We start from the raw sequence: 72,089 nt of genomic DNA on the forward strand, positions 1-72,089 counted from the left end.
TTATTTTAATTAAAGCATTATATCAGATATGTAATTAATGTCATCTAAAGATATAAAGTAGTTGAAATAAACTGAGGACTGCATGGACTCCAGTCAGGAGGATGAAGGTTAACAGTGACATAATTATAATCTGTAGAGCTGCTTAAAGACTTTCCAACCATGATGAATGGATTTGGATGGATTTGTTCTGATCTGTTTAAAATACTGGAACTCAGCTGATGTCCTTCCTGTTTTCTTATATCTATGCAGTATTTTCACACATTTCTTTCTTTGTTGTCTTACGTTTGGTTCCTGAGGTCATACCTGATAATCTCTGCACCAGATCAGTTCTGCTCATCTTCATTAAAGCCTTTCTGGTCTCCTCCACACACCCTCGCCCGTACGTCTTCTCCATCAGCTCCACTACATCCTGTGTGTTTCCTGCTTTCAGTTCCCTCTTTGAGAAGAATGTGAACTTTTTATCCACTTCAATGATTGACTTGAACTCAGCAAAGTCCTCTGGACTCAACTGGTTCAGTGTTTCAATGAGCAGCTTCTTAGTCGTCATTGTTACCACCTGGAAAATGAATAAATCTCATCACACATGCAGGACAGGATGTTACTGTTTGTTATCTGATGGATGCAAACTGACTGCTTTGCATTTCACTCATGACAACATTACTGACATGAACTTTGTTGCATTTCTATCACTCAAATGACAAACAACCACCTTAAACCTAGTCTAAAGATGAGAGGATTAGTTTTTGTCCCAGAAGGAAATCAAATTCCCCGAGTGTGACTGTAGATCAGAGAACATCCAATTATCAGATCTGATGTTATCCTTTGTTAAAAAACTAACAGACTTACAATAATTGAATTAATTTTAAAATACATTCAGTTAGTTTTGTTGCAGTGAGCACTTTGTCTCTGCAGTCACCACTCTGAGGTCAGTGGCAATGCCCCACCTGCAGAACTATGTGATTGTTGACATGTCACGAGTGAAAGCCAATCAGCAGTGAGCACAGAGTAGCTCAGTGGGTTTCTCCTTCTCATGATGTCTTTAGTGACAAACTTAAAACCAGAACATCAACAGTGCAGTAGCTCATCTGACTCAAATTGTAAGGTATGAGTTATAATAATCATGCTTTCATGTCATGTCTTTTCTCTCCCCTCAGCCCAACCGGTCGCAGCAGATGACTGCCCCTCCCTGAGCCTGGTTCTGCTGGAGGTTTCTTCCTGTTAAAAGGGAGTTTTTCTTTCCCACTGTCGCCAAGTGCTGCTCATAGGGGGTTGTTTTGACTGTTGGGTTTTCTCTGTATTATTTTAGGGTCTTTACCCACAATACAAAGCGCCTTGAGGCGACAGTTTGTTGTGATTTGGCGCTATATAAATAAAATTGAATTGAATTGAATTGTTTATCTGAATTACAGGTATGAATTGCATTATTTATGAACAGGGACACTCCTACGTGAGGATGAAGGAGACTTTGTGTGATCTCTCTAAACCTTATGTGTGAAGACAAAAGTTAACCACAGACCTAATGTCACTCTCTGACCTTTATCTGAGTTTCATATTTGTGTACCTTGTTAATGAGAACTGACAAAAGATGTTAAGAGTATGTCTGATTTTCATCTTCTTCCCATGTCTGGTTTCATTATTTTTCTGCATGCACCAAGGCAGAACCTTGCAGACATCAAAGTTTTTCAGTTGCTTCCTCTTTCTCTTACACTCTTCCTGAATCATCTGTTTTCTGTGTGTATAAATATGGAACTTAGTCATTCGGGAGAGCGCTTATGATTGCCCAGGCAAACTGTAACCGTCTATCTTCTTGCTAGAATGAACCCTTTTTATCAGACTGATTGTGTGGTCTTGGTTTTTGAATTTATCCAACATTTTGGTCCTTCGATGCCGGGATCCACACCAGTCCAACTGCTTCTCCAGAGAAATCACCACTGCAAAACCTCTGTGCACATCACTAAAGACTTCCGCCCGAGCTTCTTAAGAATCTCGTTGGGAGATTTGTGAGGCCAGTGGCTATCTGGAGAGACAAGAGGAGGGTGATGGATCAAACTAGCCAGAAATGAACCAGGCCATGGACTAGCTCCAGGTAAGAGAAGTAGTGGGCACTCCAGACCGTTATGTGCAGTGCTGTTTTGAGAACCCAAAAAAGAGATTCCGAGGGTGCTCCGGGCTTTAATTAGTACTGTTTCAGACGTAGGTTCTCTGTGCAAGCGCGATAAAGAATGGTCGGCCTGAAATTGTAGATGTACTGAAGGGGCTCTGGGCATGACGAAGTTGGGGCGCCATTTTTGAGACCCAGAAAGGGGTTCTGGGTCGGACTGTGTCACCACACCATTTTTGAGACCCAGGATTGGAGGGATAAGCAGACACTTTAACAAAGTGACTGAGTATCGCTTCGCGTGTCTAAATATAGCAGGGGCTTTTAATTAAGCTGCACTGAAGTTATTTAGATGACTCTAAGGAAAGTGCTGTGTGTCTTCTTTGTAGTTGCAACTAAAAAGAGTGACTGTGTAAATGCTGAAGTTTTCAGTGTGTGAGAGTGATGAACTGTTCTTGTAGCAAAGCAAAGGCCAAAACTGGCCACAAAATACCGGTGATATGAAATATGTTAAAAAAAAATGTGACAGAAATGCAAAAAGGAAAGGGAGAAGTCCCTCGCAGACCAATTAGGTAAAGTGATGTTTAGATCAATATCCTTGTTTGATTAATACATCTGAGAACAGAAAGTCAGAAGTCCGGCAAATAATTCCAAACTGCATTGCATGAGGAAAAATAAATATATGTGTATACCAGTGGTGGATGCTGGTCTTTCAAGGAGGGGAAGCTCAATTTTGGCCTACATTATAAAATGTGTCGGTTTATTTACACAGCAGCACCCGCTGGACAGAAACTGCGATAGAAGTCAGTCTCCAAACACAAGCAGCTACAAAAAACCCACCAGAAATAGAAGCTCGATTTGTCGCTAGTCGTTTTTAACAAAGAAAATGCCGCTAAGAGGATTAGGAAAGTCACCGGTTCAACTCAGAACAGCATGAAAATTTAAAAATGCTCCCACGGATGTTTACACCAAAAGATCGCTGATTCGCTCATTTCGCTCATTTCGCTGTCAATCAAAAAGGGATTCAGCCTCAGACAGATCATCCAATCATCATGCAGAAGCTGAGCGTCCGGGCCGGCCGAGGCCCGCCCACTGCCCCATAGACCCCCAGAGACGCTGAGCGTCCGATGGGTGGGACAAAGCCCAGCATTTATCCAATGACTCGTCTCGTTTCGCTGCTTTCTTTGCTTCGCTGTTGAACTCTGTAGACGCTCAGCGTCCACACTGTTTAAAGCGATGTGAAGCTGCGGGAGTGAGTGAGAGGAAAGCCGCGTCGTTACCAGTGATAAGAAGCTGATTCTGAACAAAAGTTGAGCGCGTTGTAACGCATATTTAGTCAATGACATGTACACACAACAGTATATATTTGATCACTTATTTTTTGACATTTTAGGGGAAGCTGAGCTTCCCTTGCAGTCTTAGAGCAATCGCCTCTGGTGTATACATAAAAAATAATAATGATATATATTAAATGAAAGTAACATACATTAAATCTGTATGTGTGTATGTCTCAGTGTAAAGAGAGAAAAGAAAAAGAGGAAATGAAATGATGACTATGAAGGCAAGGCAAATGTTTCCTGCTAGAGTATTTTTGTAATATGAATGGTAACATTTTGTTATTTATCTGGAAGTAAGCAATAGCTCTATGGTGCATGTTTTTTGGGGGTTTTTTTGCCTACTCACAGTGTAGCGCAGAGCCTGCGCTACACTGTGTGTGTGTGTGTGTGGGGGGGCTTTCTTCTTCCTGGGGGGGGGCATAACATAAAATAACTGAGAAGCACTAACTTAATATACTGCATCTGCAGGCTGAGTGGGTGGCACGGTTTATATCTTTGACAAACAACTGGATAGATGTACAAATACATTAATTTGCTGTTTTTTGTTCTTTTGGTTAAACATTTTTACAGTGTTTTTATAGGCAATTTTCGAAGAGAAAACAGCTTGAGAAAAAAAAAGGGGGCGGGGGGGGGGGGGGGGGGGGGGGGGGGGGGGGAGAACCTAAAAGAAAACTACTAGGAATCAAATGTGATACTTATGATATGCTGTAAAATGCAGAATATTATAAGCATATAAAGCAAAGTTTTGGGGTCAAAAATATAGTTCTAGGTTGCTAAACATGTATAAAATTGGGAAAATATAGTTTTAACCCAAAGACAAGGCAAAAGTGGAAAAGTGTTACAATATAGGTGCTGTAAAAGAGTTTTATAGAGTGTAGTTTCACATCTACATTTTTTCAACTGTTACATTAAATTGTGATTACTTATAATGGTTATACAGTAGTTGATGTCAAAACTGCTCTTTTAATTAATTTTCTTAAAAATGAAGCCTGTATAACAGACTGATGTCTTGATCATCTCAAAGTGAGGTAGAGCAGGCCACCTACTGATTGGAAGGTTGGTGGTTTGATTCCAGGCTGCATGCCAAAGTATCCTTGGGCAATATACTGAACCCCAAATGACTCTCCAATGCAAGCGTTGGAGTGTGAATGTGTGTGAATGTTAGATAATAAAAGCTTATCTACTCATGGAAGTGCTTGCATGAATAGGGGTAAATGTGTTGTATAAGCGCTTCGAGAGCTCAGACAGAGTAGAAAAGCGCTATATAAGAACTAGTCCATTTACCATTTTACAGGGATGATCTTTAATATATTTACTAATGGTCATTTTTCTTTTGACTGTTGTCATTTCACAAAAAAAGAAGTGTCTGAGAAAGTACATTTACTGTAGCCTTAAGAAAGGTTAGAAGAAGAAAAACAGTAGTGAACAGCTAATCTGTGCACATATTGATGTTTAGAAGACAAACTGTCAGACTTTGATCTGTGTTGTCAAGCAAAAATGTAAAGAATTAAAATAAAAAAAAAAACATATACACACACATATATATATATATATATATATATATATATATATATATATATATATATATATATATATATATATATATATATATATATATATATATATATATATATATATATATATATATATATATATATGTAGCCAGGTGAAATTGGAAGCGATTAAATAGAGGGTTAAACAGCCCCACCTGGTGGAGCATTGTTGTCATTCTCACTGAAGCTGGTTAGTCTCGCGAGAATGCGGAAATCCCGCGAGATTTCAGATCGAGGCTAGAGGCCAGACTTATGTCCCGTACGCCATCAGATCGCCGCAAAGCTGCTTGAGAAACCGATTGTTTGCCGCACGGTGTGGAAAAGCCAGAGCAGTGGAGCAGCGTAAGTGACCAAAGGCACAACATATACGTGTGATCCAGCGTGCATGGTGTGTGCGCTATTTTCAGAGACTGAGCTTATGTTTGCTCTTGCTGGTTTCAGAGGGGAGAAATCCAGTGATAGGCTGAGGTGGTGTGTTATAGCACAGGCTGACCACTGGAGTCAGAGTAAGTCACCGACTATTCCCTGGTGTTATGATGTGAAGTGTTATGTACTGTTTTGCTGTAAAACACTGTTCAGATTAACTTTATTGAGGGTATAGAGTTTAGTCGTGTTGTAATATTGTGAATGTGTTTGATTGTTTTATTCCTTTTCTTCTTGTCTTTGTTTTCTTTATCAGAAAAGTGAGGCCACTGCTGTTGTCTGTATAGGGAATCTGATTTGTACACAGTAGGAAAGCTTAGGCCTCCATTTTGTTTTCAATCTACAGCCGTTGATCAGTTCTGTGTCCATGAGCGGTGTTGAGACTGGAGGAGGCAGGGGCAGGGCCGTATTACCGACCGGGCGAGTGGGGCTGGCGCCCCGGGGCCCATGGATCCAGGGGGCCCAACAACAATCCAGATACCGATGTCGATGCTGATTGCGATAGAGCCCTCTATTCTAGGATCTTCTTTAGTTGTACTTCTTTAGTCTATAAGGGTTAACTGAAATGGGCTGGGGGGAGTGACAGCAGTCAGAGGGCCCTCGGCCACAGGACATAGGAACCAGAGGGCCCCTGGGCCATGTCGTACAGCAACCAGAGGGCCCCTAGGCCACGGAGGACGGCAATCAGAGGGCCCCTGGGCCACGGGGGATGGCAAAGGGCCCCTGAACCACGGGATATGGCAACCAGAGGGCCCCTGGGCCACGGGGGACGGCAATCAGAGGGCCCCTGGGCCACGGGGGACGGCTATCAAAGGGCCCCTGAGCCACGGGATATGGCAACCATAGGGCCCCTGTGCCACAGGAAACGGCAATCAAAGGGCCCCTGGGCTATGCGGTACGGTGACTAGAGCGCCTAGGGGGACAGCAATCAAAGGGCCCCTGGGCTACAGGATATGGCAACTTCGACTGTTCTTGACTCTGCCAATTACGAACTGTGAAGGGGAACGGTCATTCTCCAGAATGGCTCGAATAAAAAATGAGCTCAGGATGAAAATGACCCAAAATCGTCTGAACTCCCTCTCACTTCTTGCAATTGAATCACAGTTTGTGCAACAGCTGAACTTTGATGAGTTGGTAGATGATTTTGCACGAAGGAAGAGCAGAAAGAGACTTTTATAGGGGAGTGTGTGTCGGGGGGGGTGGGGGGGTGGGGGGTGGGTTGGTATGGGCTCGGAGCGGGAGGTGGGGGGGGGGGGCTTGCAATCTCCTTGCCCCGGGGCCCAGACCCACCTTAATCCGGGCCTGGGCAGGGGCACAGTGTATTGTTAAAGTTGAGACATTTGTTAATTAACCTCAAAACAAAGAATTAACGCTGTTCTTATTCTTTATTATGAGTTCAGTCGGGGAATAAAGACCCATTTTAAATTTTATTTTGGTGTCAGTCCTGTCCTTTGCTGACCGGGCCACACTAATTGGTACTGGCATTGGTACTGCTGTAAACACCTGCAGGATCACATGGAAGAAACACGAGGGTGATGTGTGTGTTTATGGATCGGGCAGAACTTAAAAATTATGTCAAATTTGAAAGATAAATCATTTTAATTTCATTTGTTAAAATCTTGTTATGGGATCACAGTTGCAGAGGTGAACTGTTTCTCACACCTTAAATAATTCTGGGATAAAAGATGTCTCATATCAGAGGTGCAAAAGTAGATTTTGTTACATTTAAATACCTTCAGTTATTGTCGCTTCAGTTTGTCCCTGTGAAGTTAAATCTGAAAACTTAATTCAAGATAAAAGAAAACTTGCTAAGGTTACACGTTTATTATCTATTAAGGAAAATAAAAGCTGGGTTAAACAATCAGACCGTCCTCAGTGACACTCATTCATATTCCTCGGCCCACTGGATTAAAATGGAGCTGATTGACCCAACACTGACCAGCTTTATGCAACCAAAACTCCAGCAAGGCTCCCGGTTAAATCCATTAAATTTCACTGATAGTGTCAATACCAGTGAACCAGATAACAAGGGTTAAAATCAGTCTTTAATGCTCATTAACCCATAAATTATTTATATGTATAAATATGTGAGGAATTGCAGGTTTAGGAAAAGTTTGTGCCGCTTCTTTGGAGCAATAAAGTCCTCAGTCAGGTACAAATGTGACAATAAAGCAGGCCAGTCCCTGTCTTACATTTCTGTGTGCTTAACTTCTTCTTCTTGACCTGTCGCATCATTTTTATTCATTTCTGTAACTATTTCTCTTTCTTACTGTTATATATGTGCTGATCTCTCTACTCTGTATTTCTCTTTAACTGCTGAGATTTCTGTTTTACTGACTGATGCTGGAAGCCAAATTTCTCCTGTGGGAAAATAAAGACTGAACTAAACAACTCTTCAAAAACTCACAGTGATCGTCCTGCTCAGTGATCTTCATTGTACCTGCTTCATATGCTGTTTTTAGGCCACTTCATTCTATCAAAAGCTTCAACCCTCATATAAACATCAGGGGTATTTATCATAGATTAAAAACTGAATGAGCCTCTGACAGTAAACAGTTATCAGACACTGCTGTTGTTCTTTGGTGCTTTCAAAGGAATATTTTATTGATAAAGAACAAATGTTTTTGTACAGCACTTTTCAGTAACAAGGCGACATGTGAAGTGTTTTGTGTGAGATGTGTAAAAGAATATTTAGAGACAAATGCAGTAAAAAACAAAGATTAAAACAGGATTTTAAAAATATATAATTGTGCAGTTTTTCTCCAAAACAGTATCAAAATGTATCTGTCTGATTAAAATGTGGAAACATCAGCATTTTCAGGTCCATATTTTTATCTTTGGACTTTACTAGAGGAGCTTTGTATGAGTCACAGATCAAAATAATCCCTGATTGTCTTATACTGGGTCTTTTTGAAGCCCCTCATCCTCTCTGAAAGAAGCATGAATTATAGAACTTTAAAAAAAACTGCTTCAAAATCAAAATACTTGGATACACTTGATTACACATTTATATTTCCTGTGATTTTCATCATAGCTGCAGATCCCAGCAGTGTCACATTAATGCAGAAAATATCAGACAAACCTGATCAAAGGTTCAGCTCTATGTCAAATGCACCACCTCAAAATTAGGAATGTTTGTCTAACAAGTCCAAACACACAACCAGAGACACAAATAACAAAGAGTCCTGCAGCCGATGGTCGGACCCACACAGAGTCCAGACCTCAGCATTGTGTTGGAGTCAGCCTGAGAACACATGAAGAGACAGAATAAAGAGGACAGCAGAACTGTGGAGGAGCTTCCTGCTAATAGAAAACAATGAACAGGTAAAGGCTGCGATCACTCACAATTACTACACAGTTAACTATCAAAAAGTATTTTTGATGAAGTAAAATAAATGATGCCATTTTGTTTCTAACTTTTGAGTCCTGAGCTGCTCTCTGACAGCCTCTGCACCAGATCATTCCTCTTAATCTTCTGAAAGATGTTCTTGGTCACCTCCACAGACTTTTCTGTGTACGTCTGCAGCATCAGATCCACCAGGTCACAGGTGGTGGCCTTCTCCAATCGGCTCTTTGGGATACGTGGCAGCCCCATCACAGCATCGCTGCTCCCCAGGAACCACTTGAAATTTTCTAGCTCGTTCTGTGTGAGATCCTCCAACATTCCCAAAAGCTTCTCTCTGTCTGATTGGATCGTTAATGCCTGACAAAATTCAAAGCAGACAAAAAAGTGATGTGATTTGGTAATAACTTTATTTGTAGATGACAGATTAATCCAATTTAATCAGGATTATTAATGAATTCATTATTATTGTTACTTACTGTCTGCATCTGTACAGACAGATGTTCATCCACAGAGTGTTTCTCTGAGGAAGAAAGAAAACAATAAATAATGACAGACTGCCTCGATGTGTGAACTAAATAATGTTTTTCTTTGCTACAAAATAGCGAGTGAAGCAAATGAAATCTTGAATCCATCTGTGAACAAACACTCAGGACATAAAGTGGAAGAAACTTTGCTGACAATCAGAAGAGAGTCTGAGATGGAGATGCTTCAAACATCAGACTCAGACTCAGTCTCAGCATGTACCCAATATTAAAGCCCTGAGATCAGCTTCACAATCAGAAACACTTCATGAGGACTGCTCCGTATTTTTAGTTTGCTGAGGTCACAGGAAGGCGAGTGGGACCGGAGGAGTCTCAGCAGTCTGAACACTTCAGTCCACCTGAGCCCGGTGTTTGCTGTGGATTCTTCTATAGCTCGTCACACCACGTCACTCCACCAGCTGCTCTACACTTATGAACTACACACAGAACAACCATCAAATTCTGCTAAATTCATCCCTCCACTTTGCTTAGTAAAGGACAAAATCTTAAGAAGATCAGGAAGAGAAGTTTCAGTACTAAAATCTGAAAAACTGTCAGCAAAGGCTGAATTTGTATGATCTACTTTATTGTCTAAATATTGCCCCAAACGCTTCAAAAACATCAGTTTTTGATTCTGAGCAGCTTTAACACTTCATCAAGTGAAGCCGGTTCTTGTCACGCTCACTGTTGTGATCCTTGTTTTGGATCAATAGTTTGTATCTTCATGCTTCTGGTGGTTTTTGCTCTTTTCTGTGTTTCCTGCATTTCCACTCTGCATTCTGACTGTTTACATGTGTGAGTTTATTTTTTACTTCCAGTTTCATTTTTAAGGTTAGTTCCTCCTGTAGTTTCTGTGTTTTTACTTCCCTCCTCTGTTCCTTTCCTCCTTTATTCCTCTGTGTGTTTGAGTGTCTGGATAATTGACTGCAATCATTGTGTGAATAAGACTCATCTGTATAAAGATGTTTCAGACTCATAACACTCTGATCAACCATCAATCATTTGTTGTAATCGAGCGCACTGATGGAAAAATGACTTTTAAAAGCAGCTGCAGGCAGTCTGACTGTAATCTGATTACATTTATGTTGACACTTGTTCACAGACTGAGATTCAGTTATTAAATAAATCAAAAACAATATTTTAAACACACAGTGTCTGAACTTTGACATGTTTTCCACTGAAAATCATCTAAATCAGTCTCAGTGGAGGAATCGTACGCTCCATAAGGATCAGCAAACTGTGTCCAGATCAGAGTCCGCTTGCACGGCGGGACAGATCCAAACAGACCAGAAACACAGATTCAGATCCAGTCATTTCCCACCTCATCCTGTTCAAATCCGATTGGGATCATTTAATGTTGGTGTATTTTGTATTTATTTGTATTCCTTATTCAAACTGGATCATCCGTCCAAAATAATACTGAGATATTTCAAATTTATCAAGCCAACATGTAAACAGCTCCTAAAAGCTGAAACATTTCCTTTAACATGTTTGACTTCACTGATCAAACTTTACATTCATTACAGACTTTTTTGCTTTTGTTCAGTTAAATGTGAAACAGTCACTATCACTGAACTCTGTTTGAAACATCTGCTCTGGCTGTAAGAGAGCCATCATCTATCAGTAAAGACTGAATGATATCAATTATGAACAGTTAAACTGGGGAAGATTAAAGCAGAGTTTGTTTTGGTTGTTCAGCCTAACGATCGCCTCCTTCACTAAGAACAAGCTCCAGCAAACAGCGACCAGATACAAGTTCAACAGTCAGAATCAACTCCAGATCTTTCATCTGTTTGTCTGTGGTGAAATAACGAGGGAGCAGACCTCACCTGGCCATCAAACTGCCTGTCACTCAATTGTATTTTAAAATATGGGACTATATATTAAAATGGCTGTAATTCCCAAACAGCTGAAGCTCTGCACTTCAGTCACATCTTGATAGTTTGGCTGGATTCTTAAAATCCACTGTGGTGGTGTTCAGAGGCAAAATTACAAAAATGTTTCACTGTCCAAAAACACAAAATACACAAAACTGCATAATAAGAATCATCGCAGACTCAGCACATTAATGCTGATAATATTTCAGCAGTCCCACCAAAGGACGACAACACTCCAATGAAAACTATTCGACTCAGCTCTGCTCCACTTTAATCAAACTGCAGCATATGTGAGGTTATAATGAGTGAAACACAAAGTTCCTCTTTGTACTCACTAAGTGTAATTTCTTACCTTCAACACGGCCAGATGCTGAATAATCATCTGGAATCAAAAGAAAATATAAATATGATATACTGTGTGTTTTGTGCTACATTCACCACAAAGAGTTAATTTAGACACACAATTATGTTTCACATAATGACAATGTTGTCTTTACTGTTTAATAACCACTGACTTTCATGAATTTTGCACTTCCAAACTGGTTCATGTTCTGGTTCACCATCATTTGAGTCTATGAGGGTAAGGTTGAGTTCTTCCTCTGGATCCTTAATGTACACTTCATAGAAGTTCAGGCTGTTATATCTGAAGGTTAACTCCTGTGGAAAAAATTCATAAAATTACATAAATAAATGTGCAAAATACCCCACATGTATACATATATAGTGGAGAAGCAGCTCTGCTCTCTTCATATATATTTGTCATTGTTTTTTATCCTGGATTTATCTGTGTCACCTGTTCACTCTCTCTGATACTGTCTCTGCAGCAGCAGCACTCATTCACTCAGTTTTGTGCAGAAGAAAAATGAAATAAAGCTTCAAACACGTCTTTTTGTGTGTGTGAGCAGAGCCTAATACATGTTATCATCACTGAGCCACAAACAGCTGGATGGCTGTGGCTTGGTTGGTAGAGCAGGTCACCTGCCACCAGGTTGGTGGTTCGATTACCGGCTGCTCCGGGCTGCATAATGGGCAAGATACTGAACCCCAAGTTGCTCTCCCGCGCAAGTACTGGAGTGTGAATGTTAAATAATAAGCACTTAGATTAGTTACACATGTTGTATAAGCACTTTGAATGCTCAATTAAAGTAAAAAAGTGCTATATAAGAACTAGTCCATTTAGCATTTACAGCCGGCTGTGATGAACTTCCTTCATAGTACACCTCCCTCAGAGCCTACGGCCATCTTCTATATACAGTCTATGCTAATGAGCAAACTTGGAATGCATCAAATTCATGGAGTCCTTGTTTGCTATCTGCTCAGGATCAAGTGGTCATGTCTGTGATCAAAACAGCAGCATGTGTCCTTAACTAGCCTTCAGACATGACTGCACATGTATGTTTCAGAGTACAGGTGCATCTAAGCCTACAGTGAGGGCTTAAATCTTGTTAGCAGGAAGGTTTCATCCAGCACAAATGTTACAAACTTTACCTCTGGTTGGATTTCTGCTGTTTCCATGTCGGCTCTGAGGCTGAAAGCACGCTCAGTTTGCAGGTATCTGTCTGGGTGTGGCTTTTTGAGCCTTTTGTATCCATCTGAGGTCTCATCCTTGTTTATTCTCTGTTTAACAAAAAAGGCAAGTTTATCAGTTTAATGTGATTTTTTTTATGGTGTTTACACTTGTTTGTGAAGCTCTGTGAAATACATTCTTTTCACGATAACCTTATTCATGTTTTTTAATTGAAAGATGTTTTTGAATATAATGTCAATATATTGAAGTTGAAGGTAACGCTGTGGCTCCAGCTGCTCAGTGTGTCTCTCTCCTACAAACTCAGACTCTGGTCCTGATTATATTTCAGTATTCTGTAAACCTGAAGTGAGTCATGTTCACATGTTGCAATAAATATTTGTATGTTTGTATCACTTTGTGCTTTGTCTGCTTCTGTTCTCTGTTGTAAAGATATCTGAGACTTTTTGGAGTCTCGAGGTCCTGCTGACCTTTCAGTTTCATTTATAAATGCTTCATAAGGCACAGATGGTCCTCACTGTAGATGAGCTCACACAGAAGACTAAATTAATAACCAGTAACTGTCTGAATTAACCATGAGTTACAATAATTAACAAGCATTTATAAAACCTCTGTTAATGCACTCACTAATTAGTGCATATCTTAATCATCATGTACAAGTAATCATTTAATTAGACCTTCTAACCGATACATGAACCATTAACAGCTCATAAATAACTTGTTTGAATTTCATGTAATATTTTGTGTAGAAATTTTTAATCCATTATTTATAAAGTATTTAAATGCTGTCATTAAACATATTAAAATATGAGCTTATTAATGAAGAATAAAGCATTTAGAACTCTGTTTATAAATTACACACGAATGGCTACTAAAATAAATGGTTTATAAATGAACTGAGTGTTTACTTTTATCTTACTAATGTGGTTATTAAAAAGTGTTACCACACTGAGATACTCAGTTACCTGTTCCAGAGCAGGATCCTGTCGGATTGGATAAACGTGGAGTTTAAGGAATGATGTGTTGGGTTTATAGTACATCAGCATAAAACAGCTGATTTTCAAAGGAAAGAAGAAACTTATCAGAGCTCCAATTAGAGAGAAATTTGGCTCCATTAACTTGACATGTGATGGTGTGACCTCAGACACTTTCTCCACAACATCTCCACAGTCATCTATGTGAAGGACTGCAAACTTGTCCAGTATGTCAGGGATGTCATCTGCATGAGAACACAACAACACACACTGAGTGAGATGAACAGATTCTAACAGTTTGTGCACTCACTGTCACAAATTTGAAACATCTGAAATGATTTCCTTCATGTCCTCTTACCTGTGCAGATCCAGTGTGGCAGGTGAACTTCATTTAGCTTCCCAGCAGTGACTGTGACGTCCATCAGGGGACCTGCAGGTATGTATCCTCTGCTTTCCATCCTCTCCATGTGTCCCTCCCAAGAACCAAACTGGTACTGAAAGCTGGCCTTTACCTTACAGACCCAGCGCAAACCAGAGACACTGCATTCAAAGTGTCCTGCTTCAGACTGAAGGCTAACATGGGAATCAAATATATGTTCATGAAGGGACACAACAGAGTGAATATGAATAGCTGTGCTGAATTTATTTGATGCTAACAGAAAGATTGAATTTACTGTGCTGCAGGATTCAGGAAGTTAATTTACCTGTAAGTTGGAGCCTCGTCTGCATCTGTACCGTTCACCTCAGGTTCAAGTTTAGTCCAGTCACTGGAGTTCTGCTGCAGAGGGCACTCACTCTAGGAAATATGTACATAACTTTATTTTTGTAACATCACATAAATAAAAACAAATAAACTTTAGGATGAGTGTGAGGGATTACCATCACACTTCCACAATCCTCAGACTCTGAACTTCCTCCAGTTTCTCGTCCTTGTTGAAACACAGATCATGCAAATCAATGATGTTATGCTGACATATAAAATCATGCTCTAACTGTCCACATGTTTTGCTGCTTGATCACTTTGTGCTGTGCAGTGCTGCTCAAACATGAGAGCAACATGTTCAGCAGGACGTGCAGCTGACAGAAGTCTAAGTTGAAGAAAAACAAGATTAATGACAAAAACACAGAAAAAGTCAGATAACTTGTTTTTGATCACTTCTACAGACTACAGTGAAAAACTGCAGTACTGGACAAAATCAGCTGTGGATATGAAAACTCAGAGACCCACCAAACTCGTTGGTAAATCATCTGAGCACCAAAGGTCATGACAATCAGCCAACAGTCTGAAATATTTTTTTGGAAATGAAAATGTCAACCTGCTGGTGGTACGAGAGGAAAAGTCCAGACTAACTAAAATCACCGGGATTCATCCTGTGGGGACCATCAATGTCTGACTGAATTTCATGGAAGCTGTAACAATAAAATTTAACAGACCACGCTCTGCAGACCACATTTATTTTGTTTTGATGGAACTTACCTTTGAGTCCTGAGCTGCTCTCTGACAGCCTCTGCACCAGATCAGTTCTCTTCAAGTCTGTTAAAACCTCCATGATCACCTCCACAGACTGATGACCAAGTTCATCCACCATCTGATTCACTAGTTCTTCTGCCGTGTTTCTATAGGTCTGTATTCGTGGCAGGCCCATCTTGAAGCACGTGAGCTTCAGAAACAGACTGAATTTTTTGAGATCCTCAAATCTCAAATCCTTCAGTGTTTCAAAGAGAATCTGTCTCACAGCTTCCAGCTCTTCTTCCTGAAAGATCCAAAGGATTTGTTAATCAGCTGTGGAATTTCTCTGTTTGGAGATTTAAAGATTTCTTTCTTTGAATTTTCTCAGAGTCACTGTAGTAGATGTATCAAATATTAATGAAAACATATCTTCATTAATATTTATATTTTTCAGAAGGATCACTCAAACACAGCTGGTAATATCTGTGGTACTGATGATATGAATATTTGCAGATGTATCTGCAAAACTTTAGTAACAAAACACAAAATGTTTTTATTTCTCTGGCAGAAAGTTTGTTTTTATTGTAAAACATGAAAAAAATAGAATGAGTGAATGAACTATAAACTTTTGATTTTAAAGAGTTTTAAAGACAAACAAATATCTAACATGACATTTCCTGATTTCATCTTCAGCAGTAGATCACTCATTCTGTCATCAGTGGTGGATAACATTATTGCTGCAGAGCTCCACATTAACACTGTGAGAACCATCCAGTTTAAAGATGGTTTGTCTGTTTCATCATGTTTAATGTTCAAGATGAGGAGGATTTACAACCTGAATCTACTGAATGAAGCTGAGTTGTGTAAAGTCACACTCACTCTCTTCAACAGTGCAGCTTCATCTTCATCCACAGAGAGTTTCTCTGAGGAGAAAAGACATTTCAAATGAACTCTGAGGATTCAAATCTCATCACACATCCAATCAGAGTCAACTTTAAGAAGACACACAGCACAATGACACAGAACCCAATATAAAAACTGTCCATCCACTCATCATCTAATAAACTAGTGGAAAGTTGGAGTCTATCTTAGAGGTAACAGGGAGAGAGACCGTACACCTGTCCATCATGGGTAATAAACAAAGAGAGACAGAATCATTGACACCTACAGCTAACTGATAACCACCAATAAACCCAACCAGCATGTCTTTGGACTGGAAACCAGAGCACTCTGAGGAAAAGCATGCAGGCACAGGGAGAACATGCAAACTCCACACACAAAGGTTCCAGCCAACCAGGAGGCTCAAACACAGAACCTTCATGCTGTGAGGTGACAGTGCTAACCACTGCACCACCATGCCACCACCAACACAAAAACCTGCAACAGTCATCAGGATTTATTGGTCATCTGATGAAATCAATAAATCAGATCAGTTATTGATCTCAGATTTCAGAGATTTTACATTGTTGATGACACAGAGTTTACACTCATGCAGCTTTGTTGGTCTTACCTCTGGATCCTGAGCTGCTCTCTGATAACTTCTGTATCAGATCAGTCCTCTTCATGTACACGAAAACCTTCCTGGTCGCCTCCACAGACCGCTGACCAAGTTCATCCACCATCAGATCCACAAACTCTGCTCTGACTGATGATGATTCAAACCTCCATGAGGAATATGATAGATTCTTCTGAGGAAAAATCATCTGTAGGAACCTCTGAAATTTCTTGAACTCCTCTTTGCTCAAATCATTCAGAGTTCCTAAAAGCAGATGTTTAACAGCTGCCATTGTTGCCACCTGGAACAGTCAGTACATTCATGGGTCAGAAGTTTATTCATATATTTAGCCAAACATGGGCTGTTATATTGATTACAGCATGTTTATCAGAACTGTGAAGAAAGCACAAACCAGTGATCCTCTTTATGATTTTGAATCGTGTTTATTTACAGGCTGCAGTTCTTCTCACCTACTGTGCAGCTAAAAACTGAAAAATATCACTCAACACTATTTCCATGATTTCAGGTTTCAGATGATCTTTAAATCTTTATCAAATATTTTAAGCACAATAAAGTTGAATCTTTAATCTCAGAGTGGTTGATCTTTTCAGATTTCTCTGTCCTGTTGAAGAGAACAGTCAGGACAAATGTACATGCTGACATTTCCTCAGCTCATCCTCAGTGGTAAAGACATCCTGACATTAGTGTTGGATCAAATTACTGCTGAAGGACTCAAACTGAAGGAAGCTTCAGTTTCTCACAAACATCCAGCATAAATCATGAGAAAATGATGGAAATGAGAGCAGATGATACTTCAGTACTCTGACTTTCAGCCTGCATCTGCTGTCTTGTACTGAATCAGAGATGTGACATGACTCACTGTGTGGATCAGTGCAGAGTGTCGATCATCCACAGAGTGTTTCTCTGAGGACAAAAGTGGGAAAAGTGACTCATGACAAACACATTTAACAACTGACTGACAATTATTCAGGAAATATGACTTTGTAAAAATGTACAATATGCAAAATGACACTTAAACCTCCTCAGCAATAATAAACAGTATGAAGGAGTCACTTTCTCTCCTTCTCCCAAAGTATTACAAATATTATTATTTATTATATAAAAGAAGAAGACGTTACTTAGAAGCTTCTGAGACGTGTCATTCAATTCAATTCAATTCAATTCAATTTTATTTATATAGCGCCAAATCACAACAAACTGTCGCCTCAAGGCGCTTTGTATTGTGGGTAAAGACCCTACAATAATACAGAGAAAACCCAACAGTCAAAACGACCCCCTATGAGCAAGCACTTGGCGACAGTGGAAAGGAAAAACTCCCTTTTAACAGGAAGAAACCTCCAGCAGAACCAGGCTCAGGGAGGGGCAGTCATCTGCCGCGACCGGTTGGGCTGAGGGGAGAGAAAGACATGCTGTGGAAGAGAGCCAGAGATTAATATCAATTAATGATTAAATGCAGAGTGGAGTATAAACAAAGTAAATAAGGTGAATGAGAAACAGTGCATTATGTGAACCCCCCAGCAGACTAGGCCTATAGCAGCATAACTAAGGGATGGTTCAGGGTCACCTGATCCAGCCCTAACTATAAGCTTTATCATAAAGGAAAGTTTTAAGCCTAATCTTAAAAATAGAGAGGGTGTCTGTCTCCCGGATCCAAGCTGGAAGCTGGTTCCACAGAAGAGGCGCCTGAAAGCTGATGGCTCTGCCTCCCATTCTACTCTTAAGTATCCTAGGAACCACAAGTAAGCCAGCAGTCTGAGAGCGAAGTGCTCTATTGGGGTGATATGGTACTATGAGGTTATTGAGATAAGATGGTGCCTGATTATTCAAGACCTTGTATGTGAGGAGAAGAATTTGAAATTCTATTCTAGATTTAACAGGGAGCCAATGAAGAGAAGCCAATATGGGAGAAATATGCTCTCTCTTTCTAGTCCCTGTCAGTACTCTAGCTGCAGCATTTTGGATCAGCTGAAGGCTTTTCAGGGAGCTTTTAGGACAGCCTGATAATAATGAATTACAATAATCCAGCCTAGAAGTAATAAATGCATGAATGAGCTTTTCAGCATCACTCTGAGAAAGGATGTTTCTAATTTTAGAAATATTGCGCAAATGCAAAAAAGCGGTCCTACATATTTGTTTAATATGTGCATTGAAGGACATATCCTGGTCAAAAATAACTCCAAGATTTCTCACAGTGTTACTGGAGGCCAAAGTAATGCCATCCAGAGTAAGTATCTGGTTAGACACCATGTTTCTAAGATTTGTGGGGCAGAGAACAAGAATTTCAGTTTTATCTGAATTTAGAAGCAGGAAATTAGAGGTCATCCAGGCCTTAATATCTTTAAGACATTCCTGCAGTTTAACTAATTGATGTGTGTCATCTGGCTTCATTGATAGGTAAAGCTGAGTATCATCTGCATAACAATGAAAATTGATGCAGTGCTTTCTAATAATACTGCCTAAGGGAAGCATGTATAATGTAAATAAAATTGGTCCTAGCACAGAACCCTGTGGAACTCCATAATTAACCTTAGTGTGTGAAGAAGACTCCCCATTTACATGAACAAATTGGAGTCTATGAGATAAATATGATTCAAACCACTGCAGTGCAGTACCTTTAATACCTATAGCAAGCTCTAATCTCTGTAATAAAATGTTATGGTCAACAGTATCAAAAGCTGCACTGAGGTCCAACAGGACAAGAACAGAGATGAGTCCACTGTCAGAGGCTGTAAGAAGATCATTTGTAACCTTCACTAATGCTGTTTCTGTACTGTGATGATTTCTGAAACCTGACTGAAACTCTTCAAATAAACCGTTCCTCTGCAGATGATCAGTTAGCTGTTTTACAACTACTCTTTCAAGAATCTTTGAGAGAAAAGGAAGGTTGGAGATTGGCCTATAATTAGCTAAGACAGCTGGGTCAAGTGATGGCTTTTTAAGTAGAGGTTTAATTACAGCCACCTTGAAGGTCTGTGGTACATAGCCAACTAATAAAGACTGATTGATCATTTTTAAGATTGAAGCATCAATAATTGGAAAGACTTCTTTGAACAGTCTAGTAGGAATGGGATCTAACAAACATGTTGCTGGTTTGGAGGAAGTAACTATTGAAGTTAACTCTGAAAGATCAACTGGAGCAAAAGAGTCTAAACAAATACTAGCAGTGCTGAAAGCAGCCGAACATGAAGAATAATCTTTGAGATGGTTATGAATAATTTTTTCTCTAATGTCTAAAATTTTATTTGTAAGGAAATCCATGAAGTCACTACTAGTTAACGTGAAAGGAATACTCGGCTCTACAGAGCTCTGACTCTTTGTCAGCCTGGCTACAGTGCTGAAAAGAAACCTGGGGTTGTTCTTATTTTCTTCAATTAATGATGAATAGTAAGATGTCCTAGCTTTACGGAGGGCTTTTTTTATAGAGCAACAAACTCTTTTTCCAGGCTAGATGAGCATCTTCTAATTTAGTGAGACGCCATTCCCTCTCCAGCTTTCGGGTTATCTGCTTTAAGCTGTGCGTTTGTGAATTATACCACGGAGTCAGGCAATTCTGATTTGAAGCTTTCCTTTTCAGAGGAGCCACAGTATCCAAAGTTATACGCAGTGAGGATGTAAAACTATTGACGAGATAATCGACCTCACTGGGAGCAGAGTTTAGGTAGCTGCTCTGCACTGTGTTGGCACATGGCACTGAAGAGCATAACAATGAAGGAATTAGATCCTTAAACTTAGTTACAGCACTTTCAGAAAGACTTCTACTGTAATAAAACTTATTCCCCACTGCTGTGTAATCCATTAAAGTAAATGTAAATGTTACTAAGAAATGATCAGACAGGAGGGGGCTTTCAGGGAATACTGTTAAGTCTTCAGTTTCTATGCCATATGTTAGGACAAGATCCAGAGTATGATTAAAGTGGTGGGTGGGCTCCTTTACATTGTGAGAGAAGCCAATTGAATCTAACAATAGATTAAATGCAGTGTTGAGGCTGTCATTCTCAGCATCTACATGGATGTTAAAATCACCCACTATAATTATTTTATCTGAACTGAGCACTAAATCAGATAAAAAGTCTGAGAAATCAGACAGAAACTCTGAGTAAGGATCAGGTGGACGATAGATAATAACAAATAAAACAGGTTTTTGATTTTCCCAATTAGGATGGACCAGACTAAGAGTCAGGCTTTCAAAAGAATGAAAACTTTGTCTGGGTCTTTGATTAATTAATAAGCTGGAATTGAAGATTGCAGCTACTCCTCCTCCTCGACCTGTGCTTCGAGCATTCTGACAGTTACTGTGACTCGGGGGTGTTGATTCATTTAAACTAACATATTCATCCTGCTGTAACCAGGTTTCTGTAAGGCAGAATAAATCAATACGTTGATCAATTATTAAATCATTTACTAATAGGGACTTGGAAGAGAGAGACCTAATGTTTAACAATCCACATTTAATTGTTTTATTTTTTGGTGCAGTTGATGAAGCTGTATTATTTATTGTTTTTGAATTTTTATGCTTAAATTGTTTTTTGCTGATTTTAGCTTTGTTTTTTGGTGGTCTGGGAGCAGGCACCGACTCTATGGGGATGGGGTTTTGGGGGGATGGCAGGAGGAGAGAAGCTGCAGAGAGGCCTGTAAGACTGCAACTCTGCTTCCTGGTCTCAACCCTGGGTAGTCAGTTTTTAGGAGGGTTAATAAATTTGGCCAGATTTCTAGAAATGAGAGCTGCTCTATCCAAAGTGGGATGGATGCCGTCTCTCCTAACAAGACCAGGTTTTCCCCAGAAACTTTGCCAATTTTCATTCAAGATGGCGGCGCGCATAGTCGCAGCGGCTCAGTGCTCTCCTTTTCGGTGCTCTGTGAAATTGTGTATGTTGTTATGTGTGCTTCAACTGTGGCTCAACACATCACCATTATGTCGGGCGGACATTATAACATACAGACGGCACGAACTCCTACATATAGGAGCACAAAGTGAGCAGGCGGTTACGGCTGACTTCCTCCACTCTCACAACATCCCGGTGGACATCGCCAGACCACCTGGCTCTTTGTGGTTCATCATCCCTGTGAGGGGGGGTCGCAGACGGAGACGGCGCAGAGAAAGGAGGCAGAAAAGAGGCGGCAGAGCCGGCGTTTTGGAGCGGCTACGTAAACGGCCTCATAGACCTCCGTTACCCAGTGTTTTCCTCGCCAATGTAAGATCACTCCCGAATAAAATGGATGAGTTGAGACTGCTGGTGGCTACAAACAGGACCGTGAAGGACTGCTGCGTTTTGCTCTTCACTGAGACCTGGCTTCATTCATCCATTCCTGATGCAGCCATCGAGCTAGCCGGCAGGACAACGCACCGGCATGACAGAATGCGGACCTCCGGTAAGAGCAGAGGAGGGGGTGTGTGCTTGTATGTAAACAACAGCTGGTGTACAGACAGTATGACTGTGAACAGCCACTGCTCTCCGGACCTGGAGTACATGACTGTTAAATGCAGGCCCATCTATCTGCCCCGTGAGTTTACAGCTGTTTTGATCACTGTTGTTTATCTTCCCCCTGATGCTAATGCTAACTCGGCTGTTAGTCTCTTACATGACACGGTTTGCAGTCAACAGAGCAGATATCCTGAGGCTGTACACATCATTGCAGGAGACTTTAACCATGTCGATTTAAAGACTGTTCTACCCAAGTTCCATCAGCATGTTAAATGCCCTACAAGAGGGAACAACACACTGGATAAAGTCTACTCTAACATCAAGCTGGGTTTCAGGGCTGTGCCACTGCCACATCTGGGCCAGTCAGACCATCTGTCCCTGCTTATGATTCCAGCATACACCCCCCTCAGCAAAACTGCTCTTTCTACATCTAAGACTGTTCAGACCTGGCCTGAAGGTGCCTCTCAACAGCTGCAGGACTGCTTTGAAACAACTGACTGGGACGTATTCAAGCACCAGGACCTGGAGCAGTACACCTCGGCTGTTCTGGACTACATCAAGTTCTGCACCGACACTGTAACTGTGGACAAGAATATCCGGGTTTTTCCAAATAGAAAGCCATGGATGAATGGAAAGGTGCAGAGCTTACTCAGAGAAAGGAACATCGCCTTCAGAGCTGGTGATGGGGCGCTTTACAGCGCTGCCAGAGCCAACCTGAAGAGGGGCATCAGGGAGGCCAAGGCTGTGTATAAGAGGAGGATTGAGGACTGTTTCCAGAGCCACGACTTCAGGCAGGTGTGGCAAGGGGTTCGGCATATTTTGAACTACAAACCCAGCCTGTTAGTTGATCAGCGTAACATCAATCTGGCAGAGGAGCTGAACAGCTTCTTTGCACGCTTTGAGGTACAGCAATCAGAGACAGCCATCCAACATCCCTCAGCAGGCAGCAGCAGCATCCTCAGGCTGCAAGAGCAAGAGGTGAGGCGTATGCTGGAAACTGTGAACCCCAGGAAAGCTGTGGGGCCCGATGGTGTCTCTGGACGGATACTGAAGGTCTGTGCGGCTCAGCTGGCTGGTATTTTTACCAGCATTTTTAACCAGTCCCTGAGCCAGGCTGCTGTCCCTTCCTGCCTGAAGTCCTCCATTATCGTCCCCATCCCCAAGAAGAACACTATCAGAGGTTTGAATGACTACAGGCCAGTAGCACTAACACCAATTGTTATGAAGTGCTTTGAAAAGCTTGTCCGGGCTCACGTCATCTCCAGTCTCTCTCCCAGACTAGACCCCCACCAGTTTGCCTACAGAGCCAACCGGTCCACAGAGGACGCCATTGCCACGGCCCTCCACTCTGCCTTCTCTCACCTGGAGCAGGGGGGGAACTACGCTCGGCTGCTCTTTGTGGACTTCAGCTCGGCGTTTAACACCATCCTTCCTGGCAGACTGGTGACTAAACTGTCAGATCTGGGGATACCACGCTCCACCTGTCTTTGGATCAAGGACTTCCTGACAGACCGTTCCCAGAGGGTAAGAGTAGGTCCCCACCTCTCTTCAGCCATCAGCCTCAGCACCGGCTCTCCACAGGGCTGTGTGCTGAGTCCCCTACTCTTCACCCTCTACACACATGACTGCACCTCCATACATGCCAGTAACTGCATCATTAAGTTTGCGGATGACACCACTGTGGTGGGGCTCATATCAGGCGGGGATGAGTCAGCATACCGGGACGAGGTGCAGCGGCTGTCAAGGTGGTGCAGTGAGAATAACTTGATCCTGAACACCACTAAGACAAAGGAGATGGTAGTAGACTTTAGGAGGACAACACATGTCATTCAACCTCTGTTCATCGAGGGGGATGAAGTGGAGCTGGTTTCAGATTTTAGGTTCCTGGGAGTACATCTGCAGGATGATTTGACCTGGAGTATCAATACGACCAGCATTGTCAGGAAGGCCCAACAGAGACTGCATTTCCTGAGGGTTCTTAGGAGCAACTATCTGACCCAGAATCTGCTGGTGTCCTTCTACCGTTGCTGTGTAGAGAGCATCCTGACCTACTGTCTGTGCGTGTGGTTCAACAGCTGCACAGCAGCAGACAGGAAAACACTCCAGCGAATCATCAACACGGCTCAAAAGATCATAGGCTGTCCCCTGCCCTCCCTCCAGGAACTGTTCAATGCCTGCTGCCAGAGGAGGGCACAGAACATCCTCCAGGACCCCTCACACCCTGGACACTCCTTGTTTCAGCTACTGCCATCAGGCAGACGTTTCAGGACAATGAAGGCCAGAACAAACAGACTGAGGAACAGCTTTTATGCCAGGGCTATCATTGAACTGAACTCTGTGTGGTTTGGACAGTGATGTGGGGTGGTAGTGCTGACTGTGTGCGTGCGTTGGTGTGTGTATTGGGGCTAGATTCGTCTTAATTTACTATTGTGCACTGTATTTTAGTAATCATTTTTATCACTCATATTTTTATTATTTTATTATTTATTGTCTGAGGCACCTAGAAAGGAATGCATTTTAAATTTCGTTGTGCAACTTCTGTGTACAATGACAATAAAGATTCTGATTCAATTATCTATGAAGCCCACGTCATTTTTTGGACACCACTCAGACAGCCAGCGATTCAAGGAGAACATGCGGCTAAACATGTGGCTCCTGGTCTGATTGGGGAGGGGCCCAGAGAAAACTACAGAGTCCGACATTGTTTTTGCAAAGTTACACACCGAGTCAATATTAATTTTAGTGACCTCCGATTGGCGTAACCGGGTGTCATTACTGCCGACGTGAATAACGATCTTACCAAATCTACGATTAGCCTTAGCCAGCAGTTTCAAATTTCCATGAATGTCGCCTGCTCTGGCCCCTGGAAGACATTTGACTATGGTCGCCGGTGTCTCTAGCTTCACGTTTCTCAAAACAGAGTCGCCAATAACCAGAGTTTGTTCCTCGGTGGGTGTGTCGCCGAGTGGAGAAAAACAGTTAGAGACGTGAACAGGTTGGTGGTGTACCCGGGGCTTCTGCTTAGGACTACGCTTCCTCCTCACCGTCACCCAGCCGGCCTGTTTTCCCTGCTGCTCGGGATCTGCTGGGGGGGAGCTAACGGCGGCTAAGCTACCATGGTCCGCACCCGCTACAGGGGCCTGGCTAGATGTAGGATTTTCCAGGGTGCGGAGCCGAGTCTCCAATTCAGAAAGCCTGGCCTCAAGAGCTACAAACAGACTACATTTATTACAAGTACCGTTACTACTAAAGGAGGCCGAGGAGTAACTAAACATGTGACACCCAGAGCAGGAAAGTGCAGGAGAGACAGGAGAAGAAGCCATGCTGGTAGTGAGTCGGCTAAGGGCTAAGCTACTAGCTGAGCTAAGCTAGCGAATTTCTAAAAACAAATAAAGTGAGTAATGTGAATACAGGTGATTCAGCAAAGAGTATGCTATTTAAAGTAGGTGAAGATTACACTAAAATATGTTATTATCCAGATAAATCGAGTTATACAGATATAACAGCTAACAGACAGGAAAACACTGTGCTCCGAAACAGGAACAGGAAGTGATACAATACCGCAGTGAGAGCCAACACCAAGTGATAAAAACAGTTTTATGATTTTAATGAGTTTTGTTTTTATTGTCTTACTTCTAGGCAGTGAGCTGCAGTCTGACAGCCTCTGAGCCAGATCAGTCCTCTTCATCTCCTTTAAAACCTCCATGGTCTTCTCCACTGACTGTTGGCCGTAAGTCTGCACCATTACAAACACTGTGTCCTGCAGGTCTGCCATCATGTACAGCATCAATGGGAAGCCTGAGTCATATTTGTTTCTGTGATGATGAATTTCAAACAGGACCTGCGTGAACTCTCTGAGCTCCTGGTCATTCAGAGCAGCCAGAGTTTCCAAAAGCAGCTCAATAACAGACTCCATCGTTTCTACCTGCAAAATTCAAAGAAAATCTTCATGAGATAAATGTGTAATTCCTCAGTTGGTTTCAGGTTTTCTGTTTACATTCATCAACACTTTAGAAATGTACATGTGTTTCAGTTCCATCAGCCATCACATCAGGTAATGATGTCATTGGTCATATTTGTCAGAATGATCACAAACTCCTGATTATTGATTATTCTGCTTCTGTTAACAAGTTCAGGACTTTTTGATCTACTGAAGACCGACCTCACTGGACAGCCTGAAGCTCTGACATTTCTGCTTTTACACTGAAAATCAAATCAAATGAGTTTTTATCTGTTTTCTATTGTAGATTTCTAACGTGCATTTGTTCAGTGAAAGCTGCATCATTTGAAGTCAGACAGATGTGACGTTACTCACTTGGTGGATCAGTGCAGGCCAACGTTCATCCTCAGAGTGTTTCTCTGAGAGAAAAGAAATATTAAAAGCTTCATTCATGACTGATTTAACATTAGCATTAATAATCAGACCCTTTTTAATAACTGACACTTTATTTAATCCTAATTATCTTTGTAAGCTCAATTGATAACATTACACTTGTCAACATAAAGTCACATTTGCCATCAATGGAAAACTATCAAACTCTGAGGAAATGATCCAGTTCAGTTTCACTCAATAATTTTATATTAATGACTTTACTGTTTAAATGTATTGATTTTCAGGGCACTGACCTCTCTCTGTGTCCTCCACATCAAATCCTTCAGCTGATGTTCCTGCAGCTGCAACACATTGAATCCAAACTGTAACTACATAATACACACACTGTGTGTGTCCTTTATGTGAGCTCATCCTGAGTGTAACACTGAGTCCTGACAATAAAAAGCTTTAATATTTCAGTCTCAGCTGTGCTGACTGAAGGCAGGAGGAGGCCATAGTTACACAATCACAGAGAAATCACTGCAAAGACTTTTTAATAATCTACCTCATACAGGTCGTCTGTCTGTCTCCATAGTGGAGTTTAAGTCCAGTCAAAGCTGCACATAAAGAACCATTTACAATACAAGACTGATAGTAATGAGCTCAAAATGCAAGAATTCAATGAAGCAGAAACAAAGAAAGAAAAATGTTTTCAAAGGAAAGATGTTCAAAGAGCTTTAAAACAGCATTTACACAAGAAAGTCACTGATTCAATAAAATGAATATTTCTGATTTAAAATCTTTGTAATTTGATTGTGTTTGTAAACCTGAACGTGTTAATTTATCCACTTCTGTCCAAAAACACTGAGAGGAAACACATTCCTTCATTTGAAGATGATCATAAATTTGATATTATTCAGTTCTTGTTGTGATTTTCCCTCACAGATACTGATTCAACTCTTTGGATTCTTCTTTCAGTGTCAGCTGGAATATTATGGTTTAAATTCTTCTACACACAGTTAAGAATAATCACACCATATTCATTGACATTATTACAGATCACTCTGACAGATGACTTTATCTTACCTTTGAGTCCTGAGCTGCTCTCTGACAGCCTCTGCACCAGATCAGTTCTCTTCATGTCTGTTAAAACCTCCATGATCACCTCCACAGACTGATGACCAAGTTTAAACATGATCTGATCCACTAGTTCTTCTGCTTTGTTTCTAAATGTCTTTATTTGTGGCAGGTCCATCTTGAAGCACGTGAACTTCAGAAACCACCTGAAGTCTTTGAGTTCCTGTTCACTCAACTTCTTCAGTGTTTCCAAAAGCAGCTTTTTATCAGATTCTTCCTGAAAAATACAAAAGGTTTGTTAAATAACTTCATAATTTCTCTGTTTGGAGATTTAAAGATTTCTTTCTTTGATTTTTCTGTCTCACTGTAGCAGGCATACAGACTATTAGGGCTGAATGATTATGGTTAAAATGATGATCAGTCACGATTATTCACTGATTTTAGTGACAAATGTTTTTATTGCACTGTCATGTAAATAGAGCATCGCTTTTACATCTCTATAATGTTTGTATCAAATAAAATTGATCCTCCTTTTTCACCTAAATTCAGCAAATCTCTTAGAAGAAAAATGTGTGTGTGTGTGTGTGTGTGTGTGTGTGTGTGTGTGTGTGTGTGTGTGTGTGTGTGTGTGTGTGTGTGTGTGTGTGTGTGTGTGTGTGTTGCAGGCTGGATACACCCTGTAGAGGACCACCACCTCCTGTTGTGACATTTATCTCTGTTGCAGAGGTGCCTGATGCTGTCCACTGTGTTCCTGAAGTCATCCATGTGTAATCAAATGATGCGCGACATTAAAGGTGAACCTGAAGTTGAGCGAGGTGGACCTGAGAATGTGGCCGTGTCTGTGCCTGACTCACTCCTGGCTGTTTCCCACAGTGAACTAGCAGTCAAACAACAGGCTGATTCACCTCTGAGTGACTTTTTTGATTGTGTTCTTTTCTGATGCAGACAGTAAGAGTGCTGACAAAGGTTCTCTGCTTCATGGGTTCCACATGGGGAACATTGTGCTGGTATCCTAGTGTTTCCAGTGGCTGTGTTAATTAGATGTTGTTTCAACATGTTGAGAACGTCCCTCAGCCAATCAGAGCATTTGGGTTTCTGTAAGATTTCCAACTATATTCTGAAGAACTCTTCTTGGCCTCGTCTGAACAGAGAGGTCTCTGGTTAGATAAAAACATGCCAAATGTATCAACTGACTGATAAACAAACCCAGACTATCAAACTATTTCCTCTTCCACCTAAACTCAGTTCTGCTGTGTCAATCTAGTTAATCCATTTTAGATCAAAGTGTTTCAGTTCTTTGAAACAGAGGAAAAGTTGCGACTGCATCATTCACCTGTGCTGATGGCAGAAACTGCACAAAGTCCCTCTTCTGCTGGTCTGTCTGTTAAACTCGGTCTGTTGACATTCTGTTGGGCTATGATAAGAACGCTGCCACCAAACAACATCCACTGCTGCCAACCAAGTGACAGTGACCCTATGGCCTTGGCGGAGGTTTGCGCTCTCTGAGTCCTTCAAATTTATCTTACTATAATGATCGTAGCGTATGTATGTATATATGTCTCCTCTTTAACGTGTGGGCCAATCTGAACAAAACTTTGCATGAACCTAGTCACATATACAGTGATTATCAGCATCTATGGGTCACTCCACACTAAACTGTACAAAAGTGTTACACAGGTGTGAAAATTGACTAATCAGTTTTATCCCCAAATGACACATTAGCAACAGTTAGAAGATAATTCAAGTGAACTCAGCGTATTGCTGTTCTATAAAATGGAGCTGGAGCTGCTGATGAGGACGTAACAAGGGCAAAATTTGTGGGACACAAAAAAAAAATTGTCTGATAAGTCACACATGTTGTGTCCAGGATACTTAATAGCAGTATATGTTACACCACTCAGACTGCGATGATGTTATAGGTGTAAAGAAGATTCACTTTATTAATCCACATGGGAAGAACCAGGCTGGACAAGTTCAGGGGAACTTTGTACCACGCACACACTTTTTCTGCAGACACACACTCGCAGCCCAAATATCACCAACAGCCCATCCTACCCCCTGCTGTCAAGTCAGGTAAGTATATACGTGGAATAAAAGAATAGACTACTAAATAAAACAAGCCTTACCTGAAAGCACCAGGCAGGTATTTGGACATACAATGAAAATATGCTCTACAGGTGCCACATATGTGCAGGCTGCTTAATTCGGTCACTCAATGTTGTAAAATGCTCTAAAAACTCTACAGTTGTCAATTCTATATTTTGATGTAAGTTCTTGGAATGTAATAAGGTTTCCATCTTGGATAATATGTTGTAAATTATTTACACCCTTATCACGCCATAACAGAAAATTCAGCATTTTCTTTTTCTGACAAATATCTGGATTGTTCCAAATGGGTGTTAATTTACAGGGGATAAGTGAAGACTTAGTTATTTTTAAAAATTCCCACCAGGCTGTCAGAGAGGTGTGAATACTAAGGCTTTTAAAGCAGTTATGATGTTTAATACTGGGACTAATGAAAGGTAGAGCCGAGATTTTTATTTTTCCACAAAGTGCCTGTTATAGATCCAGCCATGGGTTGTCTAATGAATTGGATTTGATCCACTTTGCAATATACTGCAATCTACTGCCTAAGAAATAGTAATAAAACTTTGGTAATTCTAGACCGCCACTGTGTTTTGGCTTTTGTAAAGTTTTTAAGCTTATTCTTGACGGTTTGTTTTTCCATAAAAATTTTGAGATGTTTGAATCTAGTGACTTAAACCAAGGAAGAGAAGGTTTATCAGGGATCAGTGAAAATAGATAATTAATTTTTGGCAAAACCATCATTTTACTGGCAGCAACTCTCCCCATGAGTGATATAGGTAAACTATTCCAACGTGATAGATCATCCTCTATTGTTTTTAATAAGGGGGTATGATTTAATTGTACCAAGTCTGTGAGCCTGGCGGAAAAATTTATGCCTAAATATCTAATATTTCCTGACTTTAGTGGGGTCCTAGAGGTTCTATGGAAATTACAATTCAGAGGTAAAACTGTTGATTTACTCCAATTGATAGAGTAATCAGATATAGATGAGAACTTATGTATTAGTGTGATAGTCTTCAAAAGAGAAGCTTGTAAATTCCCAAGGAAAAGTAATACATCATCAGCATAAAGGCTAATTTTATGGTCCATATTTTCAGTTTGAATCCCTTTAATATTTGCATTTTGATGGATTGCTGCTGCTAATGGCTCAATGAAAATGACAAAAAGAGAGGGACAGAAAGGGCAGCCCTGCCTGGTGCCCCTCTGCAGACTGAAGCTTTGGTAACGCTCTAAGAGCAATTTCAGGAATTCTCCGAGTACAGTTTGTTCAGTTTAAAATAAACAGCTGATCAAGACACCAAAAACATATTTTTTTGGATATTGTTTTATTCATCAGTGCACTGTAACTGCTTGATGACATTTAGGTATATCACTGCAAGGCTGAATCGGTATTTATTTCAAGTAAGCCATCTGCTTTGAGTATTTCTGGGAGCAGCACAAAGGATTCATGGATGTAACAGACTTGGACACCAACAACAGCCCATTTGAGCACACTTTCTGAGCAGATTGTTGCTGAATGTCAGATTTTCATCACTGACGGTCTTTCTTTATGCTTTTCCTAATAATATTCCAGCAAGCTGGCTGTACTCAGGTGTTACAACCTGGCTCAAAAGCCATAACATAAAGTGGAGATTGACACCAGAGTGTTAAGAACAAATGGGTTTTATTTTGTATCCCTTGGTAAGCACCACTAAAACCAGTGCAACCAAGCAAGCAGAAGAGCAAAGGTGGTAAGACCTGCAAAGCTGACCTCATGCACACCTTTATCCATAATCAGCAATTAGCAGATGCACTACATGAAACTCTCTCACTGCCACTATAGAGAGTAGGGATTGCAGATGGGAGCAACATCAGTGAACCAAATCGTGTCCATCTGGGACTGCAAATCTGGATGGACACTTTTCTTTCTTGGTTATGTTAAAATTGTTGAAGCTGATTTTCAGAGGTGGGAAGTAACGAAGTACAAATACTTCGTTACTGTACTTAAGTAGATTTTTTAGGTATCTGTACTTTACTTGAGTATTTATTTTTCTGAGTACTTTTTACTTTTACTCCCTACATTTTTACACAAGTATCGGTACTTTCTACTTCTTACATTTTCAAACAGACTCGTTACTTTTTAACACGTCAGGGAGAAGTTTGCGTTTCCGGTCAGTGCGCCGTCAGTCATCAAGCGATCTGAGCCTAAACGGAGGAATATTAACATATAAGAGACAATCGTACTGGCGTATCCTCCATCACCGGGGCTTATCGGGTACAAAGGGATTAAATACACAAACCCATGTAATTAATGTCTCATTTATAGCGCTATAATCAGAGGTCACAGCGGGCCGGACCGAGTCCGTAAGTTACGCTCGCAGGACATAAACAGCTTAGCTAGCGCTACTGAAGAGGAGCGAGCATGAAGGGAGTAACGTGTGGCAGGTAAATGCAACGTTTTTAAATGCTCAACAAATATCAGCAAACACACAAAGTGTGTGCAGTTTGTCACACAATGTGTCTGCTAGCTAAAAGAAGAGCTGCTGCATTTCACGGAGAGCAAAGAGAGAGAAGTTCACTCAGAGATGGAGAAAGAGGACAGGAGAGGAAGAAGAGAGGCTAGAATTAAAGGTAAGGACTGGAAAATAAACTGAAGTATGCTGACTTTGTGTTATTCAAAGATTGTATGTACGATTGTAGTACGTAATAAACAGGTTATCTTGTTGTACTGTATTTACAGTAAAGCTCTGTGTTGGTGCACTTTGTGTTCATGGTCAGAGTTACAGGTTACATCAGTGCAGCAGAGATGAGTTTGAATCAAAGCTGCTGATGCTGAGATTCATTCACTTAGTTCAACATTTCTACAGCCTGTATGCTGTCAGTGTAGGGGATGGAGATCAGCTCAGATAGCTGTGAAATACTGGGTTACATCTTTGTGAGTTCAGTTCATCCACACAGAGCAGTAAACCTCAGAGCAGCAGCAGCAGGTCAGCTGATCACAGCCTGCACACCAACATCATTTACTGCAGCTACAACAGAAAGCTGTGATTCTTCTCCCCATGCAGAGCCACTACAGCTGATCTTAGGGTTCCTCCACCTTCTGAATCCCACTGTAACCCCTGAGTATCCTCATGTTTGTGTTTAGGTGGAGACACAGTCACCCTCTACTATGGAGGACACAGAGAACAGAGCTGTGTTTAAATTCCCTTTCACAGTTTGTGATTCAAGCTGAGTGCATTCATTAGGATTAAAATTTAGATGGAATAACGTTTGTGTTCTCATGTATTATTTTATATTATTACAATAATATATAATAAGGTTCAGTTAGCTTTACACAAAAATAGCAGGTAGAAACGTCCTCCAAAGAGCTACTTTTACTTTCTTACTTTGAGTAAATTTCAGACCCTGTACTTTTTTATTTTTACTTAAGTAAAGAAGTTGAACCAGTACTTCGACTTTTACCAAAGTATTTTTTAACACAAGTACTTGTACTTCTACTTAAGTACAGAATGTCAGTACTTTTGCCACCTCTGCTGATTTTGTCTTATGTACGGATTTAAAATTGAGTATGAAAAAAAAGTGTTGCTTTAGATTAAATAAATATTATGTAATATTTCACACAAGCTCCAACTGTACAGCTTAGTGTGGAGTGACCCCTATATATTTATAAAAAAATATTATAATCCCAGTTCATTTGATTTTCAGATTCATCCCTCTGTGATTCTAAGGTTACTTTCTCTCTTTGAAGTTATGTCACTTCACGGCCATGAAAATTTTATCAGTGATGAACTCAAAACTAAATATGAGTGAAGAATTTGAAAATGCGCAGCAGGCCTGTCAAAAACCGCCCATAGGCTGGTTGTTTGCTGGCAGTGAGTGATGTAACTGTGCAAAAATGAATGATTTTTTTTTTTTTTTTAATCTTCTCTCCAGGTTTCCCAGTGGGAATTCCCTCTTAAGAAGGTGTGGTGACCCCTGGGCACTGGGTGTCTCTGTTTTGTGGTTTGTGCTTTGCTTTGTCTGCAGCAGCTGACTGGAGAGTAATGACCTGCATGAGCTCCACCTGGGCTCAGTGAGCTTTGCTATAAAAGCTTCCTCCTTCCTGCATTTGTGTTCCTCATTACTTCCTGTCCTGGTTTTGAAACCAGCTTTCTGAATTGGACCAGCTTAGAGACAGCATGTTCTCTTTTTTCACTTTCTACATGCTCTGCCATTCCATGCATGTTTTATACCAGGGGTGGGCACACTTTTTGGCTGTGGGGCCACATTGACTTTTTGAAATTTGACAGACAGGCTGGGCCAGGATCAGATGCATACACATCAAACATAAAAAAGGCATTACAGTGTTAATACTTACATTTATGTTTAGCAGGAACTGTGTTGTTTTTGCCAGTGCATCAAAGTCTGGTGTTAGTTTTGTTGTAGCAATTGTCAGAATCCTCAACATCAGTCATAATTATGATATGATCTGATTTGGGTAATTCTGGACCAATCTTTGACAGGCCAGAATAAAAAGACCAACAGGCTGGGTGTGGCCCACAGGCTGTAGTTTGCCCACCGTTGCTTTATACACATGAGAAACATGTTCCCTTTAATTATATTTTGTAAATAAATGATCTTTTTCCAGTTACCACCTCGGCCAGTCTCCCTCTTTTGTTACATGGAGAAATAACATATTTTAAATCCAGTGTGGTTTATTTTTCCTGAAGCTTTCATTACTCTCTGTTTAGTGGATGCATCTTTGGCCAAATGGAATGTGATTAGTTGGTGATTTCAGTGTGTCTTTGTGAGCTGGATGGATACACTGATACACTGTGCAGGCTCACTTTTATGGACATCAGAGTTGATGTTGGATGATCCACGTTAGCAAACACTGCACTGTTTTTATTGGCCTTCATTATGCTGCAGTTTGTGGTGTCATTTCAAGAGGCTGAATAAGTGAGTTGTGTTGCTCTGCAGTGCAGACACACAGCACTCTTTGCATATGATTTCTTCTTGATTATATCACCTGCACTAAATCCAAAGTATATTCCAAACAAAGACCATGATTCACTTTGAAGGACGAGCTCTTTGCCTTCTGTTGTGTCACACATTTCTATTTTGTTGTCTGCCTTTAAACACTGTTACTCACACAGACTACTGCAGGAACCTTCAAGGTTCACAGTGCAGGAAACAGCTGTGACTGACACAAGGAGGCAACTGATCAGGCGCTGATTTAGAAAGAGCTCGATTTCCTTTCACGTTGCATTTGAAATATCACTCGATCACGCTCATTTAATCATGGGAAGCCAAAATTGGGATGGAGATTAAAATTTGATTAATTGTGAAGCCCTATAAAATGTTAAAAAACAGATCTTTATGAAATTTTTAAAGTTCTCTAAATAAGATGTAAATTACTTTTTAAACACAAACAAAATCTAACATGACATTTCCTGATTTCAGCTTCAACAGTAGATCATTCATTCTGTCATCAGTGGTGGATAACATTATTGCTGCAGAGCTCCACTGTGAGAACCATCCAGTTTAAAGATGGTTTGTCTGTTTCATCATGTTTAATATTCAAGATGAGGAGGATTTACAACCTGAATCTACTGAATGAAGCTGAGTTGTGTAAAGTCACACTCACTCTCTTCCACAGTGCAGCTTCATCTTCATCCACAGAGAGTTTGTCTGAGGAGAAAAGACATTTCAAATGAACTCTGAGGATTCAAATCTCATCACACATCCAAGCAGAATCAACTTTAAAAAGACACACGTTTTGAAAGGAAAAATAATACAACATACATGACACACACAACCCAGTACAAAAACGACCCATCCATCCAATTAATTAAGTGGTGGAAAGTTGGAGCCTATCTTAGAGGTAACAGGGAGAGAGACAGTACACCTGTCCATCATGGGTAATAAACAAAGAGAGACAGAATCATTGACACCTACAGCTAACTGATAACCACCAATAAACCCAACCAGCATGTCTTTGGACTGGAAACCAGATCACTCTGAGGAAAAGCATGCAGGCACAGGGAGAACATGCAAACTCCACACACAAAGGTTCCAGCCAACCAGGAGGCTTAAACACAGAACCTTCATGCTGTGAGGTGACAGTGCTAACCACTGCACCACCATGCCACCACCAACACAAAAACCTGCAACAGTAATCAGGAGTTATTGGTCATCTGATGAAATCAATAAATCAGATCAGTTATTGATCTCAGATTTCAGAGATTTTACATTGTTGATGACACAGCGTTTACACTCATGCAGCTTTGTTGGTCTTACCTCTGGATCCTGAGCTGCTCTCTGATAACTTCTGTATCAGATCAGTCCTCTTCATGTACAAGAAAACCTTCCTGGTCGCCTCCACAGACTGCTGACCAAGTTCATTCACCATCAGATCCACAAACTGTGCTCTGACTGATGATGATTCCAACCTCCATGAGGAATATAACATATTCTTCTGAGGAAAAATCGTCTGTAGGAACCTCTGAAATTTCTTGAACTCCTCGTTGCTCAAATCATTCAGAGTTCCTAAAAGCAGATGTTTAACAGCTGCCATTGTTGCCATCTGGAACAGTCAGTACATTCATGGGTCAGAAGTTTAATCATATATTTAGCCAAACATGGGCTGTTATATTGATTACAGCATGTTTATCAGAACTGTGAAGAAAGCACAAACCAGTGATCCTCTTTATGATTTTGAATCGTGTTTATTTACAGGCTGCAGTTCTTCTCACATACTGTGCAGCTAAAAACTGAAAAATATCACTCAACACTATTTCCATGATTTCAGGTTTCAGATGATCTTTAATTCTTTATCAAATATTTTAAGCACAATAAAGTTGAATGTTTAATCTCAGAGTGGTTGATCTTTTCAGATTTCTCTGTCCTGTTGAAGAGAACAGTCAGGACAAATGTACATGCTGACATTTCCTCAGCTCATCCTCAGTGGTAAAGACATCCTGACATTAGTGTTGGATCAAATTACTGCTGAAGGACTCAAACTGAAGGAAGCTTCAGTTTCTCACAAACATCCAGCATAAATCATGAGAAATTGATGGAAATGAGAGCAGATGATACTTCAGTACTCTGACTTTCAGCCTGCATCTGCTGTCTTGTACTGAATCAGAGATGTGACATGACTCACTGTGTGGATCAGTGCAGAGCGTCGATCATCCACAGAGTGTTTCTCTGAGGACAAAAGTGGGAAAAGTGACTCATGACAAACACATTTAACAGCTGGCTGACAATTATTCAGGAAATATGACTTTGTAAAAATGGACAATATGCAAAATGACACTTAAACCTCCTCAGCAATAATAAACAGTATGAAGGAGTCACTTTCTCTCCTTCTCCCAAAGTATTACAAATATTATTATTTATAATATAAAAGAAGAAGACGTTACTGAGAAGCTTCTGAGATGTGTCATAAAAACAGTTTTATGATTTTAATGAGTTTTGTTTTTATTGTCTTACTTCTAGGCAGTGAGCTGCAGTCTGACAGCCTCTGAGCCAGATCAGTCCTCTTCATCTCCTTTAAACGCTCCATGGTCTTCTTCACTGACTGTTGGCCGTAAGCCTGCACCATTACAAACACTGTGTCCTGCAGGTCTGCCATCATGTGCAGTATCCCTGTGACGTATGAGTCATAGTCGAATCTGAGAACAAGCGTTTTTTCCCTGACCTCCTTGAACTCTCTGAGCTCCTGGTCATTCAGAGCAGCCAGAGTTTCCAAAAGCAGCTCAATAACAGACTCCATCGTTTCTACCTGCAAAATTCAAAGAAAATCTTCATGAGATAAATGTGTAATTCCTCAGTTGGTTTCAGGTTTTCTGTTTACATTCATCAACACTTTAGAAATGTACATGTGTTTCAGTTCCATCAGCCATCACATCAGGTAATGATGTCATTGGTCATATTGTCAGAATGGTCACAAACACCTGATTATTGATTACTCTGCTTCTGTTAACAAGTTCAGGACTTTTGGATCTACTGAAGACCGACCTCACTGGACAGCCTGAAGCTCTGACATTTCTGCTTTTACACTGAAAATCAAATCAAATGAGTTTTTATCTGTTTTCTATTGTAGATTTCTAACATGCATTTGTTCAGTGAAAGCTGCATCATTTGAAGTCAGACAGATGTGACGTTACTCACTTGGTGGATCAGTGCAGGCCAACGTTCATCCTCAGAGTGTTTCTCTGAGAGAAAAGAAATATTAAAAGCTTCATTCATGACTGATTTAACATCAGCATTAATAATCAGACCCTTTTTAATAACTGACACTTTATTTAATCCTAATTATCTTTGTAACCTCAATTAATAACATTACACTTGTCAACATAAAGTCATATTTGCCATCAATGGAAAACTATCAAACTCTGAGGAAATGATCCAGTTCAGTTTCACTCAATAATTTTATATCAATGACTTTACTGTTTAAATGTATTGATTTTCAGGGCACTGACCTCTCTCTGTGTCCTCCACATCAAATCCTTCAGCTGATGTTCCTGCAGCTGCAACACATTGAATCCAAACTGTAACTACATAATACACACACTGTGTGTGTCCTTTATGTGAGCTCATCCTGAGTGTAACACTGAGTCCTGACAATAAAAAGCTTTAATATTTCAGTCTCAGCTGTGCTGACTGAAGGCAGGAGGAGGCCATAGTTACACAATCACAGAGAAATCACTGCAAAGACTTTTTAATAATCTACCTCATACAGGTCGTCTGTCTGTCTCCATAGTGGAGTTTAAGTCCAGTCAAAGCTGCACATAAAGAACCATTTACAATACAAGACTGATAGTAATGAGCTCAAAATGCAAGAATTCAATGAAGCAGAAACAAAGAAAGAAAAATGTTTTCAAAGGAAAGATGTTCAAAGAGCTTTAAAACAACATTTACACAAGAAAGTCACTGATTCAATAAAATGAATATTTTTGATTTAAAATCTTTGTAATTTGATTGTGTTTGTAAACCTGAACATGTTAATTTATCCACTTCTGTCCAAAAACACTGAGAGGAAACACATTCCTTCATTTGAAGATGATCATAAATTTGATATTATTCAGTTCTTGTTGTGATTTTCCCTCACAGATACTGATTCAACTCTTTGGATTCTTCTTTCAGTGTCAGCTGGAATATTATGGTTTAAATTCTTCTACACACAGTTAAGAATAATCACACCATATTCATTGACATTATTACAGATCACTCTGACAGATGACTTTATCTTACCTTTGAGTCCTGAGCTGCTCTCTGACAGCCTCTGCACCAGATCAGTTCTCTTCATGTCTGTTAAAACCTCCATGATCACCTCCACAGACTGATGACCAAGTTTATACATCATCTGATCCACTAGTTCTTCTGCTATGTTTATATATGTCTGTATTTGTGGCAGGTCCATCTTGAAGCACGTGAACTTCAGAAACCTCCTGAAGTCTTTGAGTTCCTGTTCACTCAAATCCTTCAGTGTTTCCAAAAGCAGCTCTTTAACAGCTGCCATTGTTGCAACCTGGAAATTTCAAAGTAAACAAAGAAAATTTGTTGTTTCACTGAGAGAATTAAAGATTTATGTTTTTGCAGCTGTTTTAGACACTGAATATCCAGACACCACAGACATTTACACCTCCACATGCAGGAAAAAAGGGCCACCTGCATCATGAAGGACCACACACACCCAGCACACACACTTTTCCTCTCAGGCAGGAGGCTGAGGAGCATCAAGAGCAGGACCAGCAGACTGAGGAACAGCTTCTTCCCTGAAGCTGTAAGACTGCTGAACTCTGGTGGGGCTGTGTAGCTGTACTGCTCTTCCTCCATCAGTCCTTGCTCACATTCATGCTGCTGTTGCTGCTGTCAGTCACACAAGTCACTGCTGTGGCACCACATGTGTCACTACAGCTTTATTCTACATCTTAAAGTGTCTGTTTTATATTGTGTTTTATTTTTGTATTTATTATTTCTTTATATTCATATTTATTCTTCTTTAATATTATTTGAACTGTCGTGACTGTTACAAGAGCAACACGAGGACCTGAGGACAGAATTTTGTTCTCCTGCATGTAAATGTGACGTGAAGGACAATAAAGGATCCCTGAATCCTCTGAAGGTCAGCTGAGCCACTCTGTTAGCTTTTACTACCTCATCAGTCTTTTATTTTGAAAAACACACTTTTTCACTTAGTAAATATTTTGAATCTAAACTCAGTCCAATCTAAATGATGAAACTATGATTTTCATCCTGCAGCTTATTGAATAAAAGCTGAGCTCTGCAGAGTCACACAGATGAGACGTTACTCACTTTGTGGATCACTGCAGACAGATGTTCATCCAGATGTTTTCCTGAGGAAAAGACAAAAAAAAAATAGAAATAAGTGACTGACAACAGCTGATAGAGCTTTATTTACAATATATGTTTTTTCCCTCACTGTAAATCTGTTTATAAAATGAACTGAAGCATTTTAATGATTTTAACATGTTTTGTCTGTATTATCTTACTTTTAGGTTCTGAGCTGCAGTCTGACATCCTCTGAGCCAGATCACTCCTCCTGATATCCTGTAACACCTCCATGATCATCGTCAATGACTGTTGGCCATAAGTCGGCACCATGGAAAACACTGTGTCCTGCAGGTCTGACTCCTCTGTCTCCCTCGGTTGGAAGAAGTCATGGTTACTCCTGAGGATCTCTTTGAGGTCCTCGAACTCACTGTCACTCAGATGAGCCAGTGTTTCCAAAAGCAGCTCAATAAGAGACTCCATCGTTTCTACCTGGTAAAATCAGAGGTCAAATGACAGCTGTGTACAATTCAAAGGTCTGTTTGATCTTTAATTAACACAAATTGTTCAGTTTGTTAAACATAAATCCAAAGCTGAAATTAGGTTCAATTCAAGTCTTTGTAAAACGATGACCTTTGACCCAAACTCAGACATAAAGGGCGTCTCTTTAAAGGCCATGAGGGGTCGACCAGATTTAGAGCAGAAAATAACGTCCATGAACATCTGGTGCTTGGTGGGTACCTGCTTGCATTAGTTTGTGTCTTTAGTAACCAGAAGGTGGTTCATTGTTTCCTCCTTCTGAAGGATTTAATTTTCATTAACAGGTTTGTGACATTGTTTCACTGCCTGACTGTAACTCCTTCAAAGACTGCTGCAAAACCTGCAGTGAGTCTCCTGATTTTACAGACAGAGGGAGGTTTAACTGCTCACATCTTTACTGCTTAGAAACAGGGACGCTGGATACTGACGATTCAACACTGCAGCTGTTTGGAAACACCTGCGTGACCGTGGCTCATTGAGGTCTTAGTGCTTCACCTCAGTTTGGACAGGTGCCTTACCTGCTGTTTCTAGGCAGGTGAGGCACCAGGATTCCCAATTTTATGGATCAGAGTCATTTGAATGAACCTTGTGATTACTGACTTAATGTTTTTGATAATAACATAAAAAAGAAAATGATGACAACATGACACAGCTCCAGCATGAATTTGATGTGTATCATTTATATTAAAGATGAAGATGATTTCCAGTCTTCATCAATCAAAGCTGAACTGTGTGAAGTCGACTGATGTGACATTACTCACTCTCTGACTCAGTGCAGGAAACTGTTTGTCTGAGGAAAACAGAAACAGGAAAAGTCAGATTAGAAACTGCTTTATGGTCAGGCTTTATGAACATTTATAACACAAAAGATTTCACCTCAAAGTGACACTTAAACCTCATCAACCCTCATCCTACCCACACATTTAACATACATGGACCACCAACTGGAGTCCCTGAGGACCCCAATTTACTGGCACAAACAATCATAATAGAACAATGATTATTTTAATTAAAGCTTTATATCAGATATGTAATTAATGTCATCTAAAGATATAAAGTAGTTGAAATAAACTGAGGACTGCATGGACTCCAGTCAGGAGGATGAAGGTTAACAGTGACATAATTATAATCTGTAGAGCTGCTTAAAGACTTTCCAACCATGATGAATGGATTTGGATGGATTTGTTCTGATCTGTTTAAAATACTGGAACTCAGCTGATGTCCTTCCTGTTTTCTTATATCTATGCAGTATTTTCACACATTTCTTTCTTTGTTGTCTTACGTTTGGTTCCTGAGGTCATACCTGATAATCTCTGCACCAGATCAGTTCTGCTCATCTTCATTAAAGCCTTTCTGGTCTCCTCCACACACCCTCGCCCGTACGTCTCCTCCATCAGCTCCACTACATCCTGCGTGTTTCCTGCTTTCAGTTCCCTCTTTGAGAAGAATGTGAACTTTTTATCCACTTCAATGATTGACTTGAACTCAGCAAAGTCCTCTGGACTCAACTGGTTCAGTGTTTCAATGAGCAGCTTCTTAGTCGTCATTGTTACCACCTGGAAAATGAATAAATCTCATCACACATGCAGGACAGGATGTTACTGTTTGTTATCTGATGGATGCAAACTGACTGCTTTGCATTTCACTCATGACAACATTACTGACATGAACTTTGTTGCATTTCTATCACTCAAATGACAAACAACCACCTTAAACCTAGTCTAAAAATGAGGGGATCAGCAGTGAGCACAGAGTAGCTCAGCGGGTTTTTCCTTCTCATGATGTCTTTAGTGTCAAACTTCAAACCAGAGCATCAACAGTGCAGTACTTCATCTGACTCAAATCCATCAAATTCACAAGTTATTGCCTGTAAAACAACAAATATGACCTTGACTTTGAGCAAAGTTTGGGTGGAAACCATCAGGTGATCACTGTGTTCAATTTTACCAATACTTTAGGAGGAGGAGCGATTCCTGTGAGTTGTGGATGGACAGATGGATGATAGACGCGTAGCTGCAGCATAAGCTCCTCTGACCTAAACACAGCTGAAAAGCAGGTTGCAGAAAGTCTGCTTCTGTTCCTCTGTGCAAAGCTCAGCATGCACAAACAGCAACCCAGCAAACATGGCTGAAATTATTATTATGACATTATCTGACATTATCTGATAATTATGACATTATCTCCTTGATCAAAACTGGTTGTGGTACGACGGCAAAAACTGAACTGTAGGAGGACGGATATCGACACTGTTTCTATGTAGAACAGAGGACATGTCAGACTGTCTCTTACAAAGTGAGAAATATAATTAAGATTATTGCAAAGATGGAATGAAATTAATTTCTTGCAGATTAATAAAAAAAAAAAAAAAAAAAAAACAACTGTGCAAAACTCTGTCCAAGAGAACAGGTTTGTGTTTCCAAAGGTTTCCAGAATAGGAAGCAGAACCTTCAACTATCAGACCCTCTCCTGTGGATCCAGGGTAATGCAAGTAGTTGCAAAATCACTGAAGGCAGTGATGGTGTTTGGAGGCCAGGGCGTGAGGTGGAGGAGGCACTAGAAGGCTGTAAACTAAACCTGTAGGAGAAATTATTCAGCTCATTTGCTCTCTGCAGGCTGCTGTCTGTCACCTCACACCCACTGATTATCTTCATCTCACTCCACACATCCCTCAGGCTTTTTTGCTTTACACACTGTTTTTTTTAAGTGTGGCCACCAGCTTCCTCTTCTCCTAGTCTTTGCATTTCCTTACCTTTAACCTTAGGTTGTGTTCGAGCCTCCTCAGTTCTTCCTGGTCCCAACCTGAAGGCTTTTGAAGGCTTTCATTTTGGAGATATCAAAAGACTTTAATTTTCTAATACAAAATGATCTAAAGTGAACTGTGGAAACAGAAGAGTTCCTTATAATGGCATTCTGAATTCAGATGATAAACAGCTCCAATGTGACGCTTCAGAGGGCTTTTACTTTGAAAACCAAAATCAGACTGAGTGACACTGAGGGTGTATACTCTTCATCTTAAGGGAAATTAATCTGTGAAAACAGCAAGATTACTTATAATGGCTGTACACACCCTTTGAAACCTTAATCTTTAATGAAGTTTTAGTAAGTTTGTCGTATTTTTCCGTAATACCTAGTATATACACGTAATACAAAACAAAGTGTGGGCTTCTGGATCTGGGGTCCGGCATGAAGGCAGTAAACGTCCAGGGAGAAGCAGCAGCTGGAGCTGAGCAGAGCCCTTCAATGGTAACCATTACCACTGGAGGTCCCTGCAGACGGTGGCGATGGAGGCAACGGAGAGCAGCGTCATAAGTAATTTACCTCCAGGTGTAGGCCACATAAAACTGTCAGCCATTAGCCCAATCGATTAGACAAAATAAGGGTATTAAAGGAATAAATATTAGAGGGATGGAACACAAATTGGCATGTTACACAGGTGACATATTAATATATGTAGAACAACCAACCTATTCTTTACCAGTCCTACTGCAATCATTTGAACGATTTGGTCAACTATCAGGATAAAAAATTAATATTAATAAAACCCAGCTACTTTCTTATAATTATAACCCACCACAGGAAATCCAAAATGCATATTCCTTTGCCTGGAACACTGAACATTTCAGATATCTGGGCATTATCATACCAAAAGACCTCCAAAAACTTTTGAATATAATTTTATTCCCATAGAAAAAAGAATTAAAGAGGATATTACAAGATGGAACCTTACCCCCTTTCTAAGTTTCAGTTCCAGAATTAACTCAATTAAAATGAACATACTGCCCAGACTGCTATATTTATTTCAAACTCTACCTATTGAAATTAACCAGAATTTTTTTAACGAATGGGACAAGTTGCTCTCAAGATATATCTGGCAGGGTAAAAGACCCAGAATTGTATACAAGACTTTACAACTGGAAAAGGAAAAGGGGGGTTGGGGACTACCATCCCTTAGAGACTATTACTTAGCTGCACAAGCAAGAGCACTGATATGTTGGTGTGACCCAAAATATAAGGCTCAATGGAAAAACACTGAAACAAAAGTGACATCCACCCCCATACAGGCGGCACTGGCTGATGCAAACTTACAAAATTTTATTAATAATATAGACAACCAATGGATGAAAACAACCCTTAGAGCATGGAAAACCATCATAAAAGAAAACACACTAGAGAAGGATATTACAATCCTGAAATGATCGCATATGACTCAGACTTCCCACCAAACAAACTCGACACCAGGTTTAAGGATTGGGCATCCAAAGGGATTACTGCTCTCTGTACAATAATGAAAAACGAGACTTTAAGTGATTTTGAAACACTTAAGAAAGAATATCACCTGGATAAGCAGGATTTCTACCGATACTTACAAATGAGAAATTTTGTTAAATCCAAAATGATAAATGATAAAAATATAAATCTAATTGAAATTTTTATTAAAGCCTATAATTCAAAAACCAAGAAGAAAACTATTTCACTTATCTATAAAAACCTACTAGCTCTTAAAAACAGTTCGACCCTTTATATTAAAGCAAGGTGGGAGAGAGAGGGCAACTTAACAATAACTGAGGAAGAATGGACAAAAATATGGAAATATCAGTGGACATATAATAAATCACTACAATGGCAAGAATTTGGATGGAAAAACCTCATAAGATTCTTTATTACACCTGCACAGAAATGCCATTATGATAGAAACCTGGAGCTGGAGCAGCTGGAGCTGGAGCCGAGCAGAGCCCTTCAATGGTAACCATTACCACTGGAGGGCTCTGCAGACGGTGGCGATGGAGGAAACGGGGAGCAGCGTCATAATTAATTTACCTCCAGGTGTGGCCACGTAAAACTGTCATTTTTAACTAAAGTGAAAGTTCCTCTGACTCCAAAAATCTAACTTTTTTAAGGGGAACATCTCCTGGACAGTGACTGCAGTCTGTCCTCGTATTAACTCAGACAGCCTTTAAAGACATACATGAGGTTATTTATTCCTTTCACTTTGTTTTTGTCACTGTATCGTAATTTTGTTTGACAGACCAGGAAATGTCTGTTTCCTCTTTTCTTGTCTCAGAGTCATATTTTAATTTCAGTCAGTAACTAGAAAAAGCATTTCCTGAAGAAAATGCACTGTGAATGCTGCATGCTGAAAGATTGCAGCTGAAATGCCAAGAAATGCTTCAAACAGCTTTAAACTTTATTTGCTGAATGAATTTGAAGAGTATTTGAAGCTCTCCTCATTCATTTGAATAGGGTAAAAAAAAATAATAAAAAGCTGAATATTTCAAAAACCATAAAAGTTATAAGCAAAAAAAAAAAAGAATAGCATAAATCTGCAGAAGAAGCTGAACGTTTTGATACCAGAATTGTTTCTGTAGCATAAACGGTGCTGAAGTTTTTAAAGAAGAACAAACAGCTCAACGTTGACCAGCTTGCATGCAGAAGACAAATCCCCCAATCAGTTTAAAGTATTAAGAGCCAATCAGGCTGGCTGTGCCCTGCTCACATTTTCCGGCCAAAACAAGCACTTTGCTGCAAAGCCCTGTTGAATTTGCCGCGGCGCACCTCCCGAACAAATGCTTATAAATCAAAAACCGTAATGGGCTCGACACACGGGGAGCGACAAACGACAGCGACGAATGGGTCGCATCGCCACTGGGGTGAAACCGAACACACGGGACACGATAGCGACGGCAGCTTTGCGAATCGCGCTCTTACGTCACTCGTCTCCAAGAAATGTGATTGGTTATGAAACTGGAGGGATTTAGACATTTTAAAAGCAGTCCGTGTCAGACACGGCAATAAAGATGAGGAGTCTGAAGATATTATTGGAACTGACAGAAATCTTGCTGTTAAGGCTCCTCTACAAAAGAAAAAGACGCATTCATCCTATATTAGCACAAAAGTCCTCTCTATCCGTCTGTTTAACGTTAGTCTTGCACCAACACGTTCTCATATGGCTGCCTTTTATGTTTAACTCGATAATCACTGCGTGGAGTGTCATATAATATAGGAAAGTCAAACACAGCTAAAACGATGCTTTCCTTCCTGCTGAAAGTGGTTGCAGACTGCAGCGTGTAGCATACTCTTCGCTCATTGGTCAGTCAATGAAACTCTTGCTGATTGGTTTAGTGCCACGCGGCACAACATTTTCCAACTTTGTTGTGTCGCGTCGCCTGGTCGCGTGTGCACGTCTACGTGTACGAGCTCGAAATTTCACATGCACGAACGTCGCCGGTCGCTTAGCTGGAGGAGGGCAAGCGATTGTCGCCTCATCGCACAAGCTCCATAGGAAATGAATGGAGAGCGAGCGACGTCGCTCCCCGTGTGTCGAGCCCCTAACTCCTATCAAAATAATTTTTGAACTGTAAAAATAATAAAGAATACAACAATACTGTGAATGCTTAACAGCATTCACAGTAATTATTCGCCACAAGAAGGAAGAACAAAAACACCAGAAATTGCTTTTTCAGTCGTTCATCGCTTTTTTGAGCGATTTTTACCATCATTCAGTGTCCTGTTATGTCGGCTATGACGGCTTTGACTGAAAGCAGAAGTAAAGCTCACCTGGTTTCTGTCTCTTCGTCTGGAATCAGCTCATCTGAACTCGGATCTTTGGAAATGTGAAAGTTTAGAATCGCCCTGAAGCAGAGGTAGTCTTAGTGTTTCCTCTGCTCTGAAGGAGGGTCAGCCTACAGTTTCCCAGCCACTTCCTGACCAGCAGAGCGGGATGCAAAATTACATCTGGTTTGCGGACCCTCTAGCCCCGCCTCTTACCCACTCCCCTCCACGCCAAAAGAGTGACAGAGGATTGAAAGCGAAAAGAAAAAGTGTAAGCGAAAAAAGTTAAAGCAGAGTAAAAAAAAAAAGTCAATGAAAAAACAGATAGTGTTAACTTTTTTCTTTTTTTTTTTTTTTTTTGCTTAAAGCTGTGATTTTAAAGGTTTTTATGTTATTTTCAATGAAACTTTTTTGTGTGTTAAAAAACTTTTTCAACTTCATTTATTTCAATGAGGATGTTTAATTTTTCAGTTTCAGTTCATTTTTTGGTTTCGTTTTTTAGTGGCACTGTTCTGGCTCCACAGGATTTACGGGTCGGGCAGAACTGTAAATTATGCTAAATTTGAAAGATAAATCATTTTAATTTCACTTGTTAAAATCTTATTATGGGATCACAGTTGCAGAGGTGAACTGTTTCTCACACATTAAATGATTCTGAAATGAAAGATGTCTCATATCACAGGTGCAAAAGTAGATTTTGTTACATTTTCATATCTTCAGTTATTGTCACTTCAGTTTGTCCCTGTGAAGTTACATCTGAATACTTAACACAAGATAATAAATGTGTAACCTTAGCAAGTTTTATATTTTATCTATTAAGGAAAATATAAGGTGGGTTAAACAATTAGACCGTCCTCAGTGACACTCATTCATATTCATCAGCTGAGCAGCTTTATGCAACCAAAACTCCAGCAAGGCTGCAGGTTAAATGAATTAAATTTCTCTGTTTAGTGTCAATACAAGTGAACCAGATAACAAGGGTTAAAATCAGTCTTCAGTGCTAATTAACCCATAAACATGTACATGTACATGTACAAGTTAAGGAATAAAGTCATCAGTCAGGTACTGTACAAATAAAGCAGGCCGGTCCCTATGGAGGACCAAAACTGACATAATCACACTGTAAAAACTAATTTGTTGACTCAACTTGACTCAGTCAAGTAAACTTGTTGCTTTGACTCAGTTAAGTTTTGAAAATGTAAAGCTTCAAGTAAACTACACTTAAATAAATGAGTTGATCCAACATGCAGTTTGTTGACTTTATATAAAAAGTTAAGTAATTTAGATTAAAAATGATTAGTTAGTTGAACTAAAAGCATGTAATCTGAACTCAATAAACTGAGTTCAGATTACATGCTTTTAGTTCAACTAACTAATCATTTTTAGTCCAAATTAATATATATGAAAAGTTAAGTCAACAAACAGCATGTTGGATCAACTCATTTATTTCAGTGTCGTTCACTTGAAGCTTTACATTTTCAAAACTTAACTGAGTCAAAGCAACAAGTTTACTTGACTAAGTCAAGTTGAGTCAACAAATTCGTTTTTACAGTTTAAGTTTTGGAAAAGCTTATTTCAATGAGAAAACTAATACCTACAAAACTACTATAATTCAACAATGAACAAATCCATCTTAAACATAATCATAATGCACACAAAAATATCTCAAGATGTATTTCAGTCAAGAATTTTATTGCATTAATGTCAACAAGAGACTTGTTCAAAATTCTTAAATTCAAATGTCTCAAAGACAGTTATTCCTGAGAGCACACAGAATATAAAATAAACTGCAGTATGTAGTAGCAGTAGATTTATAAAGCTCTTCAGTGATGTTGGCACCAAAGGACAACATCACGAGTACAGTAACTTTACGACAAGTGCAGAAACATCTTCCCATCCCTGAGCAATTTATTCTTCAGAGTGGACTCCTGCAGTACACTCCCATAAAAAGGTGCTGGATTACCTCAAAAGTGTACTTCAAGTCTTTTGGACATTCAAGGTTCAGAATGTTCAGCAGTCCCATCAGGTTCACAAAAGCATTGGGGGCATCACGCAGGTGACGGATGACGAGTTTTTCCTCGATTACAATGTCGACATCGTTGTAGGAAGCTGGAAGAGGTTCCCTCTCATCTTCAACCAATAAAATATTCCAGTGATCATTCCCTTGATGTTGTCTTCAGGATCTGTAGGCTTCATGAAAAACAAAACAAAGGTGTCAGTGCTTATGTAATCCTTTGTCATATCATTCAGCATCCAGGGGGCACAAGTGTTACCCTGCTCACTGTGAACTAGTTTTGTTTTTTGTCTGATTTTAAATGATAAACTCTTACCTCACACATCTTCAGGAATGCAGGATTCTTCCTCACGTACCCTGGTAGGCTCTGCAATGCTGCTGCCCAACTGTCTTTGATTCGATGCCTGCCAACAGAGCATACAGCTGCCATCAGAATTATATGAGCCCATCAGTCCACAAGTGATTTCAAGTACACATTTTGGTTCCACACTGTGATGCTTGAACTTTACAAGACAATATTTATTTAATAAAAAATATTTTTATATACAAACTAATAATAAATGTAAAAGAAAAAATAAATCAAGGAAGCATTACATGATTAACACAAGTAGATCAGAGAAGGGACTTGGCAACATTAAATCTACCTTTTTAGTATTTAGGTTCACCCGCTCTCCTAATTCCCATCCGCTTCACTCCTTTCATTTCCATCTTTCCTCCTCCTGCCTTATCCCTATTGATACATTCTCCTTCTTTCAGCTGCTTCGTTTAGTGGTCACCACAGTGGATCATCTGCCTCCATGCCACCCTATCCCGAGCATCCTCGTCTGCCATGCCAACCCTCTGCATGTCCTCATTCCATGAGTCTTCTGAGGTCTTCCTCCTGCCTTGCAGCTCCATCTTCAGCTTCCTTTGTCCAGTATATCCACTATCTTTTCTCTGCATATGTCCAAACCATCTCAGCCTTGCCTCTCTAATCTGCTCAGTTTAAGCAGTTTGGAGACTAAGTTGTTTCCCTCTGATGTTACTATTTCTGATCCTCTACATCCTGGTCACTCCCAATGGAGAGCTGAACACACCTCCAGCTCTGCCTCCTGTCTTTTTGCCAGAACCACCGTCTCCAAACCATCCAACACAGCAGGTCTCACTACCATCTTGTAAACCTCCCCCTTCACTCTTCTACTGGCTTTCTACTGTTGCGCTCATTTTCTGCATGAAACCATCCTGCTGCTCACTGACCGTCACCTCTCTTCTACAACTCTTTCCCATACCTTCATGGTATGGCTCTTCAGCTTTATCTGTAGCTGCTACATCTCTGCATAAGACAACCCCAGCTGATGCCATATAGAATTCTCATTCTTGCTGATCTACATGTATGATTTGGCAAAGATTTTACACCGGATATTCTTCCTGATGCAATCCTCCCCATTTATCTGTGCTTGTGACAAACACTGAGTATACTGGCAAGTCTGTAGTCTCAAGTCTCTATTGCACTGAAAAAATTTCAAAGTAAAGAAATGTACTCACATCCTTGTGAAGACGTTCCAGTATGGATGTAATTTCTTTAACCCCCTCATTTGACCTGAACCACTGAATAGACAGCTGTCCAGATGCTCATAGAATGAACTGAGGTCCATCAGCCTTGTGAATTACATGAGGACCTATATGAAGAGGTGACATTACATAATTTTAGTACAATATTTTCATTTTAGTCCATGTTAGGTGACATTACAGCAAGATGTCTAGCAAACATTCAAAAAATGCATAATTAACAAATAGTCCTCACCCAGTCAAAGTACTCTAAATACAACACTTGCAAGAACACCTCATTGACTGCACTGCACAGCCTGCATTGAAGCGTAAAATCATTTTTTACTAAGAAGAAAAAAAAACTGTTTTCCAGGTTTTAATGTATTTAGATATGGAGACACTTCAGTTTATTAGAAACTACACTGAATGACAACTGATAACACTGCAAAAACAGAAAAAAAATTAATAATGTTAAGTGAACTGATTTTAATGATGATTTAACTGTAGTAAAATTAATATGAATGAATAGAAAAATCAAATACATTAAAATTTAGCAATACCTTTTGCTTCTGTGTGTTGACTGCAGCTTGGCTTCTAAAAAACTGCAACTGCACAAAGAGAAAGAGATGATCAAACAATCTGTAACACTGTAACACTTTGATAACTTAATACACAAACTTTAGCTAATGTATTATTTTTTTTTTTACATTGAATTAATTAAATAATTAGCACCTTCTTTGAACCAGTAATTAGTGCTGCCATAATTTGATTTTTATAAATTATACTGTCAGAGCTGATTGTCATGCCTTATGAAATATGATACAATGATGTGTGTATTTTATTATATATACTATATAACATATAGTTTGTGTCACAAAATGACTTAATGAGAAACAAAGTAATTACATTATTAATATTAGTACTCCTATTTAATATCAATAATAATAATATCATTTATGAAAAGTAAAACTATCAATTCACCAATTATTAACCGTGGTTATATACAGTGTTACCCAATTTCTGTATCTCACAGAACTGAATTTAAGTTTCAAAGCCATGATGGAGAAAACTCCTCCTCCTGCCGCTGACAGCAGACAGGAGGAGGAGAGGACGTTAAGATGATGATGATGATGATGGTGGGCCCATTCTAAAAGACATGCAGCAACCTTTACAGCATGCACACTAATATAATTTTAACATCACATTACAGAACTTCAGTCATCAGTACAGACAGGCGTGTGCATGTGCGCGCGTTCTCGTCAAATCGCCGACAGCCGTTTTTGTTTGTTCAGTGCAAAATGCAGAAACCCTTTCTGCAGAGGGAGGTGGAGCTGCAACGGTTTGTGCATGCATCCGAGACAGCTAAATATCAAGAAGGGAAATATTTAGAATAAAGACTATATCCGCTCACCAAAACTAACCGCCGCAGATTTAATCAAATCTGACGTTAAATCAACAGGTTTTGCAAGCTAGCTAACCAGCGAGCAAACTTGTACTGCCTAAAGCCACAACGAACTAAACATGAAATATGCATTAAAAGTTGCGGTGACTGACTGAGGCAGAGTATGGATGTTTAATGCTTCGGAATAAAAAAAGCTAGAAATACTTACTTGATAATAACGTACAGTCCACTTCTTAACCAACATGGCTGCCAGGTTCTTCGCTAAATTTCAAATGTGACCCGCGACTGTGAGCATCATGTGACCATGACGTCATATTAAGGGCGCATGCGTATTACATAAAATACGAATCCTAACGCGATTTCTTTAGTTAACTGAACTGATGATTTTGAGTTTTTAAGTATTTTTTCAAGTTGAAGTTGTTGTAACTCATCTTCGTTAGTTGTAATGGGCACTGAGTTCACTCAGCATAAATACATGAGTCCAGCTGACTAAAACCCCAAATCCCTTTTTACAGTGCAGAAATAAAAGCAGAAATATATATATAGTGTATATATCTTGTTTTTCCTTTTCCTTATACATGCATTTTCATCAGGAAATGTATATATTTGTTTTGCCTTTTCCTTATACAAGCCTTTGTTCTTTTTACATTTCCTCGTCCGCTTTTCCTTTACCACATGTATTTCTGTTTGCTCTTTTTCCTTTTCCGTATGCATTTCTGCCTCATTATGCAAATGAGGAGGGTTGTCTTCTTGCTCCAGCTCCTCTACTATTGGTCAATAAACAGGAAGGAGCAGGATCCATGTGCAGATCGATTGTGCATGCCTGCGCCTTTGGCTATATGTCTATGGCCATAGAGTTTACACAGTCTAATACGGTTTGAGGATATATTATGACATGCAGACAAGTTTTCACGAACAACACGTTCACAACTGGACAAAGGCTACAAATTCTTCATTGAACATTGAACACAGGTACATGTCTTTGTCTTTTCTAGCTGTTAATTAATAGACTAGGATAGCATTAGTCAATTTGTTTGCTAGCTAACATTACATGACCTTTCTGTTTTGCAAATAGAACATCTTTAGGCTCTAATCTTGATTAGATCCTTATAGTATAGACTAGGGTTGCCGCCCGTCACGAAAAATACGCAATCGTTTGTTATTTGGAAGTTAAATGTGGTTTCCCGGTGCTGCCTGAGCTTGCTGCAGTTTCTGTTGCCTACAAACAGACACCTGCCCATTTTTTTACTGTCCACCCACTACTGCACCACGTCCTAAGAAATTAAACTCTTGCAAAGATACAGATGTGAGTAGGAAGACGCTCATCCCAGGCTGAACAGCTTCAGCGAGGATGAAAGGTGCACGGTGAGCCGTCTGATGTCAGGAGATAAACACTGCAGACAAATAAGAACCTAGAAGACCCAGGCATCAGTCACATTCATTCATCCCCCAGTCATCTAAATGGCTATTTGAAGAACAAGTTATGCTAATAGATTAACAGTAAATAAATAAATATTGTCAAAACATATATATAAGCCCCCAGCTATTCAAAGATGGTAATGCATTTCTAACATAAGAGTGAATAGTATGTATGTAATAGTATGTACTGCTTTTCATATATGCCCTCTATATTATCTTTATAATAAAATTTTACTATTAAAATTTGCAGCAGCTTGAACTATTAAAGGAGTTATTTTTGCATTACAAACATGTACTGGGAGGTGATTAGTGTGACTGTCATAGTTTGCAAGGTCACATGACATAATGAAATCTATGTTAAAATTGACATATTTCACTTTGCAGGTCCTCTTCCAGATCCTCACATCATGGCCAGCAGGCAGAAACTGAAGGACACACGTCCACAACCAGGGATATGCAAGTTGCTGCATGGAGTTGAAGGGGATGAGGAGCTGATCCTCTCAATGAGACAGAGACTTGATCATTTCTATCATGACATCTACATGGATGTCTTCTTAAGTTGTAAACCCTGAGGAATTTAGTTTAATGTTGAAATGCAATTGATATGCTTTTCATAAATACATTTTGCAGGTTAGAGCGGCCCCTTCACTGTCCACTTTTAAAGTTCGTCTTAAAACCCATCTTTTTTCCTTGGCTTTTAACTCCAGCGGGATCTAGTTTTAAACTTTTTTTTTTTTTTTTTTTTTTTTTTTTTTAACCTGAAAGAGTTATTAAATTGTTATTTATTTGTGTTTTAATGTACAGCACTTTGTGTCAGCTGTGGTTGTTTTAAAGTGCTTTATAAATAAAGATGGTATGGTATGGTATGGTATTTTCTCTGCCAATGCAAAATGGACCTAAATTGTGTATGTACTAATATATATATATTTTTTACCATCACTGCTCCATGTACAGTGTTTAATATAATTAATAAATGTTTGCAAGAAACTGCCACAAACCTTGTTTCTTTGTTCCACAACGGAAGCTTTAATTTGAGCATTTTTTTCTCCTCCACGTGCTCCATTGCCAAATGTGTAAAATGTACAAAAATATGCAATTTAAATGTAAAAGATGTACATGTGCATATCACTCAAGACAAGCTATTTACAAAACATTTTACAGAATTCTTCACATCAATTCGTTCATTAATAGCTATTAAAAAAAAAAAGCACAGGTTAGAGAGATTTGATTTCCAACACAGCTGCTTGGAGTAATGAATGTTCATCCACGAAGTGTGAGTTGTAGGGGCAGGGAGGCTCTGACCTGGTTTGTCTCCTTTCAGACACTGTCACACACTGTCGTCCTCCTCAAAGGATTTTAAAACTTGGCCCTCATCTCTCCTGATCGCTCTCCCTCAACAGACACGTATTTCTGTGTCCACTGGAAAATCGTGGAAACTCAAATACCACTAGTTTTTTGTTCGTTATTGGAACAGCATGGCACACTGTAGTAACATCTTGATGACTGACATGCTTGTTAGGTGGGCTGCTGCTGAGAAAGATGGACACAAGAAGAAAGCAAAAAGAAAATTATGAATCACATCAGAACATGGAAATGGTTTGGCATATAGCTTTCAGGTCAATATTTAAAAGACTATTCTAAACAACAGTGTTGGAAGATGTCAGTGATTTTTACATTAATATAGAAAGTAAACCTTTTAACATTACAGCACTGACAGGCAGCAGTATATATTTTAGCTACCTGTGGCTAAAGTTGATGTTAGCTTACTTTCCAATCAGAGATTGTTTCTTTTATACGCAGATACAGAATGATAAAATGACAATGCTGGATAACGTTACCATGGCTAACTAACAAGTAAATACTGTTATTGTTAACCTTACCTTTCGCTATATCATAAATGTTACAGGTCCCGTGGCCAGAATAAATCACATTACCCAACAGATACTCTCTAAACTTTTCCGTAACAGCCCACTTAAGCGAGACCAGCTCTAACTTCATAGAGCTATAGTCCATGACTGGCATCTACTTCCAACACAAACGGCTTCTGAAAGTCTGCATAAGCAAGAACTGGAGTTGTTATCAATGCCGCTTTAAGTTTCTGAAAACTCTGTTCACATTCTTCATCCCAAAAATCTCCCAAGGGTTTCCTAGGGGTTTTACCCTTTTTCCTGGGGGAGAGCAGCCTAGCAACAAGACGGTTTAAAGGGGCAGCCATGTTTGAAAAACCACAAATAAACCTCCTATAGTAACTGGCAAACCCCAAAAATGAGCGAAGCTCTGCTAGAGTGGTAGGCAGTTTCCAGTCACGTACTGCCGCTACTTTGTCTGGGTCAGTAGAAACCCCCTCCTCTGATACTACATGACCCAAATACTTGACCCCTTTCTGGAAAAAGTGACATTTCGACAGTTTCACCTTTAACACCTGCTTTTCCAACCTGGAGAACACCTGATCCAATCGCTCCAAATGCTGCTCAACAGATGAAGAAAAAACAATAACATCATCTAAATACAAAAGCACTGACTGGTGACGGCAATCTCCAAATAGGCGCTCCATAAGACGCTGGAAAGTACTGGGCGCATTACACAAACCAAAAGGCATGCGATTAAATTGAAACAGCCCAAATGGCGTGCAAAAAGCAGTTTTTTCCTTGTCTTTTTCGGCCATCTCAACCTGGCTGTACCCACTAGCCAAATCCAGTGTTGTAAACCATTGTGCACCAGCCAAGGCATCCAAAGATTCATCGATTCTAGGTAAGGGGAATGCATCCTTCCTTGTTTTGGAGTTCAACTGTCTATAATCCACACACATGCGTAATGTACCATCCTTCTTCTGCACTAAAACTATTGGTGATGCATATGAACTACTACTTTCCCTAATGACCTGACTCTGTAATAACTGCTGAATGTGATTACAGACCAGATCATACTGAGAAGGAAGAATGCGTCGATAAGGTTGTCGTACTGGTGTTTCATCCAACAAGGGGATCTCATGCGTCACTAAGTTAGTGCTTCCTACATCTAGATCACTCCTAGCAAACACTTTGTTGTATTTTAACAACAATTCCCTTGCTTGCTGTTTCTCTTTACCCTCCAAATTTTCAAACTCAGGTAAGTTCAAGTCTGTATTGTTTAAAGTAGTTTCCTGGCTAGCAATAAATGTTGTACAACTGGAATGGTCAGACACATTTAGCTTTGGATCCTCTGCTACTACAGTAGCAGTTTGAACAGTGGCCACAACTCTACGAGATGTTAGCCACACATCACTTTTGCCCACATTGGTAATAGGAACAAATGCCCTACCCCTCTCTGCCTTCACTAAAGAAGGTGAAACCAATAGTCCCTCCGGGAGACTACCCCCTTCAGGACCAAGAGGTTCAACAAATAAATCAATTGGCTGGTGTGTGGGTATCTGTGGGCATGTCACTGGCACATAACACAAACTACCTGCTGGGACACAGAAAGATTTCTTACCCTGCACTCTGGCATGATGGGGGTCAGGGGAGTTTGCCATAACTTCCATCATCTGACAGCATCTTAGGATTCTTCTCCATCCCCGTGATGCTGACTTGAGTACAGATGCTTCCCACAAATCAGAGCCATATTTGTTATAAAGCTCAACATAAAGAGAGTTAAACACATTCATCCCCAACACCCCAGGCACACCAAGTTTCTTTTGTTTCATGTAACCATCTGTTGGGTTCTCAACTATCAAAATACCTTGACGAGGAAGCGACACCCCTAACACCACAACATCAAGTTCCACATAACCAAGGTAGGGAATTTTTAACCCATTTGCTGCCTTCAAACCCAACCAAGCACAGTCCTTTAGTTCTATATCAGACAAATGAGAAAAGTTGTCTTTGAAAGAACTTTCTGTCAAGGTAGTTACCATAGACCCAGTGTCTAGCAAACAATTTACCCTAACTCCAGCAAAATCCACCTCTCCCTCCAAGCATTCACCAACTAGATTAGAGAGACTTGATGTATTAGTATCAGAGCCATGAAGACTACCCACCAATGTTTGGCTCTGCACACTGGCGGGTTCTAGTTTTCCGTATGCTTTGGGAAAGCAACCTGTTTAAGCTCAGTATCAACAATGGTAGTGCAATTTCTAGCAATATGCCCAATTTGTTGGCACCGGAAACAAATTGGCTTCCCATCAGCAGTTCGTCTAGGACGAGAATTGCGAGCTCTAGGGGGAGGTGAAGTTTGAGGAGCCAAAACCTTCATGACCAAGTCCAACTGGGCCTGCTGAGTTTTTAACAAGGACACCAATTCCCCGAATTCAGAAGAGTGCGAAACAGAACTTTCACAAGAAGCAAACATTTCCTTCAAAACTGGATTTTTTACATGACATTTTTGGTTAGCTGACTGATGTTCATATTGTGCCATCCACCTAGTGGCCTCCCCCCTGACATCACGGATGGTCCACTCGGGGTTAACATTAATTAAATCCCTTAATCTCATTCTGAGTGTCTGTTCCCTCACACCATCACAGAACTGGTCACGCAAATCTTTAGAGGATCTTAAAACTGCTTGTGCATCATGTTTGATTGTTTGATCCATCAAATCCATAAGAGCATGGGAATAATCAATCAATGACTCCCCTTCAAGTTGTTTACAATTAAAAAATTTGCGTTGTAATGAGATTCTTGAATGCATGCAACCATAAACCTCTTTAAGGACATTAAATATAGTTTCCACACTCTCCTTCTGGACCGGTGGTAGGAATTTAATTTCAGTCCAGGCAGTACCCTCTAAATGTTCAAAAACAATCTGTGCCCGTTCTTTTTCTGTATTCCCTCTTGTTTGCACATAGTCTCTTATCAATTCAATCCATTCATCCAAAGGTAATGACTCTGCACTCTCCAACTTTCCAGAAAATGGTGGCAGTTTTCTGTCCTGCTGAACATAAATAACAGGCCTGTGTCTTACAGTCTCTGAAGCTCCTGTAGATGTCGACGGCCTTTCTGAGTCCGTCGCCACTGCTCTCAGAGCTGCCAGCTGGCTTTCAAGGTCCTTAATTTGCTGCAACATGGCCTGCTTATCAAACTCCTCCCTGGCTCCCACGCCACTGGATGCGTCCATTTTGATGCCTTGTCACCAGCAAAAAAAGTCCCACTCCCACTGCCCCTGCTGTCCTTCAAACTTAACTGTACACAAAAAATAAATAAAAAAAATAAAAAAAAGGTCACTTCCCTTATTCGTTTGCCAAACAACGCCAAATGTTACAGGTCCCCTGGCCAGAATAAATCACAAAAAACAAAATGCAACTTAGCACAATGATAGCGTTTATTGTTACACAGATTAAGGGGGAAAAGGTTCCCTTCTTGAAAATCTTTTCCATGCACTGTTAATCACATACCGTTTAACCCGAATCAAAACACCACTTCAGGCGGTCAAACCCGCATAAACACTGCAACCTATTTGATGCACTCCTTTCACTGCAATTCAATCGCATGCAAACACCCAGGTACACTGCAAATGGAATCAGGTTTTAGGTTTATCATCAACAGCAACCATGGAATAATTGTCTAGACAGGGAAGTGACCCAAAAACAATACAAGACATACAACAAAAATATATAGAATAGTTAGTCCGCCCTCACATATACCAGAAAAGAACACAGCTCAACTCTGGGCGGACTAACCAAAAAAAGAAAACACAAAACACCAAATAAAAAAGGACAGCAGGTAAGCAGTGTGAACTGTAAAAAGACAACACATTAAAATTACTAAATACAAAAAAACACTTTATTCTACATTAATCCTTAAAAACAACTTAAAAAACACTGCCTACCTGCAACGTCTCATGAGCCCACACCCTGTCACGGAAAATCAAGTGTGGCCATATGGCGTCGAACCCCACGCCCAAACAATCCCACTTCACTCTTCTGCGCTTCTAAAAATTATATTATATTATATTATATTATATTATATTATATTATATTATATTATATTATATTATATTATTATGTTATAAAAATATACACCACACGTCGGTACACACAAAACCGTTTCAAACAATTTAAAAACAATTCTCCGACTTACCACGATCGCACACCCCCAGCATGTAATGCCAAACAACCACCTGGCCGTCCACCGGAAACTGGCACCTCCCAACAACACCGCCAGCTTCCCTTTTATTGAGGCTCGAGCCAGGGAAAATGCGACCCATTGTGGTACCACCTGTTACATAAAGATGATGAGCATCCGTGAATTTTCCAAGGAGGTCTCAGACAATTGCAGAAGAATTAAGTCACCTTGCTAGCTTAACTGAAAGCAATACTGTCAGCAGAGGTGGCAAAAGTACTGACATTCTGTACTTAAGTAGAAGTACAAGTACTTGTGTTCAAAAATACTTTGGTAAAAGTCGAAGTACTGGTTCAACTTCTTTACTTAAGTAAAAGTAAAAAAGTACAGGCTCTGAAATGTACTCAAAGTAAGAAAGTAAAAGTAGTTCTTTGGCAGACATTTCTACCTGCTATTTTTGTGTAAAGCTAAACAAACCTCATTATTATATATTATTGTAATTATATAAAATAAACATGAGAACACAAATGTTATTCCAGTCTAAATTTTAATCCTAATGAATGCACTCAGCTTGAATCTGTTATGTAGGACACAAACTGTGAAAGGCAATTTAAACACAGCTCTATTCTCTGTGTCCTCCATAGTAGAGGGTGACTGTGCCTCCACCTAAACACAAACATGAGGATACTCAGGGGTTACAGTGGGATTCAGAAGGTGGAGGAACCCTAGGATCAGCTGTAGTGGCTCTGCATGGTGAGAAGAATCACAACTTTCTATTGTAGCTGCAGTAAATGATGTTGGTGTGCAGGCTGTGATCAGCTGACCTGCTGCTGCTGCTCTGAGGTTTACTGCTCTGTGTGGATGAAGTGAACTCACAAAGATGTAACCCAGTATTTCACAGCTATCTGAGCTGATCTCCATTCCTATTAATGTTGGATTCAGTGAATGAATCTCAGCATCAGCAGCTTTGATTCAAACTCATCTCTGCTGCACTGATGTAACCTGTAACTGTGACCACGAACACAGCCTCTGTGCACCAACACAGAGGTTTACTGTAAATACAGTACAACAAGCTAACCTGTTTATCACACACTAAACTGCAGTATTTTCGTACAATATTTGAATTACACAAAGTCAGCATACCTCAGTTTGTTTTGCACTCCTTAACTTTAATTCTAACCTCTCTTCTTCCTCTCCTGTCCTCTTTCTCCATCTCTGAGTGAACTTCTCTCTCTTTGCTCTCCCTGTAAATACAGCAGCTCTTCTTTTAGCTAGCAGACACACTGTGTGACAAACTGCACACACTTTGTGTGTTTGCTGATATTTGTTGAGCATTTAGAAATGTTGCATTTACCTGCCACACGTTACTCCCTTCATGCTCGCTCCTCTTCAGTAGCGCTAGCTAAGCTGTTTGTGCCGCGAGCACAACTTACCGACTCGGTCCGGCCCACTGTAACCCCTGATTATAGGGCTATAAATGAGACATTAATTATATGGGTTTACGTATTTAATCCCTTTGTACCCGATAAGCCCCGGGGATGGAGGATACGCCAGTACGATTGTCTCTTATCTGTTATTATTCCTCCGTTTAGCCTCAGATCGTTTGTTTGACTGCGCACTGACTGGAAATGCAAGCTTCTCCCTGACGTGTTAAAAAGTAACGAGTCTGTTTGAAAATGTAAGAAGTAGAAAGTACAGATACTTGTGTAAAAATGTAGGGAGTAAAAGTAAAAAGTACTGAGAAAAATAAATACTCAAGTAAAGTACAGATACCTAAAAAATCTACTTAAGTACAGTAACGAAGTATTTGTACTTCGTTACTTCCCACCTCTGACTGTCAGTGATGACTATTTATTGTTTAGTGTAGATATTTTTGAATGAGAGGCTACTGCATTTAGCTGCAGACACGGATATTGAAGCTGACCCATTAGTTCTCCAGATTTTGGAGGAGGTGGCGTGTCGCTTGCACAAGTCTGTGTACCACACAAGAACTGCTGGGACACCTGGATATTTGCTGCCCGCTGATGCCTTCGAGTCGTTTTTTATGGAAGCTCGTTTCCGCCACTAAAAAAAAAAAAATCGCCATCCATAACTCAAAATTTTGAGTTATTAACTCAAAATTTTGAGTTAATAACTCGAAATTTCAAGAAAATAACTCAAAATTTTGAGTTATTAACTCGAAATTTTGAGTTAATAACTCGAAATTTCAAGAAAATAACTCAAAATTTCGAGTTAATAACTCGAAATTTTGAGTTAATAACTCGAAATTTCGAGTTAGCAAAGCCAATCAAGATGCGTGGTGATGGTACGTCATTTCCTTGTTACGGAAATAAAACCCGGAAGACACCAGTTATCAATGCTACAGCTAAGCTACCAGTACAGATCCGATCATGAATGAGCAAATTGCTAAGTACTTTCAGCGAGGATTTACAAACGATGAAATCCTTGCGTTATTAGCTGAATCACATGGCATCATTATCAGCAAACGCACCCTCGAAAGGATCTTACACAAGAACAGACTTTGGCGCAGAAAGAACAAAACTGAGGTGGAAGAGGTGGCGGCTTTTATACAAGCGCAACTGGAAAACTCAGGTCAGTCACATGGATATCGCTGGATGCACCAGAAGTGTTGGATGAATGGAATTGTGACTGACAGAGAAACAGTTCGTCTTCTGCTCCGTTTACTCGACGGTGAAGGTGTGGATTTAAGGTCCCGTAGACGACTGCGGAGGCGAGTGTATCATAGCAGAGGCCCCAACTATGTGTGGCACATCGACGGATACGATAAGCTTAAGCCATTTGGAATTGCAATAAGTGGATGTATTGACGGCTTCTCAAGGAGCGTTATATGGCTTGAAGCTTACAAGACAAATAATGACCCCAGAGTGATTGCTGGTTACTACATGGATGCCGTGATTCAACATGGTGGATGCCCTGATCGAGTGAGATTAGATTAGGAACAGAAAACGTCCATGTGGCCCAGATGCAAAGGTTTTTACATTTTTCAGACAGTGATTCAGAAACTGATCATGTCACTTTTGGAGCAAGTACAGGAAATCAGCGTGTTGAAAGATGGTGGCTAATCTTACGAAGTCAGTGTGTCCAGTACTGGATCGACCTGTTTGACAAACTAAGAGAGGATGGACACTTCTCAGACTCGTTCTTGGACAAATCATTGGTCCAGTTCTGCTTTCTTCACATTATACAGGTGAGTTTACCTACTGATATCTGTTGTAACTGACTGTTTTAGCAGCATACATGGCCTTTGGCATATTGCTGAAATACTGTATACATTAAAGTACACATGAAAATTATAGTTTTAAATCTGATCTCTTTTTTTCAGATAAATATATTAAAATGAATATCAAGGTACACATATTACAAATTCATTATGTGGGTTTATATGTGTCTCTGAAATTGATCATTTATAGTGGGCCAAAACTAATAAATAAATAAGAATTCAAATCCCCATATTATACATATACAGTTTTAGCTAAAAATAAATTAAAATGCATACATCATGATCTAAGCCACAACTGTGCCTATGTATATACATTAACATGTTGTGCATTGTACTGTGTATAACTGCATGTGACAAATAAACACTATCTTAATCTTAATCTTAAAAATAGTGAAATTAGAACAAAGTTTGCATTACAAAGGTACAATAATGGTGTCACGTAATCTAACATAATTTATGCAGAAGTTAGTTGTTTTTTGTACATGTTTAAATTAAAAATGTTACTTGTGTGTATTTTTGTCATCAAGGAGGAATTAAACGAAGTTGCTTTGGCTTGGAACGACCACAGAATACGCCCAGTCCACAACTCCCGCAGTCCTCATGGTCGACCGTCTTTTATGTATGCCCTCCCAGACATCTATGGAGCGAGAGACTGTCTCCAGCATGTCAATATGGAGAAAGTTGAAGCCTGCCTTGAAGAATGTGTGTTCAAAGACTTTCCATGTGATGAGGATGTCTTTCATCTCTGTGTAGAACTGATGGCTGAACATGCTCTGGGCTTCACAAATGATGTGTTTGATACAGTGGATCTGTATGTACAACTAAGGCAGCTCATGCTTGCTCAGTTGGAGACATTGCCTTAAAGGTTATACCTATTTATGCATTTGACAGAGCTGTTGAAAGCACATGTCCTTTAACCTTTGTGCTTCCTTAGGAACAGTTAGTCCTCTGGCTTAGAAGAATAAAAATTAAAAAAAAAAAGTAATTCACACTGTATAGTATATAGAGTATAGTGTATAGTGTGAATTACTTTTTTTTTTTTTTTTTATTCTTCTTATTTATATGTGTGTGTATATATGGTTGCAGGTACAAAATACATTTCACTGTGCATTGTACTGTGTATAACTGTGCATGTGACAAATAAACACTATCTTAATCTTAATCTAGTCTTTTTTTTGTTGTTATTTCTACAGTAATTGTTGTCTGCACAAAGAGAACATCCCAGTTTTTTCATGTACAAAGGCTTAAATCTTACACATGCTGCCTGTCAAACCTGGTATTTGGAGATCATTAAGGTAAAGTGATATGTCTCATGGTGGATTTATGATTTTAGCTTTCTGAAGATATTTTTTTTAATCCTTGTTCACTTGTATCTCATTTTTGATGTCTCTTAATTTTATTTTTTTCTGATAATGTTAAATTACTAATTTGGTTGTCTAGATTTTTTTATATAGAAAATCTAGCTTATAGATGAGCTTAACTAAGCAAGGTGATGATTGTCTGTCCAAAAATATATATAAAAATGAACTGAGCTCTGTCATTGTAGTCTCCTTGAATACTTTATTATAATACACAAATCTCAAAAACAGGGACACTTAGCAATTAACATTTAATCCAGAGCAGTAAGTTAAAACAAAAGTGACTACACAAATCAAAAATGTGCAAAACTTGTAAAATATCAAAGAATTTAAGATAAGAACAGGTAAAATGGCAAGATTTTACAAAGATGTCCTAAACTTTCTGAAATAAGAACATAGTGGCCTAAAATTCTATGAACCAAAAACATTAAGGTTTAAAGCTGAAAAAATATTGGGGAAAAAAGTTAATAAGAAAAATCAGTCATGCAGTGCAATGAAAGAAGGGAGAAACAAGACTTTTATCCCTCCTGATACATCAAGAAACAACCCCCAGCTGAGCACTTGTTGATTTCACTTAAGTCCAAAATAAAAATATATCAATTATGCTTTATGGCCACTCATTTTAGCAACATAGTCACCATAACCCAGATGGCTGAATAGAGGTGCACAAAAAATAACTATTGAATTACTGGCATATAATATAAAACTGAACTTGTAAACATTAAAACTTGTGCATTATAATAGAACATGTTAGATATATTAACTATATTACTGCAGGGGTCTCAAACTGTAACTTCTGAGGAGCCACTATAATCTCACTTTATAACATTAGATAACTAAACTGTCAGATTTAAATTAAGTTTTTCCTTCTTTTTTTGGATTGAGTATGGCTAATGAAATTATAGAAAAAATTTATAAATGTGTAAAGATACTTTGATTTTTAACTTGGTATGCGCAGATGCTGAATGAGGCAATAGGAATTTTTATAAAAAGGCCTCCAGGCTGCCACTTTGACACCTCTGCAGAAGTGCATTAATCAAGTGTTTTCAAAACATATTGCCGTGTAATAAGAACACACACAAATAAATTCAAGTCTCTAATTTTGTACCTCAAGTTGAATTCAATTAGTGTTTCACCAATAACTTTCTCAGGAATCAGTTTTGAAACATGTGATTCACATTGTAACAGTTCTGTTTTAGTGCACAACTCAAATACAATCTCTTGTACAAATCTGTGGGTCCAGATCCAGTGTTTGTGAATTAAAGTATTAGATAATGTCCATGACCCACACATTGGATTCCAACACTCTGTTCATCTCAGAACTAAAATCAGGATAGCTGTCATAATTTATTGACAGCTCCAGTACACATCCACATGTGTGTGCCACAGGTCGCCTCTGGAAACCTTCAAGTTCGTTAAATGCAACAATGATGTTCTTTCCAAGATATAAGTCTGAACCTGTGCAAAACCTAAGGAACAAGCACAAATGTTGCTTCTCAACATTCTTCACATATGTAGTTAGGTATTTCTGAATAACCTTCTGATGGGTCGTCATTGTTTCAGGAAAAGTGAAACACCCGAGAACCTTTCTCACATTTGGTTGGAGGGCTTCATATACTGAAGACAGATCACAAAGGCTTTCACCTGCAGTGCTGAGTGTTTTCGCCCACTGTTCGATGACATAGGCAGGCTCTTGGACAAGTGTTTTGTGTGCAAGCTCCATTAGGACTTCGGTAGCATTGCAGGCTGTTGGCATCCTTCTGCAGCTCTGGTTATCAAGTATGTCTACAAGTTCTTCTTGGTCCACACTGCTAAAATCTGACTGCCACGCCTCTAACACTGTACGCTCAGATTCAGGCATGAACTTGAGAAAATTCTCCACAATATCACTCTTCACATATCCAAAGGCAGCTTGTTCCAGAATGGCAGGGGCAATTTTCACAGGGAGATATTTCTCTGTGGCCCATCCAAATGCAATGATTCTGCCCACACTCTCCCACTCCTGCTGCCCAAAATCATGCCTTAAGAAGGGCACTTTGTAAGCAGTTCCAGTGGTGCACTGGTCATAGAATTCCTTCCAGAATTCTGAAAGACAGTCTCTTACAACTCCTCCATGATCATAAGCTTTTTCAGGTGTTCCATCAGGCAGTACAAGCTGGATTTTAATGTCAACATCTTCGAGATCATTAGCACTAAAATGTGAAATGAGCTCTGGCATTACCTGCCCTCTGTGAACGACTAGTACTCTTTTCATTCTCTCACTGGTTGGGCCAGGTTGTGGAGTTAAAACCAGGGTGTCGTCCAAATTTATTGACTCACTGTCAGAGACGGGTCCAACAAAAACAATGTCACTGCTGTAAGAAGAGTTATCACTTACAGCCTGCATGGAAGAGAGTGAAAGGTTATTGTCTGTAGTGTCTACAGTTTGTGTCACATCAGGGCTGACTTGTTCAAAAGGAGCAAATGAAGAAACTGTAGCAACAGTAAAAGAAGAGGAGTTTTGGTCTTGAGAAGATGATTGCAAACCTGGGCTGCTTTGGGTTTTTTTTGTGGTCAGGTAAAACCTAAGGATATTTAGTTTTGTAACATTGTACATTTCTCCAACTGTTAATCCACCATCAACTGTCATCTCTTGATAATCCTTTAGATCACATTCAAAATCTGTTAAGGGCCCCCGAACATTTCCTCCATTTGGAAAGAACAGATCTTTTGCAACCTGTAATATGTCACTTTTCTTAGCGTCCTTGCAAATTACCATTTTTCTTGTCCCTCCTCCTCGTCTAGCTCTAACCTGCTTGAAAACATCAGCATCTTCATCATAATGCATCCATCCTATTTCTATTTTTCTCTTTGTCTTCAGAGCATTTCTTTTATGGGTTGGTTCTGAATGTTCTTGCGCTGTGCTGCTGCCATCTTCAGATGTTTTTCTTTTGGACAATTTGGTTTTCAGACGTTCAAAAAGCGTCGACTTTCGGCTGTTGCCCTGCCGTCTGCAAAATCCAAATACTGCAAGGCGATCACCATATGATGGTAGATAAGTCTTCAGCTCCTCATCTGACATCAGATTTATAACACTGGCATCGATCTACAGAGGGAAAAATAATTCACTTTCACACACACACACACACACACACATATATATATTTGAAAATACAATTATATATTGAATGAAAAAAGTAGTATTTAAAAGAAAAAAAAATTAGAATTATGTACCTTCTCATTCTCCAGGGTTTGTATTATTTCCTCAGAGACTTCTCTTCGTCTCAAGAAGTCAGTCAGGTCTTCCATGCTGTAAACAAGTATGTACAAATGATCACTTATGAATCCACCATATGATCATCAAGTCTCGGTGTCTAGTGTACTTAATGTAGTTGAGAAGCTTGTAATATAACTTCCTGGGTAATATACCTTCCCTGCAATTAAACACTAATCAGTGGTTCTCAAATTGTGGGGCGAAATGTCATGACAGGTGGGATGCGAATGACCTGGGAGAAAAGTCATGCGGAACATACGTTGAACATCTGATTTATTTTCACAGCGGAACGAGGAAACGTTAGCAGCTACGTTAGCACGGCGACTAGCCAAGCCAAGCTGTGCACATAGTGCCGTCATGCCGCCACTTCAACATCGACCCCCAGACCGATCTTAGCGTGTGGTGTTAAAATATTTCATATAAGTGAGGCATAACGGAAAAAATCTGCACTGATTACATACCTTTTAGATAGTTACCACTCGTTAGACTACATCTCTACCTGAAAACCCTGGCGACAATGCAGCACAGTCTCTACCCGAGTGCGGCTGTGCCCTGTGCTTCCGGTAACAAGGAAATGACGTTCCTGCATCCGTTCCTGCATCCTGATTGGCTGTGCTAACTCGAAATTTCAAGTTAATATCGCCATCTGTAACTCGAAATTTTGAGTTAATAACTCGAAATTTTGAGTTATTAACTCGAAATTTCGAGTTATTTTCTCGAAATTTCGAGTTATTTTCTCGAAATTTCGAGTTAATAACTCAAAATTTTGCGTTACGGATGGCGATTTTTTTTTTTAGTGGCGGAAACGAGCTTCCATAGTTTTTGCTTGCGAGTGTGTCAGTTACGGATATTGCCGAACTTTTCGGGGCTGCTAAACTGAAGTCAAAGGCGCAGGCATGCACAATCGATCTGCACATGGATCCTGCTCCTTCCTGTTTATTGACCAATAGTAGAGGAGCTGGAGCACGAAGACAACCCTCCTCATTTGCATAATGAGGCAGAAATGCATACGGAAAAGGAAAAAGAGCAGGCAGAAATACATGTGGTAAAGGAAAAGCAGACGAGGAAATGTAAAAAGAACAAAGGCTTGTATAAGGAAAAGGCAAAACAAATATATACATTTCCTGATGAAAACGCATGTGTAAGGAAAAGGAAAAACAAGATATTTACTTTTCTTGATGAAAACGCATGTATAAGGAAAAGGAAAAACAAGATATTTACACTATATATATATTTCTGCTTTTATTTCTGATTATGTCAGTTTTGGTCCTCCATAGGTCCCTGACTTACATTTTCAATGTTTTTAACTACTTATCGATTGCTTCCATTGTTTTACATTTATTTTCAGTAATTTGTTTAACTATTTATCATTCCTACAGTTATTTACAGAGTTTAGGTAGTATTTGTCTTTAATCTTTGATGGAAAAGTATAGACTGAACTAAACAACTCTTCAAAAACCCACAGTGATCGTCCTGCTCAGTGGTCTTCATTGTACCTGCTTCATATGCTGTTTTTAGGCCACTTCATTCAATCAAAAGCTTCAACCCTCGTATAAACATCAGGAGTATTTATAATCGATTAAAAACTGAATGAGCCTCTGACAGTAAACAGTTATCAGACACTGTTGTTGTTCTTTGGTGCTTTCAAAGGAATATTTTATTTATAAAGAACAAATGTTTTTGTACTGCACTTTTCAGGAAAAAGGATTTTAAATTCTATTCTGGATTTAACAGGGAGCCAATGAAGAGAAGCCAATATGGGAGAAATCTGCTCTCTCTTTCTAGTCCCTGTCAGGACTCTAGCTGCAGCATTTTGGATCAGCTGAAGGCTTTTCAGGGAGCTTTTAGGACAGCCTGATAATAATGAATTACAATAGTCCAGCCTAGAAGTAATAAATGCATGACTTAGCTTTTCAGCATCACTCTGAGAAAGGATGTTTCTAATTTCAGAAATATTGTACAAATGTGTAAAAGCAGTCCTACATATTTGTTTAATATGTGTATTGGCCCCATCTTATCTCAAAGACCTCATAGTCCCATATCACCCCAACAGAGCACTTCACTCTCAGACTGCTGGTTTACTTGTGGTTCCTCGGATACTTACACAGGAAAATCCAAAGAGTAAATTTTACTCAAATTGAAGAAAATTTTACTCTAAAAAAGACAACATTTGGTCCCAGTCTAAATAGAGTAAAATTTACTCCCATGCCAGAGTTGAACTTACGGAGTAAAATTTACTCTAATTAGTGCAAATATTTTAATCCATGTGATGATAATTTACTCAGTGCAGTGTAAAAAAAAAAACTACTCTACAACGGTTTTAATCTAAGTAGAAGAGAATTTACTCTGAATAGAATGGAATTTTATTCTAAATAGGGATGGATTTTACTCTGAATAAAAAAAGAATTTTACTCACAATGGAATCTAATTTTACTCCAAATGTCAAGTTCTCTGAATAAAACAGAATTTTACTTTTAATAGAATTGATTTTTATTCCACGAAGTATAAAAGTTTACTCTGATTTGTTTTTTCTCTGAATAAAATTATAAATAGAGCCAAATGTTACTTTAACACACTAATTTTATCAGTCATTATACACTACTAGGTACAATAAATAGATCAGAAATCAGTACTTTAACAGCCACCTTTATTGCTCACAGGAAACAGTATGGAACAATATAAAAACTGGAATCACCATGACTGTATGACACCTGTAAATCAAAAGCTTTGGCACAAAAAAGCTCTTCAACATAAATGGCATGAGGTCCATCTCTTGTACAAAGAACTTGAAAAGCATTGTAATGCTCATTCAAACACACTGTTTGCAGTGCAAAAGTAATCAACAGTAACCTGTCATCTTTCACAACAACATTGTAGATCTTATGAAAAACTGGCATTTCACAATGGACTTTTATACAAACAACCAAATCTGCACGATACACATTTCCATGGTGTTTGGCCCATCTAACATTTAATACCTTGGTGTTTATTGGTAGCTGAAGAGTTTCTGCTATCTCACTGCCCCAGTCCAATGCATTTAAAGACATCATTTTACCTGGTCCAATGGTCAATCTCTTGGGGTCAAATGTATGCCAACTGAAAGCAATGTGACTTTGATGTTTTATTGCCAATGTTTTTGTAATATTTTTGAAACTTTTCAACTGTTTTTTTAAAGAAACTGTGTTTGGCTTCATAGCGCATGCACCAGCTATGCAGAATTGGCCCTGTTTTGAGTATACATGTAGGATAATGCACCATGAAATGATGCTTTGGTAGCAGCTTCTTGTGTGGAAACACATGTTTGAATAATCTGTGGTGTTCAGCAATCAGGTGTTTCAAGAAAGTAGTGATACCTTTAGATAACACTGGTGAAAATACAATATTCACTATTTGAAGCAACAGCAGTAGCAAATACCAGTGGTCATCATCTGGACAAACCAAGTCTCCAAAGATGAGTGGTAGATTCCGAAGGAGACACCAAGACTGGATGGCATTCAGCCCCAAATCATTTGAGTCCTCTAACAACTTCACTGTAGGTGGTTTGTTGTTTTGTTCCATGTATCCATAGTTAAAGCTCCTAATTCTCCTGTCCACTTCCTTTAATGTTGTGTATTGATCTATTACATGCAACAAAATCAGCTTCATTTCATACTGTGCCACTCCCTCCAAGATATCGTGCATTATATCAACTGAGAAATTTTCACATGTACTGAAGTACTGCAATGAATTTAGAATGCATGACTGTTTAACACCCATCACATATGGAAGTCTGGGATTTGCCTCAATTTTCTGACAATGTTCAGTATGAAGTGTCTGAGTTCGCATAATTATCTTGGGTGAATCCTCTGTAAAGTCTGTCTGAAAGTCCTCTTTCTCAGCAAGACAAAAGCGGCAACAATATCTGGCACTAAATGACTCTACGAAACCAAAGATACAGTGAAGACCAAGGTTGTCACCAGTAACTTGGACAATAGTTCCACGGACTGGGTCATCATACAGGGGAACCTTAATTCCATCCCTCTCCAGGATTTTAATATCCTGCACAATTGGATCAAGTATCTTAGAGAAGCCATATGTTTTGATGTCCTGAGCATGAAACAAAGAGACCAAGTGAATATTATGGAGAGCAGAATTGTACTTAGGAGAAAAATTCCGCAGCGTGAAATATATAGCTCCTAATTTATGGATTCCCCGTTTTGAACCCAAAGGATTAGCAGTTTCAAAATCATCATAGAAAAGTTGAATTTGAAAAGCATGATTCTGCTTCGAAAATAGTGCATGGCTCTTGAAAAGATCTCCATCAGAGAAGTCTTTAAGAAGATTTTCCCTTGAATTTGACTTGGCCATCATCTCCTCTATATTAGGGTGACTGTAAAGAAACTTTAAAGTTTCCAAAATTGGGATGTAAACAAATTTATCAGTAACAACCACCTGATCGTAGCCTCCTGTTGTTCGATTGTGCAGTGTATCAAATCTTGAACCAAGTACATGTTCTACTGGGTCCACGCGTCCCCACCTCTCTGCAAAATATTTTGTTCTTTTACTTTCAGAATTTAATGCCATAAAAGGATTTTCCATTTTCTCAAAACACTGATCGATTTTGCTTTCAATGTCACTTTTGACAGGTTCTTGTAAAGACAGACTGTTTTTCACAGATTCTTTTGCTTGATTCTGAATATCACTTACAATTTCTTCCAGGGAAATGACCAGAGTTAATTGCTCTTTCACTTACACCTGCCACTTTAAGTTCAGCAACTGTTGCTGCACAACTATTCACAAGAGATTTCTTAAGTTGGACTGAATCAGAAGGACTCGGAGAGGGCAAATCATAGTGACTTCCAAATGACTCTTCAGCTGTAGATGGACCTTCACCAGGATCGGAAGAGTGTTCATGTGCTTTCTTGAGATGCTTTCTGAACCCAGAAAATGTGCCATAAACTTGAGCACAACCAGCCTGACCACATTTAAGATGAAGTG

General features: G+C 39.6%; 3 protein-coding genes and 1 long non-coding RNA gene across 6 annotated transcripts in view; all 4 read right to left on the reverse strand.

Annotated features, from left to right (window-relative positions):
- The window catches only part of LOC115794223 (uncharacterized), a 5,303-nt gene extending 4,749 nt beyond the window's left edge, over positions 1 to 554 (reverse strand). The window contains exon 1 of the mRNA XM_030749599.1: positions 304 to 554. Within this exon, the coding sequence (XP_030605459.1) occupies positions 304 to 547 (244 nt within the window). The 5' untranslated portion in view covers positions 548 to 554. The remainder of the gene's footprint in view (positions 1 to 303) is intronic.
- Positions 555 to 7,951: 7,397 nt separating this feature from the next.
- LOC115794827 (uncharacterized) lies at positions 7,952 to 47,021 on the reverse strand. Of its 2 annotated transcripts, none has more exons than XM_030750486.1 (29): positions 46,873 to 47,021; positions 41,621 to 41,873; positions 41,079 to 41,107; positions 39,999 to 40,269; positions 39,802 to 39,842; positions 38,737 to 39,013; positions 37,965 to 38,012; positions 37,654 to 37,697; positions 36,973 to 37,264; positions 36,644 to 36,687; positions 35,779 to 36,064; positions 35,126 to 35,169; positions 27,442 to 27,709; positions 26,670 to 26,717; positions 26,359 to 26,402; positions 25,677 to 25,968; positions 17,480 to 17,523; positions 16,615 to 16,900; positions 15,984 to 16,027; positions 15,132 to 15,408; positions 14,534 to 14,583; positions 14,359 to 14,432; positions 14,013 to 14,227; positions 13,646 to 13,899; positions 12,644 to 12,772; positions 11,671 to 11,812; positions 11,508 to 11,537; positions 9,234 to 9,277; positions 7,952 to 9,114 (listed from the first exon to the last, which is right to left on the reverse strand). In XM_030750486.1, the coding sequence occupies exons 2-29, from the start codon at positions 41,862 to 41,864 to the stop codon at positions 8,824 to 8,826; spliced, it is 4,152 nt and encodes a 1,383-aa protein (XP_030606346.1). In that variant the 5' UTR covers positions 41,865 to 41,873; positions 46,873 to 47,021; the 3' UTR covers positions 7,952 to 8,823. The 2 variants fall into 2 exon arrangements, with proteins under 2 accessions (XP_030606346.1, XP_030606345.1); XM_030750485.1 differs by having other exon boundaries at positions 7,953 to 9,114; positions 14,359 to 14,450.
- Positions 47,022 to 48,631: 1,610 nt separating this feature from the next.
- LOC115795119 (uncharacterized) lies at positions 48,632 to 52,108 on the reverse strand. The gene is made up of 5 exons (XR_004021227.1): positions 52,018 to 52,108; positions 50,968 to 51,015; positions 50,405 to 50,538; positions 49,197 to 49,284; positions 48,632 to 49,056 (listed from the first exon to the last, which is right to left on the reverse strand). It is a non-coding gene; the product is annotated as an uncharacterized LOC115795119 (long non-coding RNA).
- An 11,949-nt stretch (positions 52,109 to 64,057) lies between these two features.
- On the reverse strand, positions 64,058 to 67,700 carry LOC115793956 (uncharacterized). Of its 2 annotated transcripts, none has more exons than XM_030749175.1 (3): positions 67,574 to 67,700; positions 67,073 to 67,148; positions 64,058 to 66,944 (listed from the first exon to the last, which is right to left on the reverse strand). In XM_030749175.1, the coding sequence occupies exons 2-3, from the start codon at positions 67,145 to 67,147 to the stop codon at positions 65,127 to 65,129; spliced, it is 1,893 nt and encodes a 630-aa protein (XP_030605035.1). In that variant the 5' UTR covers position 67,148; positions 67,574 to 67,700; the 3' UTR covers positions 64,058 to 65,126. The 2 variants fall into 2 exon arrangements, with proteins under 2 accessions (XP_030605035.1, XP_030605036.1); XM_030749176.1 differs by having other exon boundaries at positions 64,058 to 66,966.
- Between the last annotated feature and the right edge of the window lie 4,389 nt (positions 67,701 to 72,089).

This window comes from Archocentrus centrarchus, chromosome 16 (genome assembly GCF_007364275.1).
Source record: "Archocentrus centrarchus isolate MPI-CPG fArcCen1 chromosome 16, fArcCen1, whole genome shotgun sequence".
NCBI lineage: Eukaryota > Metazoa > Chordata > Actinopteri > Cichliformes > Cichlidae > Archocentrus > Archocentrus centrarchus.

What these genes read in the sequence shown, in the direction of transcription:
- LOC115794827 (XM_030750485.1), bottom strand. Translation starts at nt 41,864, where the DNA reads ATGACGACTAAGAAGCTGCTCATTGAAACACTGAACCAGTTGAGTCCA. An exon ending in GAGCAGCTCAGGACTCAAAG is followed by an intron (nt 38,013 to 38,736) that starts GTAAGATAAAGT and finishes AATGTGTTGCAG; the next exon opens with CTGCAGGAACATCAGCTGAA. An exon ending in AGGATTGTGGAAGTGTGATG is followed by an intron (nt 14,451 to 14,533) that starts GTAATCCCTCAC and finishes CATATTTCCTAG; the next exon opens with AGTGAGTGCCCTCTGCAGCA.
- LOC115793956 (XM_030749175.1), bottom strand. Translation starts at nt 67,147, where the DNA reads ATGGAAGACCTGACTGACTTCTTGAGACGAAGAGAAGTCTCTGAGGAA. An exon ending in AAACCCTGGAGAATGAGAAG is followed by an intron (nt 66,945 to 67,072) that starts GTACATAATTCT and finishes TTCCCTCTGTAG; the next exon opens with ATCGATGCCAGTGTTATAAA.